Consider the following 69,063-nt stretch of genomic DNA (forward strand, 5'->3'; position numbering starts at 1 on the left):
GCGGCTGGAGAGGAAGAGAAGGGACTGTGGGTTAAGGCTTGTTAGTGTGAAAATCGTGGAAGAGTCATCTGGTTTGGGCCTCGCAGCCAGGAGTTGTTTCTCCTTATGCCATGTGATCACTCTCAAGATGGGAGTGCGGTCACATGGTAAGACTGAAAACATCAGACAACACCTTAGCAAAACCACAAGGGTTTGAGATGAGTAGCAATTCTCCCCTTTGGGAATAGTCAGTCCCTTTATTTTGTTTTGCTCTTTTCTTTGTCATACAGCAGCAGGTGGCTTGCCTGACAGGGGACAGACATTTTGGAAAAAACCATTGAACAAGCATGCTTGGGTCTAGAGGAGGAGGAGGAGGCCTACCCTAACTCTAGAGTCAGATTTTAGTTCAAGTGGGACAGAAAAAAAAAACAAAACAAACATGACCACCACCAACAAAAAACAAAACAGTATGATGACATCATACTTAAAAGACTCCTGAATGTCTGTAAAGCTGAATTTAGTAAGCTGAGAACAAAGACGGTTCAGAGATAGGAGACTTTTGAGTCTTGACTGTAGACAGCGGACGCTGCAGGAGGGAGTTGAGAGAAGCACCAGCCAGTGAGGAGTGTGTGCAGGGTGTGTGTAGGTTGTGGGCCTGTTGCTTTCTCCCGCCTCTGCTCCGTCTGACTCCCAGCTTCCACTTTGCAATAAACTTACAGACCCATCAATTGTAACTTAAGAGGCAAAAACAAACCAGGCTTGGAGCTGAGAAATAGGGAATGTGGAATCTCTCTCCATTTCCCCCATCACACCATATTTGTAAAGGTCCCAGACAATATTAGCATCTTAAGGTGCCATTAGGTGACCCTTTGTATTCGTTATCTAAGGAGTTCAGTACCGAATTTGATTGCAAAGGTGAATAAATTTAAGGCCCTTCAGGTCGGGTGCCAGGTGGAGAGGCTGGAGGTTTTCTAAGAGGCATCTCAAGGGGGAATGAGAGGGTATGGGAGACACAACCCCATGGATGAGGGAAAAGAAAAATATCACTGCAGATGTCACTGCAGCCTGTAGTCGTGGGCATCCCCGGGACTCAGGGAGGACCAAAAGAGGACCAAGCCATTCAGTGGGTCGTCATCACACTCAACTGTGGTCAGAGCTTAGCCTGGCTAAGCCAGAGGAGAGACTCGGGGCCTGGAACCAGGGCTTTAGCAGAGGTGAGAAGGCAAGAATGAAAACCAAACTCTAGGAGGAGGGGGGTCTCATCCACAGGAAAGGGTCAGGAAACAGGTTCCCAAAAGTCATGAGGGCCTAGAGGAGCGGTGGGATTACTGGCAGCTCCAAGGGGAAGGTGGAAGAAGAGGGCAGGAAGGGGCACAATAGCCCAGTTTGGTCTAAGGAAACTGCAGGATTGTAGCTCCAACGGTGGGGGATAATGTCAGGTGAAGAGGGCCAGGTTTAGCCTTTAAGACCATGGCTGAGGATATCTCTGACTCCTTGAGAGGTGCCAGACACTCAGCGGTGACTTCCTCAGACTCAGGGAAATGCTTACACTGACCAAAGGGAAACTTACCTAATTACTGCTGATGGATGAGGTGGTGACCCAGAAGAGATGAGTCTGTTGTAGGTGTAATGGGGAGGAGGGATAGGGTCCCAGTGCAGCTCAGATCGCGAGGGGAAATCCAGGCACTAGGAGAGCCGGTCTGAGTCTTTGCACCAAATGTAAGTGTTACAGCTCAGACAGAAAGGTATCCTGGCAGCTGGGAGTCAAGGGAGACCCCAACATCACACCACACAACAAACCTCGCACAAGAGGTTTAGTGGGAGGGAAAACACGAGGAGGGTGGCTGCCTCTGCTCAGGAGAGAAACAGCAGCAAAATGAACAGGATACAGGGCTTAGCTAGAATTTCTTGGGAAGTAGTTGGAACTTTTCAGGGTGGAACTTTCCAGGGTGGAGATTGGTGGAATTTCACATCCAGAGATTGGGCTTTTTGCTCTGTAGGATGGGGGCAGGGTCCAGCAGTTAGGACAGTTAGAGTGTTCTGTGGGTGGAACCTGGCAGTTAGAGGACCTTGAGGGAGGGGCCTGGTCACTGATGTGGCTCGAGGGGCTTATGATGACCACAACGACGCTTATGAAGGAAAACATTTAACTGGGTCTAGCTTACAGTTTCAGAGGTTTAGTTCACTATCATCATGGCAAGTAGCATGGAAGCATGCAGGTAGACATGCTGAAGAAGGAGCTGAGAGTTCTGCATCTTCATCTGCACGCAGTAGGAAGTGACCTGTTACACAATGGGCACAGCTTGAGCATATATGAGACCTCAAAGCCCCCACAGTGACACACTTCCTCCAACAAGGCCACACCTACTCCAACAAGGCTGCATCTAATTCCTTATAGTGTTACTTTCTATGAGCCTATGGGGACCATTTTCTTTAAATCACCCATGGGTAAAAACCTTCTGTGGTGGTATGAATAGGTATGGCCCCAATACACTGGTGTGTTTGAATGCTTGGTCATAGGGAGTGGCACTATTAGGAATTAGATGTGGTCTTGTTGGACTAGGTGTGTGACTTTGTCGGAATGGGTGGGGCCTTGTTGGAGGAAGTGTGTCACTGGAGACTAGATTTGAGGCTTCAAAAACCCATATCAGGTCCAGGATAGCTCTCTCTCTCTCTCTCTCAGCTGCTGCTCCAATGTCTGCCTGCAAGCTGCCACGCTCACTGCCATGATAAAATGGACGAGACCTCTGTAACCACAAACAAGTTCTCCATTAAATGCTTCCTTTCATAACAGGTGTCTTGGTCATGGTGTCTTCTCATAGCAGCAGAACGGTGACTAAGACAGACGGAACCTCCTTCTACCCAGCCACTGTCCAGGGCCATCGCTTGTGGTTGTGTGTGCCTTGATAACTCTTGGGGGACCTCTACATCAGCCTGTTTGTGGGCAACACACATACAGGTCCCTCCAGTCTGCTGTGCCACAGCACGCCATTCTCCATTCCTTGCGTTTATGCCCAAAGTCTCATATTTTTGGATAACAGTGATGAGGGATAGCAAGCTTGCTCATTTCCAGGCTTTCTGGAAGACAGACTCATACGTCCCTGCCCCCAGCATCCACTTAGCCTTGCTGAGCTTTGGTCAATGCCATGTGAGCATTAGCAGTGTGCCCCAGGTCTGCTTTGCCAGGAGAACGGAATGGTTCAGAGTGTCATGGCTCCCTTACCTTGGATCTCAGAATGAAGCATGTACCAGGAGCGATCCCCACCCTTCTGACACACAGGAGCAGGAGGTAAAACTTGGTTGCTGTGATCAACTGAGGTTTGAGGCTTAAGTTTACAGAGGGATAAACCCAGCTGCCCGCTGAGGTTGGCACTTCTCTGCTTGAATATTGTTTAATTCCATGTGTCATTGATATTTGTGAGAAGGACAAGAATATACCACTCTGACTTTGCTGGTTTGGCATAAGAACCAACAAAAGCAGAAGCTAAAATGATCACGCAAAAGAGGTCCTCCTTACCCTGGCAGAAAGCACAACCCTATCCCCAAAGATAGGAAGTCAGCACTCCTGGTAGAATTCTGAAGATATCCTGTTCAAACAATTCACAGGTTTGCCTGCACATGAAATTTATGTCCTTCCTCCCAGCTCACTAATTTGTTGTTGTTGTTGTTGTTTTCGAGACAGGGTTTCTCTGTAGCTTTGCAGCCTGTCCTGGAACTAGCTCTTGTAGGCCAGGCTGGCCTCGAACTCACAGAAATCTGCCTGCCTCTGCCTCCCGAGTGCTGGGATTAAAGGTGTGCGCCACCACCGCCTGGCTCCAGCTATTATCCTTTGTCCTGTGACGCACACAGGAATGACCTCATGTTTCCAGGGCTTTATCTCCTTAGCTTAGGTACCTCTATCCTATAAAACCTGCAATGCTTTCCTCCTGTTGATCTGTCATACGACATTGTGATTCTCAGGCCCATCTAGGGCCCCATGAGGATGGAGGTGGGGCTCTGCCACCCTGTGTAGGTGTGAGGGAGTGAGCAACCTTAGGGACAGCACCTGTTGGGTCTTCTTGCTCAGCCCGCAGCCCGCAGCCCTTTCTGTAGACGTCTTCCCATCCTCCTGGGAGCCTCCACTCCTGTACCTCTCAACACTGAAGAGCAGGCAGATGAGCCTCACCTCTGGCTTTCTTCTGGGGGTGCCCCTAGAACCAGTGGCCATTCTCTACAGGCCAACTCCCCCCTCTGGGCTCTTGTGGTTTTTTTTCTTCTATTTTCTTTCCTTTTTGTGTGTATGTTTGTGCACTTGTCGCTGGTGGAGGCCAGTGGTAGATTTGAGTGTCTTCCTCAGTCATCCTTCACCTCATTTCTTGAGACAAGGTTTACTACTGAACACAGAGCTAGACTGGCTGACCAGTGAGCCCTGGGGATACTCACGTTTGCTTCCCCAGCACTAGGACTACACTTTACAGAATCATCTCCCCAGCTCTACTCTTAGGTTTGTTTTGCCTGTGTATGTTTGTGCACCATGTGCGTGCTTGGTGCCTGAGAGGACCTATGAGGGCATCAAATGCCCTGGAACTGGAGTTACAAAGGGTTGTGGGGAGAACCTAACCCTGGGACCTCTGGAAGAGCACTAGCGCTCTTAACCCCTGAGCTCTCTCTCCAGCCCCTCACCTCTACTGCTTTTGACACTGCGACTTTTCAAAGCAGGAACCCAGGCTCTGGAAAGGCTGGGTTCTTGTAATTAAGTGCCGCTGCTCTGCAGTTCGGGTCGCAACTTCAACTCCAATGCCACTGCCCTGAGACACTTCCAGGCACCTGATCTAAGCGGACACCCTCATTAGCACATTTTGCGCAGGCGCACCGCTTGCGGAAGTCCGTCGAGCTTTTCCTGCTATTCCATTGGCCAACGGGTTTATGCATATGCAAACAAAGTAACCCCATTCTTTTCCCCACTTAGGAGGCTGGATCTTCACCGAAGGGTGGGGTGGAGGGTTTGGGTACGCGCTGGGATATCCGGGGCGGAGTCTTGGGCGGGGCAAGGGCGTGGCCTAGCAGTCCTGACTCAGGAGATAGTGCAGCCCTCCCGGACTGGCCGAGGAGGTTGAGTATTACCGATTGAGGCTTCCCTGAGCCCGGAGCAGAAGGGGACCGAGGAAACCATGAGTGCGGTGGACCTTAGTCGCGTGGGCGCGTGTGTCTTGAAGCATGCAGTGACCGGGGAGGTGAGGCCTGCCCGGCGCAGGGCGGAGAACGTATCCCAGCACCCGCCCCGGTGCCCTGCCAGCTCACATGGGCTAGAGTGGAGGTTCAGAGGGGTCCCGTGGGTTCGCATGCTGGGCGTGGGTACTGCTGGTGGCTCACATTGCAGTAGGACCAGTGGGGCTGAGAATCATGGAGTAGCACACTGCGGGACGTGTGGGGCGGTAGGACCTACGGCTATGATGAGCCCACGCCCCCTGACAGCTTTATTCTGCAGGCTGTGGAGCTGCGGAGCCTTTGGCAGGATAAAGCTTGTGTGGTGGCCGGTCTGCGACGCTTTGGCTGCATAGTGTGCCGTTGGATCGCTCAGGACCTCAGCAACCTCCGGAGCTTTCTGGACCAACACGATGTGCGCCTAGTGGGCGTGGGGCCTGAGGCCCTGGGCCTGAAGGAATTCCTGGATGGTGGCTATTTCTCAGGAGGTGCGACTCTTCCCGGACTCGAAACCTTGGCTGGCCTCCCTGCCAAGCCCTGTCCACCCCTTTCCAGGCCAAGCAGGAACATACTCATGTGTCAGCACTTCAGCTCTCCCATGCGCAATCTCCAGCCTGTGCACTGGCTGCCTAGGCCCGGTGGCAAAGTCCCAGGGACTTGCCCTTCCCGTTTAAGCAGTGCTGACATTCAATCCCACCTTGCTCCTCTTGGCTTGGTTGGGTTGAACTGGACACCGTAAGTGGAGGGGACAGACGGCAGAATGGAGGAGGCCTAGGGCACATACCTGTGGTTTTCCCTTTTAGAACTCTATCTCGATGAGAGCAAGCAGTTCTACAAGGAGCTGGGCTTCAAGCGGTAAGTGTGACTGTGTGGGACTAGCCAGGGACAGGAGGATAGAGTGGCCACTGCTCTGTTATGCATCTTCTTGCTACCACCCTCTGCTGTTCAGTTTGTGCCGTGGAAACGGACTCTGGTGGCATGGCCAGTTTCAGCTAAGCCCTTCTCTGGGGTCTTCTCATGGGTGTTGGCCCAAGTCAGGCCTACCCACTGCAGTTTCATAAACAGGAGGGCCAGTGCCTTAGCAATGGCCCAGTTCAGTCCTCTGCTACCACAGGCTGCCTGTTGTGATCGGCAGTGCCAGCTAAGCCAGATCCCGGGGCACACCCAGCTTGGAGTTCAGTCCCCACATTCCAGCCCCTCTCCGGGGCCTCAGGCCAGCGGTATCCAACCTGGGGCTCCCTATGCTTCTATAGACGCTCCGGGTTCAGGTGGAGGCCCTGGTAAGAGAAGTGGGTGGGGCAGGACACTGGGGACAGGTGTGTGTGCTTGTGCTCGTCCAGCATCTGAACTAGGGACCCTGTGTCTTTGTAGGTACAACAGCCTGAGCATCCTGCCGGCCGCCCTGGGGAAACCTGTGCGTGATGTAGCCTCCAAGGTCTGTGGCGGCCAAGAGCATGGTGGGAGTTCCGGAGACTTCGCTTTGGGGCTGACCTGGGTCCTGTTCCTGTCTTTCTAGGCTAAGGCTGTTGGCATCCAGGGGAACCTGTCTGGTGACCTCTTGCAGAGTGGAGGGCTGCTGGTGGTCAGCAAGGGTGGGTCAGGGCAGGGCATCCTGCCCTCTTGGTGATTCAGGTCTTCATGGCGCCCACCCCTGGGTCTTGGGTGCTTGGGTGGGAGGTTGGGCTGCTTGGCTTGGTTCGTGGATTCCCCTCTTCTTCCTGTCACATGGGGGTAAGATACACCTTGACCGCCTGCCTGTGGCTGCAGGTGGTGACAAAGTGCTGCTACACTTTGTCCAGAAGTCCCCAGGCGACTATGTTCCCCAGGAGGACGTCCTTCAGGCCTTGGGTATCTCTGCAGAGGTTTCCTCCAGCAAACCACCCCAGGTGAGTAGAGGCCTTGCGGGACACTGCTTGTTATCCAGCCCCTAGCGACGTGTGTATGTATGTATGTATATATGCGTGTGTGTGTGTGTGTGTGTGTGTGTGTGTGTGTGTGTGTATGTATGTATGTATATATATCCATCCCTTTGGGAGACACACACACACACACACACACACACATCTATCCCTTTGGGACAGTGGTTGGCATGGCCAGGAACTGAGCTACAGCCTCTTGGGATTTACCTAATTTTGTGTGTGTTGGCAGCCTTGGGATGTAGATGTGTCTCTATGACTACTTGTAGAGGGGAATAAGCTGAAAGGGATGGAGGAGCAGTGAGGACAGAGGTCAGGCATGGCAGGGTCCCGCTGTGGGCAGGAGCTATGGGCAGGAGCTATGGGCAGGAGCTGTGGGTTAAGGAGGGCTGGGCTCTGTGCCTCCGTCGGGCATGGGTTAGACTGCTTCCTGTGTCCAGCACGCCTCCTTCTTGGCCTCTGAGGAGTGTGACCGGACTGACAGGGTCCCCGTTTCCCCTACAGTGTGACGAAGAGGTGTGTGGGAGGTGACACCTGGCCTCTGAGGACTTGGAGGCGTCTGCAACCTTGGATATAGCTGGAGTAGAAGGAATCGCTGTGGAGCCATTGGGACATGATACTGCACATTGTCTCCTCCTTGAACGGCAATGAGCCATTAAAGTGCAGGTCCCGGGCAGTGAGTGTCCCCACTGCTTCCGCACTCTGCATCCTCTAGTTCCTACTGTTGTCCCTGCGGGCAGGAGGGCCTTGAAGTGTAATCTTCCAGAGGACAGACTTCGGGTTTTGGTTGTGGGACCCTGGGGACAACAGTGTTATTTCTTTACAAGGTCACCCTGACACTGTGGCTCACTCCATTGGAGGCTGCAGAGAGGAGAGTTTGTTGGACTCAGCTCCCAAATGGAGCACAGCTGTGGGGAATGGGAGGCAGGCGTCTGCTTGTGTTGGTGGTGGAGGTTGGAGGCTAATGGGACTCAGGGAAGAGGTGGCAGGCGAAGACTGAGGGACCATTTCCGGAGCTGGAAACCCTCTCCGGATCTGACTGGCTGGTGCTGACCCGGAAGAAGCCTGGGTCTGGCTAAGCATGTCTGTTTCCCCGGGGTCCTAAGTCTGAGCTGAACTCCAGACACCCCACCATTTCAGGTCTTCCCTTCTCAAGGGTTCTTCCTTCTAGGTAGGCTCTGATGACCAGCTTAGCACTTTCTAAGACCAAGCCAGGGTGACTGCCGTGTCCACCTCGATTGGTAATGCCTGCTTTGCGATCTAGACTATCTCTGGCCTCCAGATTCCACCTGTTGTTGCTCCCCATGTCTTGAGGTCCCTCTGCCAGGTGCTGATGTGAGTCACCAGGATATATAGGTCCGGTCCGGTCCTGGAAGCCCAACTCACCGAACTGTAGACCCAAAGGGTGGCCTCTAGAGGCATCCTGGTCGGCTGGTCAGGAGCCCTTTCTCCCTATCAGATGTAATTCTTGCGCTGGCCACAGCTTACCCAGCCGCTTCCACCTGACCACCCACCTGACCCTTACATGAGCAACGCAAAGTCTTTGAAGCATTTACTTAGCTCAAGTCTGAAGCTTGAGGACATTTAGCCACGCACTATGGAGAGGGCGGAAGACAGCGGACAGCTCCTGCAGGACTGATGACCCTCACTGGCCTGAAGGGGCGCAGGACCAGCCACCACTCATCCCGGGTGTGGGCGGGCGGCTGCACTCTAGGCCGGTGCGGTGCGGAGGGCCGGCTGGAGGCTCCAGTGGCCTTCAGGCAGGGACTTGCACATCCAGCTGCACCTTGCACGAAGCCTCTGGGTGGTGGGTGGGCGTGGGCTGGAGCGTAGCTCAGCCTTGGCTACCAGATGCGACACCGCTTCCTGGGGTGCATGGGGCTGCCTCGTGGGCAGTGGAATGCCTCAGAGAAGGCGGCCAGGTTCTGTAGTGAGCCCAGTACCCTGTGGACCAGCAAGTCCAAGGAGGTTTGACATGAGGGAATGGGCCAGGGCAGGGGCAGGCATGCGTGCTTGCTTGGGGACTGTACACTTGCCTGTACTTAAGAGGACTGTGGACATCTGTCTTGATGGATTGGATGGCAAACTCAGGCCTGTAGGACCCGCACCACACCTAGAGGGGCATGAATGACTTGGTTATGGGCCTGAGGGCTGGAGCAGTGCTCTCTGCTTAGAGAGACCAACAGATTCCTTCCTTCCTTCCTTCCTTCCTTCCTTCCTTCCTTCCTTCCTTCCTTCCTTCCTTCCGTATCTGCTGCCTCCTCCCCAGTTGGCTCCCAATCCATAGCTTCAGTCTTTCTCTTGGAAGCCTGCCAAGCCTACTGGTTCTGGTTTTGGAGTGTGGCAAGCTCATGGTGCCCTTGGATATACCCTAGAGTGGGCCCTCCAAAGCTGTGGGTGTCAGGAGCGGGACTAGAAGTTACCTGGGCATAGTTGACAAAGAAAAGCTGGGCATAGGTCAGGTTCAACCCCGGCAGTTGCTGATCCTTCCCGCCTTCAGACAGCCACTGTAGATAAGCCTGCAAGTACCAAATCGGTCCAGCCAGGCTCTCGGAGAGCCCCATGTGGAATAATCTGGTTCCAGGACCTTCCCTAGATGGGAACCCTGCCTCCCTAGCTTAGGGCTGCTGTGTACAGGCCAGATAATTCTTCTGCAGCCCTCAAAAGACTGATCCAACAGAGCTCTGTGGGACCCTTGGCCATATAGCTGCCACCTGAAATCCACCCATCTGGGCTCCTGGTACCCAGTGCTCTATTCCCAAGGCTTAGAGATGTGGGCTGCTCGAGCCCGTGGTCATGTTGTCTCTGCCCTAAATACTCTTTAGGAGACCAAAAAGGGTTCCCACACTTGCTCATGTGGGAAACAGGTGAGATATTAGGTTTACAACCATTGGGGGTTTGTATTTCTGCTTCTTCCCCAGTCCAATTGGAGTGTTTTTTAGGACAAGCCCTAGTTTGGGCATTGCTCTGCCACGCTGTGACTGCCTTAGTCTCTCTGAGGGCGAGGCTCCGCCAGGGCTCGCGAGGCTCCGCCAGGGCTCACCTTGTACGCCTGTCGCACCCCACCGTTATCAGCGATGTTCTCCCCGAGGGTGCTGAACCCGTTCACCTGCACAAAAGAGACAGAATGAGGGGGCAGCCTGGCCTTGGCCCCCCCTCCTGTCCCGCAGGGCTGGCTGGGGTGTGTGCAGGTATAGGGCAGTCCTACGTGACATGCTTACGTTCTGGTTGCCAGCCAGTTCCCAGGAAAAGTTGCCGTACTGATAGACCATGCACTCCGACTGTTTGCGGAAGTGCTGGGCTGAGAAGTTACTCCACCAATCCAGCATGTTGCCATTCTTGTCGAAGTTCCGACCTGGGCGGCAGCAGAGGACACACACACTGTCCTCCAAGGCCCCGCTCTCACTGCCCTCCTGCACCCCTCTCCAAAGGCCAGGCCAGCGCTAGATTTCAGGGGTTCCGAGCACACAGCACCATGTTGAGGGCTGCTCAGGAGAGCTTCCATGCCTTCCATCCCATCGTTGCCCCTGATTAGGACCGGGAGTCTCAAATTCAGGGGTTTAAACCCAGGTAACGGGGACACATGGCTACCCTCATATGATACCCCTGGCTGAGCCATATGGGAAAACCAGCTCAGACATCACAGGTCATGTCAGGCCCTAACAGTCAAACAGGGAAGCCGCTCCAGGGAGGGAGACCAGGCAAAGCCCCTGTCCAACTAATTACTGAGAGATTGAATGGATGATCCCTGGCCGCTCAGTAGAGATGTGTGTGTGTGTGCGCATGTGTGTGACTTACAGGTGTATCTGTGACTAGGGCACTCCCCTATGCCCCTTTACCATTGTTGTCAAAGCCATGTGTAATCTCATGTGTGTGCAAGTGTGCGCGTGTGTGCGCGAGCGTGTGTGCATGTGTGACTTACAGGTGTATCTGTGATTGGGGCACTCCCCTCTGTCCCTTTACCATTGTCGTCAAAGCCGTGTGTAATCTCATGCCCGATCACCATCCCGATGCCCCCAAAGTTCAAGGCCTGTGGTTGGTCCTTGCTGAAGAAGGGTGGCTGAAGAATACCGGCAGGAAACACTGTCCCAGAAGGGTGACAAAGAGAAGCTGTGAGTGACAGTGCCAGGCTCAGGCGGGCACCTCTACGGGGCCTGCCATCTAATGCTGCGGCCTAGGAAGTGGAGGTTAGGACTCCCTGCCCAGTGTACAGACAGGGACACTGAGCTCAGAGACTAAAATGGGAATGCTAGATTGGCAATTCATGCCCAATTTCCTCCCGCCCACCGCTGCTTTCTTAAGAAAGTTCTCTGATGGTTCCTCTGTGTTCCTTCCAACCTGTGACCCTAGGACAACATGAAAGAGACTGGAACCCACTCTCCTTTCTGAGGTTAGACTGGGAGTTTCCTAAGCAAGGGCAGGGGTTGTCCTCTGGCACTAGAGAGGCGAGATGGGCTTACCAATCTGGTTTCTGTTTGGGGAGTAGAAGGCGTTGACCACTGCAGCCCCGATGATCCAGCTGTGGTGAATATACTGGTCACTTGGAGTCCACATCTGCCAGGACCCTCCCTATGGTCCCCTCTGCCCTGGCTGACCAGATCCTGCCCTGAAGAGCCCCCAAAGCTGAGGAGGGGGAAGGCTTAGGTCTAGTGTCCTCTTGAGCTGGCATCAGGCCAGACTCCTGTAGCCACCGCTAACCAGTAGGTAAGTTCTGCATGCCAGGCTAGCCTCTTAGTCATTCCACTCACAGGTTGTGGTCCACTTTTTCCCGAAGCTTCTTGAGGCTCCGCTGGGCACTGGCCTTGAGGTTCTGAAGCCCATTCTCGAAATACAGGTCCTCTGAGAATATCAGCTATGAGGAGAACAGAGCTTGACATGACTGGCACTCAGGCTGGGTCCCCAAGAGTGTTAGAAGGAGGGCTGAAGGTTGGGGAAGGTTCTCTAGACCCTCAGCTGGCATGCGGCCCTCAGGCTCCTGGAGCAGCTAAATGCCAAGTTTAGTTTCCCTGGGCCTCAGTTTGTCTGTCTGTCAGCAGAATGAGATTGGAGTCCCTCTAGGGTGTAGTGTGTCTAAGTGAGCAGCTGGAAGAACAGAGGATGCCTGACATGGAGAACCCCCTCTCCAGGGCTTCAGGGCAGGGGAGTGCCCAAGGGTACGCACATTGGAGTATTCCTCATCCAGGTGCCTATTGTTTTCTTCCAAGATATAGTCAGGGTAGCCGATCTGTTCCCGGATGTTCATGGCCTGCACAGAGGAGGGGCAGCTAGGGTCATCCACCGTGGGAGGTCCCTAGTCCTACATGCTAGCTTTGTTCCCTGCTGTGTCAGTAAGGGGATAACAGGCATCTTCCCTCTATCCGCTTGCAGAACCAGACACGTCGGTGGGGCTCTGTGTGGGTGCTCGGGAGTCCAGTGACGGTGGCTTGTCACCAGACCTAGAAGAGCCTGGGTAGATCCTAGCCCTAGACCACGGAGCCTCCTGTTTCCTGGGGATTTCCCGGGCACTTCCCTCCCTCCGAGGCTGTTTCTCCAGTGTGGGGTCCTGACCACGGGAACTTTCCCTCAGGTCTTCACACAGGTTGTAGCTCACCCACCTTTTCCTGGGCCTTCCTCTTAGATTCCTCATCCATCCAGTTCAGCTCATCCAGGGTATCCACAAACACGGATCTTACCTTGTCAATCAATTCTTTGACCTGGGGGAATGCATATCCTCATGTCCTGGGCTGGCTTAGGGGGCATGACCAGAACTCCAGGCTTGGTCTCGCCTTTAGAATGAGACCACTGCTGCTCTGTCCCTGACTTCCTAGAGGGGTGTGGCATTGATACGGGGTAACTATTCTGTCTCAGAATTGGAGCCTCACAGGTGGGTTGGAGGCTTGCTTGCCCAGGGCTCTGAACCCACACCTACAATCTGTGCCTTTCCCAGGGACCTTACAGAGTCCAGGACTGGAGTTCATGGTCACGAGCACCTGGGGGCAGGGTTTCTCTTGGCCTTCCTCTGCTCTGGTGGGCACTGGGATGAACGCAATGTCCCTCTGCCACACGTGGGAGTCACTGGGTAGGGTGGTGGTGATGGGGGCCGGTGAGCTTGAGAGCTGCCACGGACAGCGCCCGTTTGAAGTCAAGGCTACACACCATGTCCTTGCTGTCCTTGGAGAAGGCCTCCTTGATGTAGAGGGAGCCCACGGCGCTCTCCATGTTGCTGTTGACGTAGCTGACACACTCCCGCCAGCGCACCTCCTCCACGGTGGTGCCATACAGCGCCTGGCATGTTTATTCATTCAGTCACTCGCGCATCCTATCCCATGCGCCAACGTTTAACTTTCCCAGGTCCTATGTGGGTCCCTGAGCTTGTGAGGTGAAGCAGGCAGATCCTCCCACCACAGACTCCAGGGTACCCAGAGGGGAGACACAGGATGACTCAGACCGGATGCTGGCCATGGACATGAGAAGACCACTACTCTGGAAAAGCTAGGGTCCCACACAGACCCTTTCCTCACCCCCTGGACCTGGTGGTTTGCCTGGACGCTACACAAAGCTTCTTCTCATCTCTTCGTGTCTTGAGAGTTAAACTGACCTCTAATGAGCAGCTCCCTACCCTGCCTGGTCCCTCCCTCTGGTCACACTTGGTTTTCCACAGCCCCGTCTTCTGCTTTGTTGGCTTCTGTTGGTGGTTCCAAGAGGGCAGGGGCCTTTTCTCAGACCCCAGTGGTGACAGTGCATGCACGGCTCACGGCTTAAGCTCAGCATCATGAGGTGCGCGAAGGACACACTCACCTTGCGGTAGCTCACTCTCGCTTCTTTGAATCTCTGGCTCAGGCTGCTGATGCGATCCAGCACCAGGCGCCAGATCAAATAGTTCTGCATGGTCCTAGAAGAAGCAGAGGTGTAACGGGACAGGTGAGCGGCTTTCAGCCAAGGGAGGAGACACAGGTTAGCCAGCAGGTGCTACACCAAGCAGAGTTCAAGATTCTCTTAAGAACTGGCTTGTTTATCCCTCATGCTTGATAGGATTCCTGTCACCAGGGTGAGGCACCATGGGCACCAGAATCGAACCTCTGTGTCCCTCACACCTGAGAAGTTCTTGGTGGTATCCTCTCCCAAAAGCAGGAACTGTGTGTGTGTGTGTGTGTGTGTGTGTGTGTGTGTTGTGGGGCAGGGACAAGGTTCCCCTTCCCGGCCTCACCGTGCTGAGTAGATGTCAATGATAGACTCAAGGTTCTGCAGGTAGGGGATGCCATAGACCACCACCTCCTCATCTGGTAACAGGTCAATTTGGACAGAGGACAGCACACTTTGTATGAAGAGGGTCCAGTTAAACCCCTGTAGAGAGAGAGTGGCAGGAAGAGAGAGGTGAGGGGAAAGAAGGGAGGGTGGACCTCTGTGCATCTAAGAAACTCAGCTTCCACTGAAGAACATTGGAGAAACAGGTGAGAAAGGGCTGTTAAGAATCAAGACAAAGAGTGACATCTCCCCAGAGCCTGTGGGCTATGAGATTGCTAAGAATGTATGCAGAATATTTGAAAATGAAGTGTAGTTGGGGAAATTACTGGGCAAACACAATTTAGCAAAAACGATCAAAGTAGAAAATACGATAGTCTTATATATTACATAAGTTGGGTAGTCATCTATTTTGTGTACAACTTTTTTTGCTATTTATGAGAAAATTAACATAAGCCTCATGCATGCAAGGGCTGTGCGCTACCATTAAACTCTCCTAGCCCATTGCCATGTTTGCTGTCAGTGAATCGGCCACACTGCTGAGATTAGTGGTGTACTTTAACTCTCTCTCTCTCTCTCTCTCTCTCTCTCTCTCTCTCTCTCTCGTGTGTGTGTGTGTGTGTGTGTGTGTTCCAACTGCCTGAATCTGCCTCCTGCGTGCTGGGATTTAAAGGCGTGCACCACCAGGCCGGGCTTGAATTTACTGCTTAATTAAAGATTTATTTTAACTTTTCTGATGTGTGGTGGTGGTGTGGGTGGGTATGGGTACCCACTGAAGCCAGAAGAGAGGCACCGAATTTCTGGAGCTTCTGCCTGCTGTGGGTGCTAGGGAATGAACTCTGGTCCTCTGAAAGTGCAGGTTCTTAGTTGCTGAGCCGTCTCTTCAGCCCTGACCTTCAAATCTACGGGACCGGCGACATGTGGAACACAAGCTGGAACCAGGGCTCTCTCGGGGTTTGCCTGTCTTATCCTTGTGCAGAGCTATGAATCCCAGTGTTTATTTATATGTTCTAGTCGAGAGGAAGAGGCCGCAGGCCCAGTCACCTACTTCTGACCTGGGCCCTGTGCTGTTTGTCCCCTGGCTGGCATGGCCTTTTGTAGCAGCTGCACCCTGAGGAGGCCTGTCACAGGGCAACAATGGATGTCCCCTAGAATGTTTTCACTGTGCTCATTTAAAGGCATCATCTGCCTGGATGCCAGCCCTATGGTCCCTTTAATGTCGGAGTAGCTTTGTTGGGGGGGGGGGATGAGTATCCAGGTGGATTGGGGCTGAGCCCTGCTAATTCCTGGTTAGTGCCTGGGTCTCACCTTCAGACCAAACCTGTCCTGCAGCTCCACCAGGTCCATCCTGTGGTACAGGGCGGTGACATCATGCCTTTCCTCCTGGGGGACTGTGGCCTGCGTGGGGACCAGGGGTCACACCGCGTGGCACTCAGCACCTAGCCCGAGCCTCCCAGCGTGGCCCTGCCTCACATTGGCCAGATGTGCCTCCAGCGCCAGCACCTGCGCCATTTCCTTCTCCACCAGAGAGTTGTCATTGGGCAGGTTCATATCTTTCCTCAGCATGGTGGCCACTGATACCATGAACTGCAGGTAGGCTTCCCGCACCTGGGCCAAAGGACGATGGATGGAGCTGGGCGGCTTTGGCCACCTTGGCCACCATGGAGCACTCTGTGGGGTGGGGGTGGTATGTGACATGGAGTGGCCCCTAGAAACTTGCCCCTCTAGCTTCCCCAACAGGTTCTGGCACAGACATCCCGGAATAGAGTGTGGAGACTGTCTGTACCACACCCCGCTGTGACTGCCGTCTCCATCCCACACTCTAGGGACAAGTCTGCATGACGGCCTACTCCCCGAACTTGGTATGGAGTCACAAGGCTCTGGCCATGCCAGCTCAGGACCAAGTTCTAGTCCCGACTCCATTGCTTTGAAAGACCCGTGTCCAGGCCTCTGAGGGTGGGGACAGTTTTTCAGGGCTGCCTGGTGCCAAGCTGGCCTCACAGGTGCTCCGTGACTCTTTAGCCATAGGTGCCAGGGTGAGGTAAGACTGCCCCAGCCGTGATTTAGCCATGGGGTGGGTTATGTTTGTCCCATTCAGTTGGACATCCTTTCTTGTGTTTATTCTTGAAGGGGCTTTCCTCACTCTAGCTGAGGCTTCAGATTGCCCTATCCACTGAGACCTTGCTCTGCCAGCTGCTAGGTGGGACTGGGGGCCACACCTGTGAACTTTTGGGATGATCCGGGTCCTGATTTCCTGTCTCCTGCTACCATCTTTCTTTCTCGATCCACCCATGTGCCCACTAATACTTCCAGCCCTGCTGTGAGGGTCGTTCCTACCCTGTTCCTGGCCAGATGCCTTTGCTGTCCCTGTCCATCCCAACTCTTCCTGCTACCCTGGCCTTCCTGGGCTACAGCTGACTTCTCTCCGCAGAGCAGGCTCAGGACACTGGGCCTGGCTCTGCATGGATGGGTCAAGCCAAATGGACTGCTTGACCAGATGAGCTCACTCACCTCAGGGCCGGCAGTGTGAACACTGGGTGTCCATGTTTGTGTCCCCAGTGCTCAGTGCCTGTCCACAGCCTCACAAGTGCTTCCAGAGGCTGGTTGTGGGGAGCAAGGCTAGTGGACAAGCAGGAGAGCCGATCTGGGGGAGGGGGGACAGTATATGTGCAGGGAACTGCATCTGACATGGGCCCCGAGGCTCCCTGCTTACCTTGTGACTATTGCCTTCGTTGAAATAGTACTCCCGGGATGGCATGCCCAAGGTGGGCTGATCTATCTGGAAATACAGAGTGTGTGACTCCTCACAGGTGGTGGGGAATCCCTGCAGCCTGGGTGAGGAGGGCAGCAATCCCCTGCCCCCAGACTGTGCCTGGTAACAAAGCTGGCTCCCTGTGGAAGTCAGATGCTTCCAAACCCAAGCCTTTCCTCGATAGAGAGGGGCTGTTTGGGGTTCAAGTCCCCACAGGAGGGACTTGCACCACATCCTTCCCAAAATGGCATCTGTGTGCTTCTCAGACCCTCCATCCAGGGGCCAAAAAAAACAGGGTAAGCACAGGGCTAGCTTCTCAGAACACAGCAGGGGCCATGAGGCCCCCTGTGAGCCCTGCTTAGCACATCTTACACTGCAGACCAAGCAGTGGACAGAGGACACAAACATCGGGCTCCCAGATCCCCCCAGCCACCACCCTGCCTGTCTCCTGCTCTCCCGCAAAGTCCAGAGTCAGACTCAGGGAACCCGGTCCCCTCCCTACCCACGGAGGGTGTTGCATACATAGATGACATGGCGACTGGAGTTCTGGTCATCATTCCAGATGAAGAGGTCAATGAGGACGCGCCTGTTGAACTGTGAGTTCAGCACAGCCAGCTGCCGTTCCAGCTCCCACTTGGGGCCTGAGGAGTCAGTACCCACGCTGGAGACCAGCTAGCCGCTCTCCAGACAGGGAACTGTACCTCCTGAGCACAGCATTCAGGGGGCGATAGGGAGCCCCGCCAGGCTCGGGTAGTGAACTCATCGTGAGACTTTGGGGACTGAGGAACTATTCTCCAAAGGGGCTTAGGGACGTCTTCAAAGGTCCACAGGGAAAGAGTGGCTGTGGATGGGAGATGCTCTTTTCCAGGCATCATCCCTGCCCCTGAGTCAGAAGTGAGCCACGGTCTGAGGGCTGAACAGGGATATGAAGACTGGCGTCTTGGATAATAGGAGGGATGACCCAGGACAGCGCTTCAGGGGACCAGCCATCGTGAGCACCCATCACAGGTCCCACTGACTCCCCATTGTGGAGCCTAAGCTCTGGGAGGAATGAGCCTAAGAGCAGGCAATGTGTGGGCAGCTGTGGGGTTGAGCAGCCTCTCCCCGAAGCCAGCAAACTCGCCTATACTTACCCACCATCTCACTCCACTTGTCCATGGCCACAGGCCAGCCTCCTACCACATCTAAGATGTCCAGCAGAGGCTGAGAGTCTCTCTTCTCTATCACACCTGAGGAGGGAAGGAGTAGATGCTTATGCAGACTCCAGTGGCTCAGGTGCCACAGCACCCGCCTGGAACATGCCTGCTCCAGGGGCTCAGCTTTAGCTCGGGGCTTGCTGATGAAGCACACGGAGGATGGGATTTGGCAGCAGGTGACAAGCCTAGGGAAGGAGTGGTGGCCAGAAGGGAGGCCCAGAGATAGAATGTGCTTGGGCAAGAGTCGGGTCACACAGGGGCCATGTGACTTGCTTCTGTCACACGATGGCAGTCTAAGAGGCTTCCCTCTAAGGAAGTGCTTCTCCTACAGGGTACTTGGGAGAACTTAGGGAAGGACTGAGTGCAGAGGGCGTAACCCAGAGGTCACTATAGATACAAGGGCGGGCCTTCGGATGACAGGGCAGGACTCCAGAGCTGGTAACGAGAAGGGGCTGATGTCCACTGTCCCGGCATGTGGCAGTGCTGAGGGGCCACAGGGAAAGGAGGATGGTTCAGTGGTAAGGGAGGCACCAGATGAGTCTGATGAAGGACGCTAGCCTTGAGATGCTGAGGGAGTGTGAAAAGAGGAAGCCTCCCATGGGTTTGGACAGTGGCCTATCTGGCTTTCTCTGCTTGGGCCAAAGGGAGCAGGATTCTGTGCAGCTGCTGGGCTGCTACTGTGGTTGGTGGGCTGGAAGCTGAGGAAGGGGCTCAGAGTTCTGTTCACATACTGCTGCCATCCTGTCTTGGGCACCCAACCTTTCAGGCAAGAAATTAAGTAAATGTGAGAATCTAAAGGAAGTTATCTGTGACTTGTGGGTGTTGGTCACATGGTTTGTGGAGATAAGATAGCCCTGGCCATGCCCAAGTACAGGTTCCAACGGAGATAATCTCATAAAATCACAGTCCCACTGAGTTGCATTGTTGGTACACAGGAATCAACCTCAAACCTTTAGGAGATGTTCAGGGAAGACAGGTGGCCCCAACTTGCAGCTCAGCCGGCCAGAGTGGTACCTTTGGGTAATGTAACTACAGGCTAGGGTTATACAGCCCCAAACCCAGGGTAGCTGGTAATGAGCTAGGCCAGGTGAGGCACAGCACACAGCTCCTTCTCATGTACCCTGTATGATGTTCACCCCCACCCTGAGATACTTCCGGGTGTAGTGTACTGTTAGAGCTAACTGGGCCCTAACAGGTGGCTCGACTCACTTTCGTTCATGCAGGAGCGGTACAGTGTCTTGGCCTTCTCCACAGCTGGCCGGTCCTTGAGAGAGGAGTCCTCCAGCACCCCTGTGGGTAGAGGAGAAAGCTTCACAGAGGTTGAGGTGACTGCTGGGGCCCCAGGACAACTAATGTCTACTGTAGCCCTTAGCCCCGTCTAGCCCCGGGCTAGCATCATCAAGCTGCCCTGAGACTCAGCCCAGTCACAGGCCACTCCAACTCTGACTCTGGTACCTAGATGTCAGGCAGGGACCCACCCAAGGCTCAGTGACACCTCTATGCCCCCAGGTGGTGGCTACTCTTCACCTTTAAGGATGACCTCCAGCTCATCCCGGAGAATGTCAAAGACGCTGTATCGGGAGTTGGTCTCGGGAATCACATGATGCCGCAGCCAGCCTCCGCAGGCATACTGGTAGAAGTTGTCACAGGGCTCCTGTGAGTTGTCCATGTTCTGGAGGATTCTGGCAGCTATTTATCCAGAGGGGGTGGAGAGAGGAGGGGGCAGAGGAGACCCTGAGTTGTGGACATCTTGATATTATCTCAGAGCCTGAGAGACAGTATCCTCCCTTTGGGGACAGTTTGTCTGAGATTTAATATCAACTGTTAACTTGGTGGCAGCTGCTAACTTGTTCTTAGGCAAGTCATTCACTCTCCCTGAGTCAAGAGGGAGGCTAGTAACATTGGAAGAATCACCCAAGTGTCTTCAAGGGCTTCAGCAGCCACTTATAAGCTACAGGATCTTGAATACCCCTGTCTTCTCCTTCCTGAGGACCTGATATTGGAAGATGGTCCCTGCTCATAGAAAGGCCCAGCTGGCGGCCCTGCCTCCTGGCCTCCAGGCCATAGCCCTTCTGCCCCATGCGGTCCTAGTGACCTCTCAGCCCTCAGGTCCTCTGTCTTATGGGGGAGAAAAAGGTCCCCCACCCTGTCTATTGCCTTGAGGGTTTTCTTTATCAGAAGGGGCAACTGTGTCCATCCTAGGATCCAGAGCTATGGGCTCACTGGCTCTGCTCGCTCTGCCTGGGTACTGCCTGGTCTGGGGCTTTTATAGCGGGAGATTTCAAAGGAAGCATCACTGTGGGGCTCCAGGACTCACTCAGACAAAACAACCTGTTCCACTCTCACCCCACAAAACTTCGTTTTCCCTCCTGCAGAGGGCAGTCTGTGGCACTCAATTTTAAGACAAAGTCTTGGTAGAAAATTTGAAATAAAAGAAAATATCCTTTGATTTGACTTTGTTTTCTATAAACATAGATGAGGGGTCTTGGGTCTCTGCAACCCAACCTGCGTGGGAGGCCTGCAGGTGGGAGCCGACCCCAGCTTACAGGGCTGCTCAGGCCCCCAGAACAGCACTGTGGCCGTGCTAGGGGAGGGGCTCACCTGCAATCACGCAGCCTGGGGTGACGCAGACGTCATTCTGCTGTGGTGGCTCTCTGATGGCTGGAGGAGCAGAGGGAGGAACGTGAGGTGTGGAACATCGGTTGAGCTGGTACAGAGGCTTGGCTGCACAGTTTGCAGGCCTTGGTGAGAGGACCAAGGCCTGGGAGGGCTTGGTGAAGCACAAGCTGGGGTGGATGTGGCAGGGTAGATGGGGTGGGCCTCCATTCTCCCCCACCCTCCATGGACACCTCCGAGAGCTCTGAAGCACACCACTGCTTCCCAGTTGGATCCCAAGTGTGACTTTTCCTTACAGCAGTGACCTGGGATCCCCTTTAAAATCTCTGCCTCCGCTGATCCCTATTGGGACCCAGCACCCTCAGAACTGAGGCTGCTCATGACTACCCTGCTGTCCCACCAGCTCTAATGGGACTTCATTATCCCACCCTCTCCTTACCCTGGAGTCCGTATACCCAAGGTGACACCAGGCTGGCCTCCTGGGTGGTACCCAGCTGTGCCCAAACATTCTACATACAAAAGGCACTGGAGACTGGTGTCCCTGTCAATATCCTCTCTTCCCTGTCCCCTCCTGTGCTCTCTGCCCCTCTACATTACTCTACCCGCAGCAGGCCCAGATGCCAAGCCCACCTCCTCAGGGCTGCCTGACAGGGAAGGCAAAGGCTACCTCGTTTTACAATCGTCTTCTCTTCCTGGGAGAAGCGTAGTCGGCTAGTTAAGAGGGGCAGCTGCTTCCCTGGGGAGAAACACAGTGCTCAGCCTCCTCCATTAGCCCCCCCGGTGGAGACTTGGGGATCTGGCTATGTCAGCGCTGGTGTCTGTGTACAGTGCTGTGGGCTCTGGTGCCCACCACACAGTGAGGGCTGGCTACCAGGGCACTGAGACAGGGGGACTATGGAACTTAGGCATCCTCTCCTCGATCCTCTTCCTTCTCCTCAAAGGTTCTGCTAGGCTTGAATGGGAAAGGAAAGGTCCCTTATCTTGCTATTCCTATCTTCTAGTCTGTCTGGAACTACCCAGGCTCTGCCTGTCTTCCTGGACTGCACTTGGAGAAGGCTGCTCTTGCGCTCTTACCGCAGGAATACATAGGCTAAGTTGGGGAGATCAGGCCCTTGTAGGGAGCCCCGTCATGGCAACCTTCACCGCCCCCCAAACTACTTTCACTGCCTGCTGAAGGTTTAAGGCTACTCTCCTTGTCCGTGTCTCTCCAATACATGTGGGGAGGGAAGCTGCTTAGCATGGAAGCCTTCAGGACCTGGAGTGAGGTGTGGGAGAAAGCAAGTCAGGCCTGTCCATCTTCAGGCCTGGTTTGTGGTGTTGAGGCTCCCCATAGTCAGATACACAGATGGTGGGGGAGGAGGGTTTAGGGGTGTATCTGCTTGGTTCCTGGCACAGAATGTGCTGGAAGTGCCAACATTGGGTTCTCCTTAGGACTAGGCAGTATAGAAGGCCATTTGTTCTACACACGAGGATGCTACAAGCCAGACCCGACTTGGCTATGATGCCAGTGTGGGTTCTATCCCTGAAGAGTCCTACCCTTTCATCCCCAATCTGAAGGAGCCGTTGAGGGAAAACTTTCAAGGGGCAACCTGAGATCCGGGGACAAGAAAGTTGACTCCTCAAGTCTGCAAAGGAAGGGGTAAGATCCTTGAGCTTTGGCTGCCCTGTGGAGGTGTGCTCATTTCAAGAGCAGAGTCTGAAGGTGAGACCATGGAGTCACACCACACCGCCAGTGAGAGGACGCGTGACCAGGAGGAGCGCAAATCTGCTGGCTCAGCACACCTTTGAAGCCACCACAGGTGAGTTCAGGACGTCTCAAGGAAGATAAGGACACAGGCACAAAAGAACAGGATTCTAGCCGGGCGGTGGTGGCTGCACACACTCTAATCCTAGCACTCGGGAGGCCGAGGCAGGCAGGTCTTTGAGTCTGAGGTCAGCCTAGTCAACACAGTTCTAGGACAGCCAGGGCAGTTACACAGAGAAACCCTGTCTTGAGAAACAAAACAAAAACAAAAAGAACAGAATTCTAGACATGAGTCCTTTCCTTCCTACAGAAGAGTGACCAGGCCAGAGTCCAGGAAGGGAGGTAGTACTGCAAGGCCGATCCCAAGTATGCTTCCACTCACAGAATGTTGGGTACACCTGCGTGGGCTGCTGTGAGGAATCAGGGTCTTGGGGGAGTTCCTGATGCAGAGGGTGTGTGTTCCCACCTATTCTTGCTCACATAGCCTTCAAGGAGTTTGAGGTTATGTCCACTGACAGAGAAGGAGAGCAGAGAAGAACCTTACACTTCTATCCCCCAGGGAAGCAGCTAACTATTGTTGACAATGAAGAAGGAACCTTGGGAATCAGGGTGTAGCTCAGTTGGTAGAGTGCTTGCCTAGCAATGCACAGAGCCCTGGGTTCCATCCCAAGCACCACATGAACCACACATGGCATTTAGGAGGTAGAGGCAGGAGATTTAGGAATTTAATGTTATATAGTGAGTTTGAGGCCAGCCCCCTGAGCTACATGAAACTCAAATCATTGCTAGGTGTGGTGACACGCACCTCTAATCCTAGCAGTTGGGAGGCAGGGGCAGGTGCAGGTGCATATGAGTTCCTGGCCAGCCTTGGCTACATAGAGAGACTCTGTCTCAAAACAAACCAAACAAACACATACAAACAAGCAAACAACAGCAACCACCCCTTCACAAAAAAAAAAAAAAAAAAAAAAAAACCAAAGAAGTCTGGAGAGATGTCTCAGAGGTTAAGAGCACTGGCTGCTCTTCCAGAGGTCCTGAGTCCAATTCCCAGCGACCAAATGGTGTCTCACAACCAGCTGTAAAGAGATCTGGTGCTCTTTTTTGGTGTGTAGTCATACATGCAGGCAGAACACTGTATACATAATAAATAAATATTTAAAAAACAAACAAAACAGTAAAAACAAAAGGAAACCCCAAACCCTAACTAAGACAAATAAAGAAAGCAAGAGGGAACCCCACATGATGAAAAGGAGTGGACTCTGGGGTGACCCCACTGTTAGCAGCAGCAGTCTGTGCAATGGCTGTTGTCACTGAGCTAAAGAGTCTTTCAGGAGAGGTGGGAAGCTTCCGGATACGCCCTGCGCTTCACCGGGCAAGTGGAAGCCACAGGGAAGAGCAGGATGGAAATGTTGGGAGAGAAGTGAGGTCACCGAGAGTGTTGGGGATACTCAGGACCACTCAGGAGACGGACGGAGGATCAGGAGTTCAAGGCTAGTCTCTCTACAGAACCAGTGTAAGGGTACATGAGACCCTGTCTCAAAAAAAAAAACGTAAGGAAACCACATCACAGATGTGACAGTCATTGAACCCCACACAAAGGAAGTATTAGTTTCAGAACATGCCAGTCAGCAAGACTTTTCAAACCAAACCAAACCACGAAGGCAAGGGAAGTAAATCAATAAACAGAGGGAACAGTTACCCAAGCTTAGAGCCAGCCAAGTATGGTAGTCTCAAGAGTTCAGGAAACAGAGACGGAAAGATTGCAAGCTCGGGGCTGGCCTGGGCTACATACTGAGACCTGACCTCAAAAGAGATGGAAACAACACGAGAATCTCTGGGCTAAAGCCACAGGTAACAAATGTCTTGAGTGGATGGGATTCCAGGAAGATCAAATTCCCTGGACATCCCCTGGTGTTTGCTTAGGCAACGTCTATGGTTTGCCAAGGCCAATAAGCAGTCCTGAGAGTTGGGTGATGGCTTGCGGACAAGCGTTTGCCAAGATGCCCAGCACCCAAGAAAAGACCAGTAGGTGATGTGGAAGTCCCCTCTGTATGCTGTGAATATGTTTTATTACCATTGGTTAATAAAGAAGCTGCTTTGGCCTATGGCAGCGCAGAATAGAGCAAGGTGGCAATTCCAAGCAGAGATGGAGGAGAAAAGAAGGTGGAGTGGAGGAGACACCATGTAGCTGCCAAAGGGGACAGACGCCTGGGAACCTTACCAGCAAACCACAAGCCTCGTGGCAAAATACAAAATAATAGAAATGGGTTAATTTAAGGTGTAAAAGTTAGTTAACAAGAAGTCTGAGATAATAGGCTAAACAGTGTTTTAATTAATATAATTTCTGTGTGATTATTTTGGGTCTGGGCGGCCGGGAAATGAACAAGCAGCCTCTGTCTACAAGTAGGTGGCCCACCTAAACTCCCGGTGCTTTCTAGGTGGAGACATGGGGTCTCTGAGGCAAGTGGCCAGCGAGATTAACTGAACCTCTTCCTCTAAGGTTTAGAACGATTGAAGAAAACACCCAATGTCCACCTCTAGCCTACACACACACACACACACACACACACACACACACCTGCACACACGTGTACCTACACATATGCAAACATATATATGTGCACACATGCATGCCACACAAATACACAAAAAATAGTCTTCACAATCCCTCTGAAGGTTTATTTTCCTAAAATTTTGTTTAAAGAAATTTAAAATTCCTTGACTTGACTAAGACCTTATTCTAATAAAGTTTTTGTGTATATGGGTGTCTGTAGTACACTATGAGCATGCCCACGGAGACCAGAAGAGAGTGTTGGATCTCCTGGGTCTGAAGTCACAGCCGGCTGTGAGATGCTATTTGGATGCTGTGATTATGAGCCTGGGTCCCCCAGAAGAGCAGCTTGTGCTCTTAACCACTGAACCATCTTTCCCATCCCAAAGACCTTAATTTAAATAACCTGTGTTTCCCTTCTCCTCAGTTTCTCTCTTAGGGAAACAACTACAGAGGGTCTGGGAAGACCAACCAGTCGGTCAAGTGATTGCCGACACGTGAGGGACCGAGTTTAGAGCCTCAGCACTTGCAGAAGGAGCTGGGCTTGGTGGGTGCAGCTGTAATTCCAGGATTGCCAGGGCCTTCTACCTAGCCAGCCTAGTTAATCAGTGACCTCCAGGTCCAGTGAGAGACCCTGTCTCAAGAGACTGGAGAGATGGCTCAGTGGTTAAAGCATGGACTACTCTTGCAGAGGACCTGTTCTGGGGTCTCTGGCTCCCTCTTCTCAGCCTAGAGGGAAACTGCACTTGTGAGCACATGCCCCTACGCAAACATACATGCGTGTAAAGAGCTAAAAATAAACACATAATAAATCCTTAAACAATAAAGTGGAGCATGCTAGAAGTCACCTCACACTGATCTCTGGCCCCACACCTGAACACACACACACACACAAACACACACACACGAGAGAGAGAGAGAGAGAGAGAGAGAGAGAGAGAGAGAGAGAGAGAGAGAGAGAGAGAGAGAGAGAAGAGAGAGAGAGGAGAGAGAGAGAGGGAGAGAGAGAGAGGAGAGAGAGAGAGAATGCTACAACAATGGAGAAAACTCATGTTCCCTGAGGTTGAGTAACCTGCTGAGGTGGGTGGCGAGGCAGATGTGGGGATGAGTGTGGTGTGGCCAAGGAAACTTGCCCTGAGAGTCAACATGAAGCTGTCCCAAAAGGAAGCGTCTCAAGACACCGGATGGAAACAAACACACGTTCTCAGAGGGAAACCCTCTCCACTTACATCACACAGAAGGCCAAGGACAAAGCCCACATGGATGTGAATTTATGGGTTTTTTTTTTTGTTTGTTTTTTCGAGACAGGGTTTCCCTGTAGTTTCTAGAGCCTGTCCTGGAACTAGCTCTTGTAGACCAGGCTGGCCTCGAACTCAGAGATCCGCCTGCCTCTGCCTCCCGAGTAATGGGACTAAAGGCGTGCGCCACCACCGCTCTGCTTGAATTTGTGTTTGTGAAAAGAAGTTGTCCATACGTTAGGAAGAGCCAAGGGCAGAGCCCCGAGGAGTTCAGATATGGGGCAGAGGTGCCACGTGGCCTGCTTTGGTGGTCAAAACGAGGTGGGTGTGGCGTGCTCCAGTTCTAAGCGAGTGCCCCAAGAGCCTGTGTGCTTTCACGTGGAGGGGAACATGACTAGCTAGGTCTCTGTACCTGGGTGAGGTCACCCCGACACAGACACGCGCAACCTGAGTCTGACTTGGGTCAACTTGACCTCAGCCAGGGAAAGAGGTTGGGAACTTGTTGTTTGGGGGGCCTGGGTGTTGGTATAGGTTTTATAGGTATCTAAGTGACACAGAGCATTATATACTTTGGAAATACTTCAAAGAGATGAAATAATTGAAAACAGACAAGGAGCAGTTAAAAATCAAAAAGAATCAGCTGTAAACGCTAGAAACAAAACCACGTAAAACCACATGGGACACAAAACCACGTAAAAACCACGTGGGACACAAAACCACGTAAAACCACGTGGGACAGTGAGACGGTTCAGTGGGGCAAAGTGCTTGTGCAAACCCGACGACCTACGGTGGAAATAGGCAATGCCTGCCTGCAAGCTGTTCTCGTGCTGTGCGGCATGCATGTAACTGCATTCACATATGCCTCTCTCTCTCATACACACATACACGTGCATACACATGCATACACACTAATAATAAATACAACAATAAACATCTTAAAAAGGAAAACTTGCAGTCTCTGAAGTTTACAATCACAAACCCAGAATGGATGGCTTCAAGGCTGCGGAAGAGAGACTTGGCGAGCTAGAACAATGCTCTGTGGAACTAGCAAGGAGCGCCGGGCAAAGTCAGGCACAGACAAAAATCATCAGAAAGGACAGACTGAGAAAAGCGAGTCTATAAGTAACCAGAATTTTATTTCATTAATTCATGTGCTTATTGTTTGCATGTTCTTATGTGGGGATGCATCTATGCACGCATAATAATAATAATCTATGCACGTGTAGAAGCCAGAGGTCAGTCATCTCTCCAGCCCCTCCTTAGCCTTATATTAAGTTAAATATGTACCTGGGATTTATGAGAGAAGCTCTATTTTTGACACCAAAATCCACAACAGAGTGCCATTTCCTTCCTAGAAACCACAACAAAAGCCAGATAACCTATTTAAAAAAAGAACCACTCTTTTTGGATCCAACCCAAGACTCAGCCACAAGATGAGGAAAATGACATTTCAGAGAACTTGGGACAGTTTTGGGGAGAGGCGGGACACACAGGTCCGGGAGAGATGTTCAAACAATGAGCAGGAAGCCAGTTACTTCTAAACCCGCTGACCGCCCCGTGTGGGCGTGCTCCTGATCGGAGGACTTCTGAGAGCATGCACGCTTTCCCACGATTTCCCAATCACCTGCAGGGCTGATGAAGGAAAATCTCAGAAGACTTTAGAGAGCCTGCCCCAGAGAGGAGCCTCTCTGAGACAGGAGCTTCCAATGGTGGCCTGGTGAGGCAAGAAAGACAAAGGCCCAGCCATGGAACTGCTGCGTGCCTGGACCAGGAAAGATAAACTTTCACCCTCATGGGCCAGGGGAGCAGCTTGGCTCTGCAAGAGGTGGGGAGGATGGCAGGAGAGCCTGAGGGCCCCAGAGTGGCCAGCCTGCCACGGAGTGCCCTTGTCTGCTTCTGTGTCTGCTTCTGCTAGAAATACCAGGGGAGGGGCCTTTATCAACCACCCCAGGGGAGGGGTCTTATCAATCATATTAGTGGTGGGTTTTATTAATCATACTGGAAATGGAGCTTTCAAGTAATGGAACCAGGTTATCAGGGCCTGAGACCTCTGAAACCACACCCGAAATAACATTTTATCCTTTAAAGCCATTTATCTCGAGCACTTTGTCACAGCCCGGGAGAGCTGACACGAAGCTGTCAGAGGACTCGTCTCTGACTTCAGCCTGAGGACTGAGGCTGTAGCTTACTTGTGTAAAATGAACAGCTGTTTACTTCTGAAATTTTATTCTGCAGAAAAGATGAGCGAGGCCGGGAAAATGGTTTTAAAAGCCAGGGCTGTACCTCGAATGGGCTGAGATCTAGGATGATCATTTTGACTATATTCTTACTGCTGTGGCAGAATACACTGGCAAAGAGCAGCTCTGGAGATAAAGGGATCATCACGGGCGGGGCAGCGGGAGTGAGTGAGACTGGCCTGCCAGGCAGGAAGCAGCTGGATCACATTTCATCAGCACACAGGAAAAGCAGGGGAAAAGTGGAGCCAGGTGCCATAACCTTTCCAACAGTGCCACCAGGTGGACACCAAGTGTTCAAACACATGATCCCATGCCGGGCATTTCAAATCTGTAACACTGCAGGATTAACCTGGTGTTCAGGTTGCCTCCGCAACTAGCTTTAACGATCTTAAATCAATACAGGTGTTGATGAGTACTCCTGTAATCCAGCGCTTGTGAGTTAAGGACAGAAAGATCAGAAGTTCAGGGTTGTCCTCGACTATATAGTAAGTTGGAGGCCTGCCTGGGCTACATGAGATCCTGTCTCTCTCTCTCCCTCCCTGCCGTACACCAAGCATACAAAGGCACAGAGGTTTTTTGAAATGGTAAAGACAGGTCTTGCATAACAATCACTAGACAGAAAAAGGGGCCGTCAGTAGAGTTATGAATAATGAAATCCAGACAATAGCAAGAAAAGAAAATGTAAGTCATTAGTTTTCCTAGTTCATAAAGACTAGGGGCTGGAGAGATGGCTCTGGCCGGGGGACTGAGTCCGGTTCCCAGCACCCACATGACTGCTCACAGCCACTTGCAACTCCAGTTCCCAGAGCCGACCCCTTCTTCTGCCCCCAAGAGAACTTGCGCTCACATACGCACGAACTCACATATTCCATGTATACATAGTTGAAAACAAATGATAAGGATTTTAAAATACACCATAAAATATATAAATGACGCACGTGGATTTAAGCAAAAGCTATGGAGACATCTCTATCGGGAGGTGGGGCTTAGTGTCTCACAAGCGAATTCTCCTTTGTACAGGACGTACAGACAAGACTGACGGCGTCAGAGGCAAGACTGACATCTTGTTATTGCATATGGTAATGAGCAATGCAACGGGCATTTTCCTAAGCATTCCTGTTGTATCAAGTCTTCAAGCCCTCTTGTGAGCATACACTCCTATAATTTCTGCTTTGCATGTCAGGAAACTGAGGCCCAGAGATGTCACGGAAGCTGTCTGAAGTCACACAGCTAAGACAGGAGCTGGAATTCCTGGCTGTATAGCTGGGAACTGATGTGCACACTGCCTCCGGCCCTTCATGTCCTTCACTGACTAACAGGTAGAAGAGTCCAAAGATGAGCTGCAGACTCTAAGGACACAGTCCAGGCTGGCAGCATGTTCCTGGCAGGTTCTGTCTCACCTCCTCAGCTTTGTTGCTTGGCCGGGAAAGGAGTCTGGGCGTGCACAAATGGGCAAGGCCGCACGCTAATAAAAGCTAATTTACAAAACTAGGGGCCATGGTTAGCCAACCTGAGCAATGAATATAGTTGCTGGTGGAGAGAATTCTGGGTGAGCATGAACGAGGTCACGACACTGAGCCACTGCTGAAAATATTTGACTTTCAGGGTCAACCAGATGGCTCCAGAATAAAGACACTTGCTGAAAAAGCCCAGAGACCTTAGTTTGATCCCTGGAGCCCATCCAAATATGGAATCAAAGAATCAATTGACCTCCACACGCATGTGCACACAAAATAAAATGGATTTTCAGGGAAAAAAAGATGTATTTATAATTTTAACTTCACAACTAATTAAAAGAAAAAACATGAGTAACTATCAAAAAGAAAAAAAAATTCAAGCAAATTGAGGGAAAAACAGCTCAATTTGAACAAAGGCAAGAAAAGATGAAAATGCATCAGAAATACAAACATACATTGTGGACAAAAGACACAGTCTAGTGCTTACAGGGAATGCATATAAGGAAAATCCTCCCTGTAAAAGGCAAACTCGAAACTCAGCCATCACGGCTGCAGGAGAAACAGCTGAGCTGCGCACGGGACGCTTCCCGAGCAGAGAGTGGAAGTACTCACTTTCGATCCTCCAGTCCCGTGCAGTGGAAAGGAAACTGACCCTACAAACTGTCCTCTGCCTTCACATACAAGTCACAACCTGCCCCTACCGTACAAATAAAATGTGATGGGCAGATTGTAAAAAACAACTGTTTGGTTTTTACTATTTTATTTTTATGTGTATGTGTGTTTTTGCTTACACGTATGCCTGTGCACCATGTATGTGCCTGATGCCCATGGAAGCCAGAAGAGGGTGTCAGACCTCCTGGAACTAGAGTTACTTACAGAGAGTTATTAGCTGCCGTGTGGATTCTGGGAATTGAACGGCTGTCCTCTGGAAGAACAGCCAGTGCTCTTAACCACGGAGCCACCTCTGCAGCCCCATGCAAAAGGATTTTGTTTTTTAAAAAAGAAGAGAATCTAGGATTAAAAGCATTGTTAAGATACGATCACTAGCCGGGCGGAGGTGGCGCACGCCTTTAATCCCAGCACTCGGGAAGCAGAGGCAGGCGGATCTCTGAGTTCGAGGCCAGCCTGGTCTACAAGAGCTAGATCCAGGATAGGCTCTAGAAACTACAGGGAAACCCTGTCTCGAGAAACAAAAAAAAAAAAAAAAAGATACGATCACTGTGTAATGACTTGTAGTGGGCTGATTCTGTATGTTAACTAAATATAAAACAGCAGGGACAACAATCACACACACAAATATATAACTGCATAAATTTATGAAACTAAGTTTGTACTTTATGACTTTTTTGATGAAGTGGTTGAGGAAAACATCGTAGAGTTCTCTTTTTTGAGATTTTATTTTATGCGTATGTGTGTTTTGTGTGTGTCTGTGCATCATATGTGCTCCTGGTGCCTGTGGAGGCCAGAAGAGGGTGTCAGATCCTCTAGAACTGGAGTTAAGACAGTTGTGAGCTGCCACATGAGTACTTGGAATTAAACCTGGGTCTTTTGGAAGAGTAGCCAACACTCTTAACTGCTGAGCCATCTCCAACCCCTTATGGCTAAACTTATGTTCATGGGCTTATCTTAAATTGGTGAGAGAAATTAATCCTTGATATCACTTCAGGAATCTGACAAGTCTCTAGTGCAAGAATTTCACACACACACACACACACACACACACATTTAATAGCTATCTGGAAGATCAAGAGAATGAAGGAAGCAACTATCACAGGGGTTTTCTTTGAACTCACAGGCACCTATGGACACTGTCACTCAGCAGGCAGGGGCGGGCATAGCACTTGAGTGCTTCTGCTGATTTGACAATTTTCCTGAAGGACAACTGGCCAAGCCTTACTTGGCCTAAGGCTGGTGTGATGGTCAGCATCACCATTTACCAACTTGATAGGATTCAGAACCACCTGGGAGCAGGGTGCATGTGGGAGGGGAACGATCTGACTGACTGAGGTGTAGAAGAGCTGCCCACTGTGGGTGGGACGTTCCCTAGGTAGGTATCCCCGGACTGTCTAGAATGATGTTGAACACAGCGGTCATTGCTCTCGTCTGATGGCTTCGAGTCCTGCTGTCTTGACATCACCAAACACTTTCTCTCTTACGTTGCTCTTTTCAGGGTATACTTTATCGCAACAGCAGAAACATTCCCAAGAAGGCTAACCCCAGGCAGGCATGAGAAATCCCACCAGACCACCTCCAACTGAGTTTCTGACAATTGTGCAACTGACCCAGAAATCAGTAAAAGTTAAGATGGTAACGTTCATGTGGATATAGACATTAAAGAATAAATAGTAGCTCACAGATTGGAAATAATAATAATAATAAAAATCCTCCAGACAGAAAAACGAAAATGTTTGAAAATGGATAATACAAAACTTCCCATCTGCCCAGTCCTGACTGAAGTCCTGGACTGAAGCCCAGGTTAGCTGTGGGGTCATTCCAGCGGCCCAGGAACCCTGGAGGAGGAGGAAGCAGAAACTGTGGGCCCTGGCAGAGGCAAGGAGACCCTGGCTGTCCCAGAAGTCATACTGCTTGAAGGGCAAAGGGAGAGCCAGACAGGGAGAAGAGAAACAGGACAACAGACAGGGCAAGAGAGAGGATCCCCACCCCTTGACCTCACTGCTGGCTGTGGGGTCATCAGACCTGTTCTGTGGAGGGCTCAAAATCAGGTGTTTTGAGATCAGTGCTCCTCCAACAAAGGGCCCTGGGGCTCTGAGCTCCACCGGGCGCAGGGGCCCTGTCACTCCTGCCCTTGAAGTTGGCTGTACCTTGCAGGAAAACCCAACAGGCAGAGACCACAGTAGCCACTGGGTGGGAGCCACACTCTACATGGGCCCTTGAAGGCAGCCCTGGGTGTGGCGGAACCCACTGTGTTTCCTAGCTGCCCCTCATCAGGAGTCCCCTGAGGGGACATTCAGGGTCTGGTGCCCTGGAGTTAGAGCCAGACTAAGGTGAGCACATCACTTACAGACATGGTGGAGTGGAGTAGGTGGACCTTCCTTTCTCCTGTGTGTTTATCCCCCTGCTCCTGGCTCAAAGGGATGAAGGGCTTGGAAGTTACAGAGCTGCTGGGTGTCTAGGTGCCCCTCCAAAGGGGTCACCCTGGTCCTACATGTGGTCCTTTAGGAAGAGGTCAATGTGCTAAAGCAGTTCCTGGGACACCCGAGGTCTATCCAAAGGGCAGCCCTAGCCACCCCTCCACCTTCATGGGTCCTCAGGCTAGCCCCTTCCTTCAAACTTGCAATAAGCAAGAGCCTGTTTCAGAAGCCACCAGGTCATCCTGACTGGCACCAGGTGAGACAGCTGGAGGGACCCCTTAGCTCAGGGGCTTGGGCTCCTGCTGCTGGGCCACCTGGGAACTGCAGCAGCCACTCTGCCTGGCTGTGCTGCGGACTAGAAGGGGGCTGGCCCGGTGGGGCGGGGGACCTGTCTGCCTTCTGCAGCGTCCTAGAGTCCTGCTGAGGCAGAGGGGGCGGAGGCAGAGCCTGCAGCAGCTGCCGCGCCAGCAAGCCAGGACAGAGCTTTCTGGATGGGGTCGCTGGGTCCGTGCAGGTCAGTGTCCCTTCCGTGGCATCTCTGGAGTCAGCACCATGGCCCTGGGAGCGGGCAGGGGCCCCTGGCAGAGCCCTCTGCCCCACTCTGCAAGGCTGGCGTCTCTCAGGCAAAGCCCTGGGCGGGGGTGGGTAGGGGGAAGGTAAGGGGACAGGGTGTCCTTACTCACCTCCGCTGTAGAGGACACCCAGGGCCACTAGGGTTCCCAGCAGCAGCAGCAGTAGCAGCAGCAGCCCCCCCTCCAGGAAACCTGAGCGCCTCTTCTTCCCAGACCGGTCTGCTCTCTCCACCATCCCCACTGGGCTCTCCGACTTCCCCATCAGCCGGTTCTGGGTGGAAAGCACACAGCTGAGCACCCCAGGCCAGGGCCAGGAGAGTCAGCTGGAGCCTGAACGCCTTGACCACAATGAAGCTGGTGCTTTGGGGATGCCGTGTCCTGGTCTCTACTCTCAAAGCTGCAAACTGTGCCCTGCGTGCCCTGGTCTTGCCAGGGGTTCTTATGCTAGGGGTAGGGGTCTCTGAGTGCCCAGGGAACCCCTGTGTAGAAATGAGACCTGGCCAATTGGTCACGATGGCCATTGCTTTTCAAAGTCAGTTTCTCTCTTGTTCTCTCATCAGACACAGCAGGGGCTAACTAGTTCTGGAGCTGTTCTCTTCACTGCCTGGGGTCTGCATGCAGGACCCAGGACGCTCCACCAAGATATCTACTGGCCTCTGCAGTGGAGCCTTCTTGGGTTGCCTGTGCCCAGGGCTTCCTGAATTTCTGGGCCTGGAAGCTGGACCAGGGATGTTGTTGGGAAGGTGGCTCAGGCCCTGAGCTCCTTGCCTGTCCTTCCACAGTTCTTGTTGGAATCCAGGAGTTTTGGTAATTGGTGGGGTTAGGAAGGGCAAGAATGCGTGTGGGAACCAAGGAGAGAAAGAGGAGATCGGCATCTGGAAGTTCCTCCCTATCATCCCAGGGGTTGTGAGCAGATCTGGCCATCCCTTCAGCTCCTCACTATGGGGAAGATGTTCTTCTGAGCCACCCTAAGGTGGACAGAAGTGGAGGACACACAATACGGCGGCAGGTTGCTGCTGTGACCAGAACAGGTGGCTGGGAAGTGAGGTGCAGCTTAGTGACCAGGTTCCTGGAGTGGTGAGTGCCCCTGCCATCCTGCCTCAGTTCTGGTCCCATTCACTGGGGATCTCAGTCGCCTCTGGCATGCCTGTTTTTGATACAGTGGAGAGTAGGCTGGACCCTGGACCTCACTCCCTGCTTCTTGGTGGTCAGTTAACTGTCAGTGAACCCAGCACTTCTGATACTTCCTCTGTATGCTCAGACCACGACTGCCTGGCCATTTGCCCACCCACAAAGCCTCTGCCTTCCTCCAGACAGTCCCATTCCCAAGTTGTTGGAGACTTCTGCTCCTAGGCCTTTAGCTCTGCGGGAGTCTGACCTTGGCTCCTTCCTACTGCCCCCAGGCTGCCATCTGCTTGAGCTGCAGCCATACCTACTGAGGGTGTCTCCCCCTTTCCATCCTCTTAGTGGGGGAAGTCAGAAGATGTCACCTCTAACCTCCCTTGGAGCAGCAGTTCCTACTGTCATTTCAAGACACTGTGGGCCTGCCACCTCACACCACCCCCTCCGTCTATTTCCTCAAGCCACTTTGTCAGGGTGCCTATCTCCCAGGTCCCTAACTAAGGAGAAAATAGAGAAGGCCGCATCTTCAGGGGTCTTCCCCAACCTGGCTTTCAAGTTCAACTGAGCAACCTCAGCTTGTTCCTGTTCTGCGCTGTTACAACCCCAAATGTTCTTATTCAAGTCATACTTATGAGACTGCCAGATCCCCCAGGACTCCTGTGGCTTCTGTAGGGTATCCATAGCAACAGTTGAAAAGGTGACTAGTTCCTGGGTCTGGCCTTTGCAGAGTTTTAGTACCTGTTCTGACTACGAATGCATTTGCTAGTTCTCTTCTGCATTCTGTGGGCTCATACCACTCTGTCCTGAAACCCACTTCCAGCTAACAAGGCACACACAATAAAAATGCAGTCAGGTGACCTGGGACAGGCCGAGCATGTCTGTGCTGGGCAAGAGGGAAAGGAGTCAGTGTGGCCAGGCCCTGAAGTGGGTTTTCATCTCCCTGGAGATCTTCTAGGAGACTCTCTGGGTTGTCATGATGACAACAGGGGCTTTTTCAGGTAGGAAGGGGATCAAAGGGGCTACCCAACTAGGTGTAGGTGGTAAAATACCAAAATGCTCGGTGCCATCGAGTGAAATGCCTGGGTTATTGGAGGGTCCCACGACAAGGCTTACATGTCTAGCGTGATGGTGCATTTGGGAGGCTGAGACAGGAGGATTGCTGTGAACTCAAGGGCAGCCTGGGTTACACAGAGTGAGACTGTTTTAAACAAAACAAAATTAAGAAACCGCCAAAACCAAAACAAGAAAACAAAACAAGATACCACCCAGTGAGGCAGCAGGGCAGGGTCCTCTCCGCGGACCTTACCTTGTGATCTCAGGAGCCGCAGCCACCACTGGGCAGGTCCTTAAGGGCTGTGTTAGGGTGTCTCAGAGCTGGGGTGAGCTGGCCAAGGTGGGCTCTCGGTGGAGTAGAGCAGCGGTCAGGCCAATCTGGCTGTGAGGTCACACGGAGCTGGCTTCTGGCTCACCTTTGTGATGGCATGAGCTCCCTGGAGATGTGACATCCTCACGCATTCCATGAGCTTTAGTGTGGGGGAGGGGCAGACATGCTTTCTAGCATAAGTGGGTGTTCTGATCCCCCAAGCCTTATCTACCTCTCATTTCTATCTCTTGACTCTAGTCCAAAGGGACCTAGGGACTTCTGGGTAGGAAACATGATGCTTCTTTGAACTGAGGTGTTGGTTAGATTTCTGCTGCAGGCTGATATGTGTGGCCCCTCCTCTGGGCTTCTTCCCTGCAGTCTCTGGGTGGGGTGAGGGGTGGTTCTGGAGGACCCATCGTGATGAACAGGCATGGAAGTAGAAAGGATCCTCACTCCAGATGATAGTGAGAGGCTGGACTCTTTCCCAGGGATTGTCTGTGAAGTTTACACACCAAACCCAGAGCCAGGGAGGCAGTCTGGCTGGGATCTGGAAGAGGGGCTTTGCGCTCAGGAACTGTCTTCCAGATCTTCAAATATGAGCCAGGAATATGCTCAAAGAAAGTGATAGGGCCCTAAGCAAGGGCTGACTTCAGATGCGGATGCTCAGGCCACAGCAGTGGATGCTGATGCTCAGGTGGATGCTGATGCTCAGGCCACAGTGGTGGATGCTGATGCTCAGGCCACAGTGGTGGATGCTGATATTCAGGCCACCTTTTCCTTTTTATTTAGTTCAGGACTCCAGCTCATGGGTACCACCCCCATCCAGGGTGGTTCTTTCCTCTTTAGTTGAACTTTTTGGACATAGTGTTGGAAATACATTCAAGAGGTATTATCTCCTGGATGATTCCAAATCCAGGCAAGTTGATCCTGATTAACATAGATGGATCTTGTCATAAAAACGAATGTATGCCCAATTCCAGGCAGGTGTGGTCAAGCTTCACCTGCAAGGGGCTGGGGAGGGTGAATAGGGAGCTAGCCTCCTGAGCAGAGAGGAGCAGCTGGCTGGTCTGATGGATGCCTCAGAAGGCTGCAGTACGTGATTCACAAGTTATCTTTACCCCGGTGACACTCACAACTTCCTAACCAAACCACCTGTCGCTCTCCATATAAACCGGTGTTACGAGAATCTCTGCAGTGGCTTCCCCTCCGTCATGGATGTTTCCCACTGCCTACACAAGTAGGAAGTCTGGCTGTTCCATTAGCCTTAGGGATCCTCTTGTCTCTGACTTCCCCGAAATGGAGATTACATGTGTGTGGCACTCTGGCCTGGTGTTTATTCATTCCTCATGTCTGGGGATTGAACCCAAGTAAAATAAGCATTTGACTGAGTTGTCTCCTCAGCCCCTTACTGAATTCTTATGAGAAAATTAGGGCATTGGACAGGAGCTGGACACTGAAACTTGGGATGGGCTGAGGTATGAACTCAGGAGCCCCAGACTTTCAAGTGACCCTCCACCAGGGGCATATGGGGCACTAGCCTTTCTTGTCTGAAAACCCCATGGTCAGTCAGTGCTAAAAGACCTGCCTTCAGACCCTTAGCAGGCCAGGTTTTAGGAACTCCCAAGTGAATGAAGACTAAGTTAGGCCCTTGAGGCTGTGGCTCACACACCGTGACATCTTCAGGAGTCCTGAGGCTGTGGCTCACACACCGTGACACATACAGGAGTCCTGAGGCTGTGGCTCACACATCGTGACACCTTCAGGAGTCCTGAGGCTGTGGCTCACACGCCGTGGCACCTCCAGGAGTCCTGGGAAAGTGGGTGGGGGCAGTGTCAAGGGTGATAGCCAACTGGATTGGCTATCACAACTACTCGGCTGGAAGTGACTCATGGTTTGCCTGGTTCAGTGAAAGCTGAACTCCATGTCCACAAGAAACCAGAGACACTGGAACCACACAAGGGCTGGACACCTGCCTGGGGCACACGGCTTGGGTTCTTTCCATTCCAGCCAAGCATGGAAGGAGCTGGGAGATTGTGGGTAGGAGTTTGGGGGCTGAAGGAGGTAGAGGGGTCTGCGGAGTGTAAGTTCCAGGACGGTGGGGGCCGGTAGCCCTGGAGATGGCATGTTGGCATAAACCCCAGCTAGGGTGCACGCACAGCTGCCATAAACTTCCAAAAGATCTGCAGACTGCAGCGGTGCCTGATCTAGCCTGGGACTGTTTCATGAGACAAGGTGTGGGGTTAGGGGCTTGGCCAGCTAAGGCTCACCTCCATCTTCAGGGACTAGAGGTATCTGGTCAGGGCAGAGGTGGTGGTGAGGAGGAGATACTGTATCTCAGTTCACTCAACTGCTATGACAAAAATATTACAGGCTTGGAACCTTACTGAGTGAGATTTATTTATCATGGTTGAGCCCAAGGCTGGGCACTGGTTTGTAGTTGACACCTTCCCACTCTCTGTCCTCACACGTGGGTGGGCTGAAGTGTCTTACAAAGTCACTCACCCCATTCTTAAGGCTCCACCATCACAGTCTAATTCCCATCTGCAAGAACCCCATACGGTGGCACCATCCCCTTGGTAGTAGGATCTGAACACATGAGTTCTGGGAACACATTCAGACCACAGCAAGGTGCCAGATAAGCAGTGTGTGATAAGCAGTGTGTGATGTTGTGTGTGTGTGCGCGCACACACGTGAACATATGCTAAGTCCTTGTGAGTTGAATCATGAGGTGCTGGGCGATGCCCCCTTGTGGCTGGAGAAGGAGAGGGTGGGGAGGAGCTTTGCCAGATTTCAGTATCTTCAGCTTACAATGGCAAGGACTGGGATGAATGTGACGAGATACCTCTGGTTGAGGGAGGGCAGGAACAAAAGGCACAAGGTGGGGAAGGCACGCCCAGGTGACAACTGCCTGCCACATCCACTTTCCTGCTGACATCTTCAACCACCAGGATTCTGTGGCCTTGACTTTTGTCTTGCTGGGTATTGGCAAGTGTCTGTAGTGCCAAGGAATGCACAGGTGGAGAGATGGACAGACGGACAGACGTGTGGTAGGTGAAGGTGCAACATGGGTACAGGCGCACCAGGCTATCCTGGATTGTGGTGCGGAAGGCAGGCAGGAACCAGGCTGTGGCTCATGAAGCCTTTCTAGGCTCCCTGCTCCTCCTGGTCCTCCGTGGAATGCACTGACCCATGGAGACAGAGTTTGGCAGGTCTGGCTCTCACTCCACGGAGGGATGGCAAGGAAGGGGGCTGCTAACCCCATCCAGTCACTTCATTGCTGCCTGGGGATGGGCAGGATTAGGGATCTTGTGTATCTGAGCCTAGGGTTTGGTGGCTCAGAGGTGAGGCAGTGAGTCTCTATGGGACTAAAGACTACAGAAGGAAAGGACAGAGAGGGCAGTCCAGGGCAAAGGGATGTGTTCAGAATTCAGACACACTACCCTCACCCTCCCAGGAGAACCCAGGAAGGGATTTGTGCCACTTCATACCAAGCAGCCCTGCCCATTGTCATGAATGAATGAGGCACCCCAGCCTGGTCTCTGTGACAGCTTTGTGATGGTGGTAGTGATGGTGACGGGCTAGAGCCCCATGACAGGGAGCAAGACAGGATGGGAAGTCTGCCTAGGTTGGGAAACTGCTGTCCCAGCTCAGAAGGATCAAGTCGTATGCTGACAACTTGGACAGGCCCAGGCCAAGTGGAAGCCAGGGTCTCTCAACATCACAAGGCTTCAGGGACCTGTGGAGGGAAGGGACTGACTGGGCTGTGCTTGTTGGCGTGGGCACGGAGTTCCCTGGTGAATGGCCTTGCAAAGCCAGTTCCACACATGCATCCAGGAATCTGGACCTTGGGGAAGGCTGAGGCAGGAGTCAGTCCAGACCAATCTAAGCAGCTTCCTTTCCAGGGAGGGCTCCCTGGGACAGCACATCTCCCCCAGGACCCTGAGATGCCAGCCCTGATCTTGCTTGTGGCCGCTCCAAGGCCAGGTGTGAGCAGAGTACTGAGACTGTCCACTTCAGTGGGGCTGTGAGTCACCCAGGACAGCTGCTCTGCATAAGCAGGAAGTGTCTCCTCCAATTGGATAGCAAAGGACAGGGACGTGTGGCCAGTGGAGAGAGCAGCTCTTGGATCTACTGGTCAGTGCAGTCTGCAGCCAGAGGATACCTCCTTGTGGGTCCTCGCCTTCAGCCTCTTCAGCCCACGGTGGCTGGGGTCCACCAGGAGGCCATTCTGGGCTGCTGTCCAGGCCTCCTCAAAATGCTGCTCCTCTAGACAGCGCTGCCCATGGGTCAGGAACACACTGGCTGTGGGGGCCCGGCCAGGTTCTTCTGCCAGGCTGCTTTGAGCTTGGGCTGGTGACAGGGCCAAGGCCTGGGTGAAGGCCCCTGCAGCTCCATCCGTATCCCCCAGACTCAGCAGCAGGCGACCCCGGGTGCAGAAATCTTCTGTCTGCCTTGGCAGGTCACTGTCCCCCGCACCGTCCTGCAGCACACGATCCAGGTCCCTGAGTGCCCGGTCATACTCCTGGAGCTGGGTCAAGCAGGCCATTCGGAGACGCAAGTAATAAGGCCTGCCACCACCAGCCAGGACGGCCAAAGAACAGTATCCCAGTGCCCGCCTCGGCTGTCCTAAATCCAAGAGGCTGCTTGCTTCCTTGGCAGCGGCCTGCGCAGGGGACAGAGAAAAAGCAGAGTTAGCCTCTGCTGGTGTCCGGTCCCTTCCCTGTGCAGAAGACCCACCCACTTCTGGGGGCCTGGATGTGGGTAGGGATGTCTAGAGGTCCCTAGATAGTCAACTCCATTTGACTGAGGGCTGGCCTAGTATGTGTGCCTCCCCTTGGTCCCAGGGCTCTGCAGAGTCACTGCTAAGGGGTGCAAACATAGCGTGCCAGTTGGTTAGGCTGGATGTTTCTACTAGGAGGGCTGATGGGTCCCGGGGTCCATAGGAACAGGGAACCGGCTTTCCCTCATGGGGTACAGTGCCTTCTCTCTGTACTAGATTGAAGGCTCCCAGGCAGGGCTCTAGGCTTTGAGGTTCACACAAGGGCATCTGCTCTTCTTGTTCCCTGCTGTGTGACCTGCAAGAGCCTCTTGCCCTCCCTGCCGAGCTGCCTGCTCTTCGTGACTGCCTGGTGCAGCTAGAAGGGACTCAGAAACCACCAATGCAAAAGATCACCCTGGCTCGGCAGGAGCTCCGCTCCGCCCAGCTCAGGAACCGGTACTGACTGTTTAGTCACTGGCGCAGAATATTCAGCAGGACTGCTCTTGGTGGGCGGGACCAGAGCGAGGCAGGAAGCTACGAAAGGCTACTTCCGGGTTGGTCCCTGTTGCTGGGCAACCAAATGCTGCCTTGCTAAACCCAGACCCTGGGATCCAAGACCCGTAGGTCTTGGGGTCTCCCTAGTGTTTTCTCGATTCTCCCCTTCAAGCTTCGGAACCTTCCCAGGCCCTGCTCGAGCTCCAGGAACACCGTAGCAGCGCCCTCAGCGCCACTCCCCCCCTTCAACTCAGAATTTCTCAGTCCTCCCATAGCTTGGGGATCGCGATTCCCCTTCTGACCTTTTTAGAGCTTCAGGATCCCACTCCCAGCCCCCTCCAATTCTGGGACTCCTATCTGGCACCCAGGACCCCAGAGACATCTCTGACCCCGATCCTGTGTAAGCTTCTCTGGGTTCCCTGACACTCCACCTGCCCCTTTCTCTTAGCTCACAGTCCAGATCCCAGACCCCCTGTCCGGAGGCTTTTAGTTCCTTAGAATCTAAACTATAGAATACTGTTCTACAGATATGCCCTTTTCCACGTCACTCTGCTGGCAGAATTCAGAGCAATGGAGAGATGCAGGCTCTTGAGGCAATGTCCCTCGGACTCCAAGGCCTGGACTTGTATACCCTCCCCTCTTGCTCTTTCCAGACTGAGTTGGGTCCTGGGGTGGGCCTTGTACCGGGGTAAGGAGCCCAAGTCATCTGTGGCTTGCATGCACAAGCAAAGAAACAGGGTTAGTGTTTTCAGAAATCTTCCATGACCAGATCTGGGGTTTCTTAACCCACCCCACCCAAACCCAAGGGAACCAGCCAACAGCAAGGAGGGAAGAGCTACCTGGGGGTAGGCATGGACTTCTGAAGCTTGTGGTTCTGGGACTAGGTCAGCACGGGGCTCAGGGGGTCCGTCTCACCCGGCTTCCCACCTTCTCACCTGGGTCAGACTCTGCTGCTCTGGGGTATCAAGGAAACGCAGCAGGAAGCTGAGGTCCTGAGTGTCTGTCTCTGCCAGGCACTGCAAGTCATGGGCAGCAGCTGACACAGCTCCCCTTTTAAGCTGGAGCAGGCCTCGCCGGGCCTGGGCAGCCTCTGATGATGGGCTGAGCTGTAGAGCTTCTTGCAAGTGGGTGCCAGCCTCCTGATACTTGCCTGTGGGGATCAGGGGAAGACGGTCAGCGTGTGTGTGTGTGTGTGTGTGTGTGTGTGTGTGTGTGTGTGTGTGTGTGTGTGTGTGTGTGTGTGTGTCTGGGGAAGTGGTATGCCCAGGAAGGGGGACATCTAGCCCCAGGGAGCTACTTTGGTGTCCCCTACTCTGTCTCGGTTGGGGTCCAGTTGAAGGGAGCAGACTCAGCCCCTGTTGGAGCAGAGCTGCGGGGCAGCCTCCTGTAGGCTTTGAGGACAAGTGCAGATGACAGAGAGCTTCCTTTCAAACAAGGGGTGACAGGGAAACACACATGGAACATGTGGATGCACAGGCCCTTTGGGTCTTTTCTCTGCCAGCAGAGGGATCTGACTTGGGAGAGTAAAGGTGGACACGCCTTTCATCCCAGCACTAGGCAGGCAGAGGAAAGTGGATTTCTAAGTTTGAGGCCAGCTTGGTCTAAAGAGTGAGTTCCAGGACAGTCAGGGCTACATAGAGAAACCCTATCTTGGAAAACAAAACAAACAAACAAAAAGCCACAGGCCCTACAGGGGTTGGAGGTCACGGGATTTGGAAACATAGGCACCATAGTCCAGGGACTCTTTCTCCACTCCACAGAGAATTAACAGAGGATCAGGAGTGTGGGACAGAGGCCCGTGCCCCCCTCCCCGCTCTTACACACATACCCAGCCCTGTGAGGATGTCCGTGAGAAGCAGGTGCCAACTGGGCTGCGCAGGGTCGATTCTAATCAATGCCTCCCCCATGGCAAGGAGGCTCTGGGTGTCCCCCTCCCCAAGGAGGCCTCCAGCGTCCAGCCACTGGTTCAGGAGGACCTGGCAGCGGGTATGGAGGCCCTGGGTGAGGGGCAACTGAACTTCTGGCTTCAGGGAGTGGATCTCAGAGACCACAGTGCCTGGATCGAGCTTCAGGGCAGAGAACATGTCCTCCGCAGCTTCCTGCGAAGGGAGGGGAGGCCTGTGAGTGTGGGCGTGGGAGGGCTTTCCTCCCATTCTTCAGTTCTCATATCCTATCTGTGGAGTCTCAGAGGGTCTGTGCCACCCGGCTTCTCACCTTACCTATCCTGACTATCTTGGCCTACCTACCTGTTAGCATTCAGGCATCTGTACTGGCCTGCCCTTGGGGTCCTCAGCTGTAGCCATTAAGAGCACCTCCTGTGGACATTCACTATGTTCCCTTTTAAAAGTGGGCTTTGCCCACCTCCCCTCCCTCTCTCTCCTCCCTCTCTCTCCTCATTTCCCATCTCCCTCCCTCCTTCCCTTCCCCCTCCCTCCCCCCTTGTCTCTTTCTCTGGCCCTTTCTGCCTCTTCCCTCTCCTCTTCAAATAAACCTCCTATGTGAGCCTTGTTGCATGGTGTGATTTCTCTTTGTGGAGTTGTAAAATAAATCACAACACTAACACCTACACAGGTTTATTTAAGATCCACTAGCTGCCCCAAAGGCTTGCATATCTATCCCTGCAGACTGAGGCGGGAGAGCGTGAAAGGTGAATTTGTGGGAATGTGACTCTCATTCTCTGCAACTGCTTGTGGGCAGAAGAGTTCTGACGTGCACCCTGACGGACGGAATGTCATAGGCCACCTTTTTGGGGGTGACTTCTGCCAGGCTCCTAGCTGCAGCGGGGTCTTATGGGCCCCATCACTGGAAGGCCTGACCTTGCTCACCTTCCTTCAGCAGAGGAGGAAGGTAGCACCCCCATCTCCCTCACTCCTGCTTGCCTAGGCCCAGGTGGGGAGGATGGGCTGGCACCTGAAGCTGGTCCAGGGCCAGGTGCACGAGGGCTCGGCCACACAAAGCTTGTACATTCCTTGGCTCCTCCCGAAGCATGGAGTTGAAGTCAAACATGGCGGTCTTCTTCTGACCCAGGATCCCGTAACAGCGGGCTCGGGTGAGGAGGGACTCATTGGCCTGACTCCCTGAAGGAAATACATGTGGTCAGGACAGGGCTTTGGCTAGGGCTCTTGTACAGGGTCCCATACAGTGTCCAATCTGGGTGGGCAAAGGGATACAAGGTCCACCCTGGGGTGCTAAAACTCCATCGGGCACTAAGACAGAGTTAGGCCACCAGGATTACTGGCCACAGGGCAGAAGCCCAAGCAGGAGGGGTGGTTTCTGAGAGAACTAGTGGATCGTTGGGGTGTTTGAGGAAGGTCTAGACCACTGTTTTGGCTGAAGCGGGTAGGCTGGGCTTGAGTAGTAGGGTAAGTTCCTTAGCAGGGCAGAGAAAGGAAGGATGTGGTAGGCAGACTGAGGCTCAGGGTGGGCGGCTATTCCCAGTGAACTCTGGGAGGTGGAGCCCTCCCCCAGACAGACTGCCTCTGCCATACTCCAGTACATCTGCCTAGAGTCCCACACAGGGAACCACACGCTCCCTCTGCAGGCCATTCTGGGCCCTGACCTTCCCCTGCCACTGGTGACCTGCTGGACTGGGTACACCAACCGCTCCCCTCCCTCCTCCTACGCTCCCCTCCCTCTTCCTATGGGCTCCCTTTCACCTACTCTGAGGAGCCAGCGGTGGGGAGGTGACAGCACACGTCACCAAGAAGCCATCACGGAATGCAGGACTACAGGACTCCCACCCCTGACCCTGCCCGGCTCCAGGGACTTGTATGTGCACCGTGGCACTCGAGTACTGCGCTCCAGCATGCTTGGGGAGCATGCTGCAACCGGATGAGAAGACTTGGCCGCATGTGGAGGCAGGTATGAGTACAGAAAACCTGCCACTACTGTGAAGGGCTTAGGGGAGCTGAGGTCTGGCCTACACCTCAGAGGGGAGCAGGCAGGTAGCACCCTGCTCTCCCTCACTCCTGCTTGCCCCACAGAGCAGAATCCCAGCTGGCCCAGGCCCAGGCCCATCTCAGGCTTTGGTACGCTCACCAGATAGCCAGGGTTCAGCACTTAGGTCATCTTGGCAAATGGTCCCATCTCGTCTACACTGTGGAGTGTCAAGGGCACAGGATTGTGTGGAGCAAGCTTGTCCTCAGATCCCACGTCCCCCATGCGTCTGGCACAGGATTAGACCCCTGGCGCTGGTGGGGGTTCCTACCTGCAGCAAAGATGGCCAGAGAGAGGTAGGCGATGGCTTCCCTGGTGTGGGCTTCGCTCTCTGGCCCCCCTGGCCGTGTCCGCAGTATGTTTAATGCCCGTGTGTGACAGTGACTTTGCAGCAGCTTCAAGTCCTCCTGGTGGAAGACGTCCAGGGTGTGCTGGAGACAGGCCGTGTTTCCAGACTGGGCCACCTTCTTCACCAGCTGTGGGGCAAGAGAGGCGTCACTGCTGTGATCTCCGTTGTTCCTTGTTTCTTACTCCCCACGTCCTTCCCAGCACTGGCTGCTCTGAGTAGGTCCCGGCTCTGCATTCACAAGCCTGGGGTGGGGAAAAGCTGTCTATTTTGAGCACTGGAAAGTTTTCCATGAATTGAAGTCCCCGGCCATTTAAGCCCTTGAAGGTATGTTTGTCCTCCATTTCCTATGCCTCCTCCTGAGAGGACAGGGAAGTCAGGAGCCGAGAAGCATAGAATGCAGCAGCAGAAATTGACAGGTCCGGGGTGGGCTCTCCTTTTCCCGAGTCTTGGTGTCATCCTCTGTCACGTGGGTGGAGACCCCACCCCAACATGCTGACCCGAGGAAGACTTGAATAAGTTTGAGCAGGAGACCTTAGAACAGCAAGTGACGGGGACTCTAGGGAAGCTGCTCATAAGGTGTGGACCAAAAGCCAAGGGTCTGGCCTGACTCTAGTCAGGGGTTCTCCTCAGTCACAGACAAGCTCATCTCTCCATGATTCCATCCTAGGAGACACAACTGTTCCCCATGGGCCTGGTGCAGACTCCTGACCCTGGCAGAGAAGGACTGGTTAGTTTCAGGTTTCTGCCCATCCTTCTGCCCAGGGAATCAGGGTTCCAGCCAAACCAGAGGAGAATGAAGAAGCTGGCTGGTCCCTCAGCCCAGACTTCATGGCCGGAAATCTCCCCAGAAACATGAACTGTGAACCTTGGTGCAAACAGAAAGCTCACAACGCCTGGGCCAGGTCTTAAACTCCACCATTCCGAGAGCAGGGGTTCTCAGAGGCTGGGAAGCAGGGGTCAAGAGTCTTGTAAAGCTGCACCTCTATTCCAGGCAGAGTTAGGCTTGAGTAGGAGCTCAGACTATGATCCATTGGTTGTTGGCCACTTTTCATTACACCACAGTCAAAGCAAACAGGAGCACCTACTGTCTGCAGGCACCTCTCAGGTCCTGACCACTCCCTCAGCCAATGAAGGTCAGAGAGGTGAGGGATGGCCGCAGGTGGTGGAGTGGGGCTTAATTTGCCCATTCCAAAGCCCAGGCTGTAAGAAGCAGATCTGGGGCCATGGGATGCACGGTGTTCTCGGCAGAGCAGTGCCCGCTCCTATCTGCACAAACCCACCGGGTCTTCTCACCTGGTTGGCGTCATAGCAGAAGCCCCTCCTCAGCTGAAGCAGGGCCAGTCGCACCAGCACAGGGGCCGCTTGGGGCATCCGGGACAAGGCAATCCGCAGGGATTTGTGAGCATCATCCAGGCGACCCAAGAGGTACAGGGCATCGGCCACCAAGAGGCAGGAAGTCTCATCCTCTGCATCCAGCTCTGTCAGCAACATGGCCAGCTGATAGACACCATAGGCATCCCTGTGGAGAAGGTGGTTCAGTGTGGGACAGGCCTTTTCCTGTACCCCCTACATCACTCACGAGGTCAGGCCTCAGGTGACTCTCGCCCCCAACCATGTCTGTGGTCTGGGTAGCTCCTTTCCTAACGGGCTGCAGAGGGAGGACCGTCACGTCTCTCCAGACTCCTAACCTGCCCCTTCACCCTCCCCACACTCTTTCCAGCACGCCACAGAGCAGGCCCTCTGCAGAAGAAGGGACCAAAATCACCTAAGGACCCTGAGCAGACCCTGCCTCAGTTTCCTTTCTTATTAATATAAGAATTGATGGTTTGGCTTCGCTGGGCTCACCACAAAGAAACAGAACAGCAATAGGAACCCACACCAGGGCAGAGGAAGCTCAAGGGTAGGCATGGGGTGTGGACTAATGGTGGTGGGTGAAGGCTGGGCAGCTGGAGGTACACCCCTCCGGCAGCAGCGTGTCACATGAGCTGGGAGGACGGGTGGGTGGTACCTAAAGTTAAAGACCCTTCCTTGGAGCGGCCTCCTGAGTCAGAGCTACACCTGTCCCCGCTTTGAGACAAGTTGTTATGGAGACAAGGTGTCACAAACGTGTTTAGCAACAAAAGGAAACATCACTCAAGTTTATGAGGAGGATGCAAGTTGCAGCTACAGCAAAAACTCCGTATCTTGCGGCATTTCACGTGCGCAATAAGAAAAGGCTAGAATGACACATTGCAGGGGTCTGATCTTCAGAGGGTCTCATCCCTTCCATTTAAAAAGGAAAGCAATGGGGGCTGGAGAGATGGCTCAATGGCTAAGAGCACTGGCTGTTTTCCTAGCAGACTAGGGTTCAACTGCCAGCACCCATATGGTGACCACAGCTAATTCCAGTACCAAAGTCTGAAGCCCTCTTCTGGCTTTTGCTAGTACTGCAGGCATGTGATCTACATACAGGCAAGCAAAACAAAACGGAAAAAAAAAAATCACAAAATAAGCCAGGTGGTGGTGGTGCATGCCTTTAATCCCAGCACTCGGGAGGCAGAGGCAGGCGGATCTCTGAGTTCGAGGCCAGCCTGGTCTACAAGAGCTAGTTCCAGGACAGGCTCTAGAAACTACAGGGAAACCCTGTCTCGAAAAACCAAAAATAAATAAATAAATAAATAAATAAATAAATAAAATCACAAAATAAAATGTAAATATTTCATTTTTAAAATTGTGTGTGTGTGTGTGTGTGTGTGTAAACGAGTGCAGTTGTCCTTGGAGGCCAGAGGCAAGGGGTCTCATGAAGGTGGAGTTATAGGCTGTTGTGAGTTACGGTATACATACTGCTGGGAACTGAACTAAGGTTCTTACTAACACTTGTTCTCAACTCTTAAGCCATCTCTCCAGCCCCCTGACCTTTTCGCTGCTTACTTTTTTGTTTGTTTGCTTGTGTGTGTGTGTGTGTGTGTGTGTGTGTGTGTGTGTGTGTGGTGTTTGAGACAAGGTCTCACTTTGTAGCCCAGGCTGACCTGGAACTCTACGGCTCAAGCTGTCCTCATGGCGCTCCTCCTGTATCAGTCTCCCAAGGGCTGGGATTGCTGGTGTGAGCCTCCACACCCAGCATATTCCTAGCATTAATGGGAGGAAGCCCATGAGACACCACTTTCTGAGACCCAGGATCCCGAGATCTCAGCCCTAGTTCTAGAGTCCCACCGTTAGCCACCCAGCCGATTCTAGCACGGTTTTCTATCAGACATCTATACCTAACTTCCCCCACCTCCAGCGCAGGGCAGGATCTCACCCCTCCTGCGACTGTGCAGCAGGGCCCGCACCCTGCGCAGCCTTCCTGGTGCAGCCGGGCGAGCGTAGCAACATCCTGCGGCCCTCCTCCCGCAGCACGGTCAGCAGCAGCCCTCGCTGGTTCCAGGGCACGTAGGCTTTGGCGACTAGCAGCGTCTCCTCCGGCCGCAGCCGGCAGGCGGTGACATAGTCCAGCGCGCCCAGGAAGGTGCTGCCCTCCAGCACCCGCAGCAGCCCTCGGCCGCACAGCGCACGCACGCAGCCTTCCGCGTGCGGCGCGCCGTGCTCCACCACCGCCTGGAAGTCCTCGCGCGCGCGCCGCGCATCACCCGCGTGCAGCGCGCAGAAGCCGCGCAGCGCCAGCAGCGGCGCAAGGTCTCCGGTGCGGTCCCCGATGCGCTCCCCAGGACGCCTGGGCCGCAGGAGACGCTCACACTGCGTGCGAGCGCCCGCCACGTCCCCGGCCAGCAGCAGACACTCGGCCAGGCGGATCCCTAGCGCGGGTCGCCTTCTGGCGGGAGCCACGCGGAGCAGGACCTGGAGCGCGTGGGTCACAGGAACCAAGAGCTCGCGGTCCGCGTCCTCTCGCAGCTCCCGGCGGCTTCGCACAGCCTCCAGGAAGCGGTCGAAGCCCACGTCCGCGGCTTCCTGAGCCTGAGCCTGCACGCGTTCGCGGTCCTCGGCGGACAGCAGTGCCTGGAAATGCTTCCGTGCCCCGGCGGGACTCTCACGGAAGGCCTCCTGTAGGTCCAGCAGCACGTCTCCCGCTCGGCCGTCCAGGAAGAAGGCCGCAGCTGCGCGGGTGACCAGCAGGGCCGCCAGGTGCTCACCTGGGGAGAGAAACCGGTATTGCTCTGCCTTCCTAAAGCTCTTTCTGTCAGCTCAGGGTATCTCCCCCAAGTCCGCAGGTAACCCAGGGCCCTGGAACCACAAGGATGACCCCAAATGGCTCCCGTGAGTGATGCCACAGCATCTACGCCAGCGCCACAGCTAGCAGCTTCTGGTGCCACCCAGCACTATTCCCCCTGATTCGGGCTAGGCATCACCTCTTAGTCCCAATCGAAATTTATTTACATCTCCTTCCGCTCTGACTTCCGGCGATGGGTTTTAGTTTCCTTTTCAGGGATGTAGCCCCATCCAACCCACTCTGTGAAACTGGGATTCTGAGTCTGAGTTTGTAGGGTCACCAGTCCTGGAATCTTTGCATCCTACCTTCTTGGGACCCAACGCTTTCCTGTAGGAAATCAGAGATAGCAGAAGGAGGGGCTCCGTAATCTGAAGCCTTTACCAGAAGAGTGGGTGGAGGTCACTGGCTGAATCTCCTGGCTTCCCATTGTTAGCTTGAGGGCTACAGTGATGGACACTCACTCCCCAAGGTGTAAGGATGGATCTGGAGAGCAAACTATCACAGCCCCGAACCCAGCAAAACTACAAACAACCAGTTTGCACAGACTGACCAAGAAACCCACTGCCAACAGGGTCCCCTGTCCAATCCTGGTGGCAGAAGTCAAAGGTGTAAACAGAAGAAAGATCAACCCTGGAAATAGCCACACTTCCTTCCAAGAATGCAAACACACACACACACACACACACACACACACACACACACACGTACACACGTTCAGTTTCTTCATCGTCCCATAGGCCGTCAACGCTCTATTCATTTTTTTCTTCTTTTTTTGGTATCAGATTATCTATTTTATTTTAAATTTTGATGACTCTTCTCCCATCTCTATGGTACTGATTTTTTCATTATTATTTCACTTTTGAATTAATTTCCGTTTTTTTGGGTGATGCTGAGTAGCAAATCCAGGTCTGTGTACATGTCAGGCAAGCATTTCACCACTGAGTTATGCTACCCCAGCTAGTATTTTTTAAGTTGTAGACCAGACATTTGAGCAATGCCCTGTAAAGACTCTCATTTAATTATGCTCCTCAGACGAGGGCTGGATTTTGTATTCGTAACCAGTTAAGTTACCTGGACTCAAACTCCGAATTCTGTAGCACAAATAATTAAAACCCGGAGACAGAAATTGGGGTTCAACCTGAAAACCAGAAAAGCCAAGCCACTAGAGAAGTCTTAACCTATACCAAGGCTGGGCAGCTACAAACTATGCAGACTAAGCGTCTCTCTCCTCCCATTTTATATTCCCTCTAGTGCTGGGATTAAGGGCATGTGACTCCCTAGGACTGGGATTAAAGGTGTAGGCCACCACCACCTGGATTAGTTTCTACATTAATATTGTGTAGCCCAGGGATGTACTGAACTCACAGAGATCCATCTGACTGTCACTCAAACCCTGGGATTAAAGGTGTGTGTCACCACTGCCTGACCTCTCATGGCTTTAGCTTTGCTTCTGTTCTTCAGGCAAGATTTATTTATCAAAATACAAATAACATATCACTATAAAATTCTGTCTCTTTGTCTTCAGAGCCAAATTCTCTTTTTAGTTCTTCCTGATGTGTCACAGGGACAATCTTGTCTCTCCTGCGTGCATCCAGTTCAGCAATCAGCCATGGGTTTATTTCTATTTATTTATTTATTGATTGATTGATTAATTGATTGATTGGTTTTTCGAGACGGTTTCTCTGTAGCTTTGGAGCCTGTCCTGGAACTAGCTCTTGTAGACCAGGCTGGTCTCGAACTCACAGAGATCCGCCTGCCTCTGCCTCCCAAGTGCTGGGATTAAAGGCGTGCGCCACCACCGCCCGGCTTTCAGCCATGGGTTTAACATTAAGATTCTGCACTGCATTCCTCCCGTGGCCCCCTTCTCGGGACTTTCTGTCTCTCTGACGTCCTCTCAAGCGGGGTAAAACCGGGGCTTTCAGTTGTACGCATGATTGCAGAGATGGTAGAGGAAAAGCCTCCAAGCCTCGGCCTCACCTCGGTTAGCCCCCACTTCCCACCTTCAGACAGTCACCACCCGACACCTTCTTTCGAATACTTGGCTTTTGATATTTCATCCAAAACAGGTAGCTGTCACCGGTGGGACAGGTGACCTGTGAGGACCATCCACCTTTCCCAGAGCCGGATCCGCCTTAGCTTTAGCAATGTCCATGGCCCGGGACTTCTAAGACGCCAGCTCACTGCTTTCATTTTCCGTTTTCTGGGGTTCGCTAACGAATTTCCTTTCCGATCAGCTGAGTAAAGAAAACGCTTTTCCCTTGCTGTACTTCCATCTTGTTTCCACGGGGCTGGATACTTTCCCCAGGTTTTGTTGCTGTGTTTTCTCTTTGGGGAAGTTTTTGCCAGTTACTTTATTTATTTATTAATCTCACTGATATGTAGGAATGCCACAAATTAAGTTTTTGAAGGGGACAGGGTTTTTATATGTAGCCCTGGCTGCCCTGGAACTCAGTCTGTAGGCCAGGCTGGCCTCAAGCTCAGAGATCTGCCTGTTTCTCTCCACTCCCACCCCAGTGCTGAGATTAAACGTGTGTGCCACCGGCCTGGCAAGATTTATTTATTTTTACTTTTGTGTGTGAGTGTTTTATATGCATGTATATCTGTGCACCATGTGCATTCCTGGTGACCATGGAGGTCAGAAGAGGGCATCAGATCTCCTGGGATGGGAGTTACAGATGGTTGTGGGCTGCCATGTGGGTCTTGGGAGCTGAATCCAGGTCCTCTGCAAGAACAGCCAGTGCTTTTAATGCTGAGCCCGTTCTCTAGTCTCATATGTTCTTTTAGTATATTACTGAATATGGCGAATCATATTATTCTGGAAACATAAACTTAGCAAGTTCAATATTGCCTGTTGCTTTTGTTTGTTTTGAGACAGGGTCTCACTATATAGCCTGACTGGCCCGGAACTCACTATGTGAACAGACTGGCCTTGAAGTTACATCCATCCTGCTGATCCTGCTTCTGTATCCAGAGTGCTGGGATTACAGGTGTGTCCTGTCACATCTAGCCACAAGTCCTATATGATGTTATGCACTTTTGCCGACCACACACATCAGAGCCAGGACACGGAGCCTCTGGTTCTCGCCAATTCCTTCCTGTTCCTGTTTATGTTTCGGCCGGCAGGGACCCTGGCATTCAGCAGACACTTTGTCCCTCCTTGCCACATCCCAGCAACTTTGTGTGACCACAGCTGACCACAGACTGAAGTCCACAGAAAAACGGCAAGCTGAAAGAAATCTTTACTCTTTATAAGTTGATTATCTTAGGTGTTATGTTACAGCCAGAGAAAGCTGCTAGCATAGGGTTGACGTCCGAGTTAACCCCTCCCCAGTCACATCTCCGAGTTAACCCCTCTCCAGTCACATCTTCAAGACTACCTCTTTAAATGTCTTGGTCCACAGCGTGTGATTCAGTGACACCCCAGATTCATTATTTCCCTCCAGCCCAAGGGCATGATCTCCTGTCTGCCGTCTCCCTCAGCCCCCACCTTCCTAGTGCCCTCGCTCCAGCCTTCCGCCTTCCCAGCGCCTGTCTCCTTCAGCTTCCCTCAGACTCCTTCTGACTTCCCAATCTCCCAACTTCCTCCCAGCCTTCCAGATCCCAGCAAGTCTGGCCTGCCTGACTCCTGAATCACAGTCCATACACAATACCAGAAGAAGCATGGTTGGGTCTCAGCTGAAAAGCCACCTCTTCTGGGAAGCCCTCTCTGCTAACAGCCAGATTTGTGCCTTGCATTTTATAAGGCAAGAACCTTGTTTGTTCCTTTCTGGGTTCTGTCTTTTCACCGTGGTGTCCCCAGCTCCAGCCCCAGCCCTTGCCCCACCCCCAACTCTGGTCCCACCACAGACTGGTTTTAGTTGTAGCTGGAGTGACTGTCGCCACGGCTCTCGGGGGATGTGACTAGTGATTCACTGTCCTACCTTGAGGTCTGCTCCCCGTTGGGTCAGGCTGAAGGTCCTGGCTGCACGCTGCCAGGCAGTCTTCAAATCTGCCTCTTTGAAGCAGAGCTTTAGCTGACATGGAATCCACCCAGCTGCCCCTGGGGTCCAGGGCCTTCAGGAGTGCCCGGCAGTTGGTCTCTTGTGGGCCGCTGCTCCCTGTGGCCTTCAGGAGTCCCGAGAGGTGGTCCTGGAGGGTGCCACGTAGCGTGGGGAGGTAGGGCTGCTGGTGGCTGCGGATGAAGGCCACCGTCCGGTCTGCACTGGTGGCATAGGTCTGAAGATAGGCAGCTATGCCCTCACTGACCTGGTCCACAGAGAGAACCCAGGCCAGGGCACGAGTCAGCTGTAGCTCCAGGGTCTGCTGGGAGTGTGCATCCAGCAGGGCATTGCAACGCTGTACCACCTCCGTGTGGCGCCCATGGGCCAGCAGGCCAGCTAAAAGGTACAGGACGGTGGCAGGGTGGTCTGGGTAAATGGCACCGAGGAAGGCAGAGGCCAGTGGCCCTGTCAGGGAGACCACGGTCATGCCATCCCAGTGGATATCAGGAATCTGACTGTCCCCACGACACCAGGCCTCCAGTGTGGCCACCACAGGTGCCCCTGGGGCCTTGGCCAGGACAGCCTGCACGTGCCGCACGGCCGAAGGGGCGTGACAGCTGAAGGCTGCCAGGTAGAAGCCTGTGGCTAAAGGCAGCTCCCCAAGGGCCAAGTGCTTGTCCCCTTGCTGGCAGAGGCAGGCCACGAGCTCCTGAGCTGACATCAGGGTCTCAGTCCCCACTGCTCCGTGTTCGGTCTTCATGAGTACGATACCTACAGAAGGGGAATTGTGTTAGTGTTCAGGCATCACGTTCACCTGCCCCATAGCCTCTCTTGAGTCTGACCTCAGAGCAACCTCCCAGCTTCTGCCGCTAAGAACCCAGAACCTGTACAGACCCTGCTGGATGGAACCTGGGACCTGGTCACCAAAGAGACATTTTTGGAACCCCTTGACAGGCAGGCTGTCTCCATTAGCTGGACTTGGGTTCTACTGGGGCCCGTCAGTTTGGGTTCCAAGTTACTACTCTTATCTCTTGAGCCTCATTTCCCCCCTTTGTCAAGTGGGATGGCACCCTGCCTACTCAGGTCAGTCTCAGGGGGCCTTGGTGACTACGTCTGGGGAGCAGCTGAGTGCTTAAGGGGTCAGGGCCTGGGCATAGTCTGGAACACCTGGCTCCCTCTGTCAGGAAGGCAAATAACTGCAGTGTCTCGGAGCTCCAACCCAGCAATGCACCCCCACCAACCTGCTCAAGCCTGGGTGATACAGGCTGAGAGCTAGGGCTGGAGCTGGGTGTGGAACGGCACAATAACCCACGGTGAGTTCTGAGGTAAGACTCCAGGACTAACTTGTCCTCTAACCCTGGCCTCTGACCCCAGGAACTACTCTTGGCCTTTCATTTCCTGGTCCCCAAGTACTTTCAGTGAAGAGTCCCAGTAAGCCTTCCCTGACAGACACAGGTACTCAGGCCTACCCTCAACGCTTGCACTCACAAGTTGAACCAGCCAGGTCTGGGGATGGAGAATCTCCGACGACTCAAATTCCTTATTAGGCTGGGACCAGGGTTAGTGGGTGCAGCCGCTGGTCAGCCCCAGGTACTCTGGGCCCCTTTGGAGACACAGAAGCAGGAGAGGCCAATCTCCAGTTTCCAGGGAGAGTATCAACATCCCAAAGCTGCCTGGCTGCTCAGCTTTGCTCTCTAGTGGCCAGACATGCTCAGACTCAGTACCCACCTCCCCAGCCCTTGCAGTGGTAAGGAGGAGGGAGGCTCAGGAGAGTACAGCCTCGGGTTCTGGGTGAAGCTGCGTGATGACTTGTGCTAATCCCCGCCCTACACATTCAGACTTTGCCTTTGCACCCCAGAACTCAGCCTTAGCAGTTGGGATAGTGTGATCTCCACACCACTCCCACTCCCAGGCCTCTCCCTTCAGGCTCCTGTCCACTTTGGTGTCCTGTGGGTCTTCTCACTTGCCCCCGAGTCCCTGACCCCACAACCTGCTCCTTGAACTGGGCAAGTGGGCTGAGATGCATTTCTGTGCCCACAACCTGTTCCTGGTATTGCCCTGGTGAACTCCTCCTTGTTGGGGAGTGGGGCACAGGGTTCAGTTTTGGAAATTGGGTGTAGATTCTGGGACCTGAGAATCAGTCCAGATTCAGTCAGTTGCCCTATGGGGCATGCTGGGTAACCAGTTTCACATGGCCGCAGAGGGGTTCTGCTTTGGGCAGCCCCTCCCAACTCACTGCATCAAGGTGTCCAGGTTTGGGGCAGTGCTGGCTCTTCTGGGGGCTTTGGGGACTGGGTGCAAGGTTGCTGGGGAGTGGGGTCCTCTGATGTCCTCCTTAGACATCCTTTTTGGAAGGTCCTACACCCCTCTGTGGAAGGAGCCTATGATACGGAAGGGCCTGGGCTGAGGGCTGAGGATGCAGGGTGGGCACAGCCAGCAAGGCCCATCTCCTTGTATGGCTAACCTCCTCCCCAGCTCCTTGACGTTCACAAAGGCATGGAACTCGGGCAATCAGCAGTGGTGAGGGCTTATTAAGAAATTTCCTATTATGTTACTTTGATTACTTTCATTTTAATTACCCTAATTAGGCGAGCTCTGTAATGGAGTAGGCTGTCCTGTGGGGCTGTTGGAAGGGCCTGGGGCACAGAGGGGGCACTGACTATGGCAATCACATTAGCCCTGATCTGTCCCCTGTGTCCTGCCTGGGTGTATGGAGCCCGAGAGCCTGCAGGCACTGGCCAGATGGGCCGTCTTCTGGTTGGGAGTGAGCTGTAACTGCAGCTCCCATTTGAGGGCAGCACGCCTGGATGCTGGGCCCTACCTGCCCATGCTATCTTCTCTATTGTGTTTCCATTTCTGATACCGTGGTAGACACACACTGGCTGCTGGACCTGGGTGGAGAGGCCAAGGCCTGTGGCCCCGAGTTTCAGAATCTGGACATGGGAATAGATCACATGGCTTCAGTCTCCCTGTGTCTGACTCAAATCTATCTGGTGGTGATCAGAATTCTGGCCCTGTGCACGACATGGGTCCTGCTGCCCTAGACACCCTGCCTTGTTGGGAATCCAGTTGGCCCTGCTCCATAGTGATAGCCCTTAGATGCCACATGAGAATAGTTGCATAAGAGGTATACTGATTATCTGGCTTCATATCTGTGGTTGTGGTTGGCCCCTGAGAAAGACGGAAGAGTCATGGCAGCCCCCAAGGGTTCCCCAAGGCATGCAATGTCTAAGCAGGGCCTTGGGATGCCTTTCATTGGAAAGAGCACTGGACTGGTGACCAGGGTCTTCTTAGATGAGCAGAGAACAGTGGAGAAGTTGAGGAAACTGAGGCTGACCTTCTGGGGTGCAGGTCTGGCAACTGTGAGTTACTGTTCAGGGACAATGCTCGCAGGGCCTATAGGGAGTGCTTTCCCAGCTCTCCAGAGGAAGATTGGGAGTGGTTGTTCCCATGGGAAGTCTTTGCAGATCCCCTTCCCAGACCCCTAGGTGCTCCCCAAGAGGACTGAATTAGAAAGATCTGGTCCATGTCTTTCTAGAATTCAGGCATCTCACCCACCTAGTGGGCAGTGGCGACTTGCCCCTCAGATACTGGTATGTCCCTGTTTGTTAGGTTCAGCCCCAAGGGCTGGGGAAATGTTCCCCCTTCTAGGTGGGGGTCTGAGAGCTACTAGCAGCGCTGGACTCAGTACAGTTCATGACACAACTCAGCGGTAAACTGGTCAGCCTTGTCTGCCCATCCCGGGCCTCCAAGGGGGTCTGAGCTTCTCTTTGCCACTGACCCGGCATCCCTGAGGGAGTTCCCGAGCATCTTATCCACCTGCCTCCCTCCCCTTCTGCTCCTCCACAGGTGCTCACCTCAAGGGTTCATCGTGTCTAAGCCAGTTTGAGCAGATCGGCATCCAGGATCCCCCAAACGGCAACCTTAGGCTCCCAGGAGTGCTCTTCACTCCCCACTGGCCCAAGAGCTGGCTACAGCATTGTCTATGAGCTTGGTTCTTACCCAAACCCACCAGGGCCACCTGCCTCCCAAGCATCCAAATTGCTCTGCCAGGCTGTGTAAGCATCCGAGCACCCTCTAGCCATTAGAGCTTGGGATACCCTCCCCAGCCAGGGTTCTATGTGACCTCTCTCGGTAGAGAGCCCTCCAGGTTTCAGATTATTTACCTGGGGCAATCTGGGAGTCACCTAATGGCGTTCCAGTTTGTCTTCTCTGGTGACAGTGAGCAGGAACTGCAGGCAAATACGAGGCTCCTCTCCTCTCCTCTCCTCTCCTCTCCTCTCCTCTCCTCTCCTCTCCTCTCCTCTCCTCTCCTCTCCTCTCCTCTCCTCTCCTCTCCTCTCCCTCTCCTCCCCTCCCCTCCCCTTTCCTCCCCTCTTCTCTCCTCATCAGCCTAGACCTCTGGTCCTTGGCAGGCCGTGCAGCTGGCAGACATGCCCAATCCACACCTGCCAGGTCTCCTCTTGTTCCCTGGGGCTCTTGTTCCACCCAAAGATCAATAATGTAGTAGGACAGTGTGCTCACTCCCCTTCTTCCTGCCATCTGCCCACCTGCTGCTTCTGGCTGCTTCAGGCTCTCCTATAGGTGTGGAACCATCCCTATGGCCAGGAGGTAGGCGAAACCAAGAGCTGGATGACCGAATATGGAAAAGGTTATGGGGTCTATGTTCCCGAGTTTGTGGGGACTGTTTATTTGGGTCTTCCAGGCTCCTGTGTTGTAGACAGCTCAGCTACAGACAGGGTTGTGTTCACAGAGAAAAAGCCATGGCCCGCCATGACTGGTTTGTTCAGTGGGGACCCCATCTTTCCTCTGAGAATTGGGTTCTGAGGCCAGGTGGTGGGCCTAGGCCCTAAAGGGGAGACTTGGCTCAGAAGTTGTGCCTGGAGCCTTGGGTTTCTGGCTACCTGGCCACAGGAGCTGGGCTAGAGAGAGGAGACCTTCTCAGATACGCCTTCCATGAAACTCCTTGGCTCCCCCCACATTGTCTCACCATCATCAAAGCATAACACATTTCATCATATCCCACCTCACTGCCTGCATGCCTGCAGCCCACGTGTACCACGTCTGAGCACCTCACTGCCTGCAGCCCACGTGTACCACGTCTGAGCACCTCACTGCCCGCATCCCATCTGTACCACGTCTGAGCACCTCACTGCCTGCATGCCTGCAGCCCACGTGTACCACGTCTGAGCACCTCACTGCCCGCATCCCATCTGTACCACGTCTGAGCACCTCACTGCCTGCATGCCTGCAGCCCACGTGTACCACGTCTGAGCACCTCACTGCCTGCATGCCTGCAGCCCACGTGTACCACGTCTGAGCACCTCACTGCCTGCATGCCTGCAGCCCACGTGTACCACATCTGAGCACCTCACTGCCCGCATCCCATCTGTACCACGTCTGAGCACCTCACTGCCTGCATGCCTGCAGCCTATGTGTACCATATCTGAAACACAGCACACAAAGCCCACTCCCATCCTAACCTAGGGATCTGCCTTGCCTCTTCTCACCTGTTTCAGCACCTGAATTACTCAGGCCACTCGCAGTGGTCCCTTGTAGGGCCAGATCCTACCCTGTTCCCCCCGTAAGCCTGGTCCTACTCAGGGTCTTTGGATCCCTGTTTCCTCTCATTATCCACCTGGTTCTCCTTACTTCCTTTAGGCCTGGGCTCAGTCATCCCCACCTAGACAGACCCAGTTACATGAAGGAACTTCTCTGGTCTGCTCTGTCACCATCGGCATCAGCCTTGTGCTCACTTTTTGTTGACTTCTATGCTGGGATTCCAACTGAGGATTCCAACCTCCCAACTGAGGTCAGGGTTGGGTTACCATCACCTAGAAGCTGCCTGGCAGGCAGCTAGGAAGGAAGAAAGCAAGGGGACAAGTGAGGGAGAGAAGACAGGAAGAAGGAAGGGAGGGAGGAGGGAGGAAGGAACAGGAAGGAAGGAAGAGATAGGAAGAAAGGAAGGAGGAAGGAAGGAAGAGACAGGCAGGAAGGAAGGAGGGAGGGAGGGAGGGAGGGACAGGACTGCAGAGGTTCTGTCTAAGAACTTCACATGACTCTGTGCAGGGACATCCTGGACTCCTAGGTCAGCCCTGAGATGCACACAGGTCTCCCTGAATTTAGTCCTATAACTGAACATGACCCCACTCTTGCTGGGCAGAGATGGCTCTGGAACCCATCCGTTTAACACCAAGAAGTTCTTTGGGCCCAAGTACTGCCCAACTTTTTCCTTTGCCTCCTCTTTCTCCTGAAACTCTGTCACCAACGGGGGCGAGTGAGTGGGGGTGGTACAGAGAGAGATTGATGGCCCTGCGCCGGGAGCCGCTTCGCAGTCTGTGTACACAGCCTAGATTGGCTTGAACTAACGAAGTTTATCAACCAGGCCACCAGGAGCCATTAATCACTCAGAAAAATAGAGTAAAATGACTTCTCAAAATGCCGAGGGTATAATGATCATCTTGCCCATTCTGCTAACTGCTGCCATTTGTGTCTGAGATACTTAAATATGCAAACAGTAATTAACGTGGTAATGAACGGGGGCTCAGAGCCCTCCCCTCCCCAAGCTCATTTGCATGTTAATTATCATCAGCAACCAGGGAAACAAGTTATAAACAGCCCAATTAGCAGCCGGATCATTTTTACAAGAAATCGCGTGCACTTTGACACAAGAGCAAGCGTGAGATTAATTACGTCAGGCGGAGCTGCCCCACTGCTGGGGTGTTCAGGGTGTCGTAACTTTGGTAGTCTGGGTGAAAGGGAGGGCGTTGACTGTGGGCTTAGCGTGCACTGGAGTCTCTGATCCTGAAAGAGAGGACAAAGGTGGAGGGCAATTCTCAGGGAGAGGATCCTGATCCCGTCGCTGTGACAAGGGAGCCCATACTGAAAGTTGGTGCTGTAGCTGGAGGGATGGAGGCTCCAGCCTGTTACAAGGACAAGTTGGGTTCATGAGGGTGGGAGATGGGAGTGCTCCCAAGAGGAGCTGTCCAGGGTCCAGGATTGCTCAATGACTCCATAGGGTTCTTGCTCACAGCAGCAGAGGTACTGGGCATCACAGGTTGGGGCCGTTTACCCTGACTAGCAGGCTTTTTGCTACAGACTGACTAGGTTGTCCACAGGCAGGCCCAGATGAGGCTTGCCCACAACTGGACCGGTCTAAAGTCCATCATCACAAAGTCTAAGGTCCTCCACCCCTGTGTGTGGGGGGACTAAGCCAAGCAGGCTGTGTTCTTCACCGGAAGCAGCTGTGTATGCCGTACGGTTCTGGGTGCCAGGCTTTGCTCGTACAGTAGTTCTTTGAGGGGTGAGACCCAATTCCGCAACCAGGAAGCTAAGGTTCAGAGAGGTGGAAAACCTGACTGCGGCCTGGGCCTTGGAGAATCCTGGTTTCTGCTAGGTGCCTTCTCTTTAGGAAATTGGTTTGCCTCCTTCCCCAGATCCACCCACCATTCTGGCCCACCGTGTCTTTTCTCAGGCCCTGTCTGCTTTGGTTCTTTCTGCCGCCCTCCTTGGTGGAGCTGGTACTTGATGAGCACCATCCTGCATTCTCCCCAGAGGAGCTGGAAGACGTTTTCTGGAAAGCTCCTCTTCTGACGTTTGTACTTTTGAGCCTTGGGGTCTCAGAAAAGCTTTTCCTTCATCTCCACAGAGCAGAAGCCACCAGACAGCACTGGAACAAGTTCCACGCCCTGTGGCTGAGCCTTTTGTCTTCCTAACCCTTCCCCTTCCCCTCCCACACCCTTGAAACCCCTTCCCACTCTTTCTTCCCCTAGTTCCACAGGAGACCCTGGGGTCTCACATAGGTGCCACCTGGTTAGCAGGAAGATGGTTTCGACCTCCTTGGATTTTGTGGCTACCCAAGGGCTGTGACCACACCTGCAAGGAAGCCACCATCCCTTAGCACAAGGCATCTGGGGACAGAGAACAAGCACTTTTTCCTTTTCTAGGCACCAAGAAAGTCCTGGTGTCTGCCGCTGCTCAGTGCCTCAAAGATCAGACTCTTTGAGGAACAAGGGAGGAAGAAGCTAAGCCTAGGCCACTTCCCGCTGTGTCACCCCACCTCCCTGTTACCTCCCCCGTCACCCCTCCAGAGGCTGCTTCTAGACAGGTGCTTGTTCCTCCTGGTGGGTGTTTTGTTTTTGTTTTTGTTTTTGTTTTTGTTTTTGTTTTTGTGAACTCAGGTGTCATATAGGAAGTCTGAGAACCTTGGGCCAGGTGCTGGTGACCATGGGAAGGTGACAACCTGGGTAGATGACTTCAGGTTATCAGTTCCCATCCGGCTGACTTGGATGGATGCAGGCAGAGGGGAGTGTTTGGCAGCTGGTCACAGCGGCAACCATCCACATCAGGAGTCTTGTAAAGAAGGACTGTGTCTGGGTTACTGTTGGCTGCCTGCTTTGGAAACATGCTGGAAAAACAGCCATTTGGGAGATCAGGGTGAGATCCCTGGGGCGTTCTTTTAGAACTATAGGGAGCTTTCTGCTTAAAACTAGGCCTAGAATCCAAAGAGGGGGCAGGGCCCAGAGGTGCAGTGGGGGTGATGGTCAGCCTTTTAATTTTCTAGGAAGCCTTTTAATTTTCCAGCAAAGGGAAGGGCCCCCAAAAACTGTATGAGTGGTGAGGAGGTTCCCCAAGATCCCTGGGCAGAAGCTGCCTACAGACCCCTTGCTGCAGCTACGTGCCTAGGATGTCAGAGGAAGTGAGACCCTTCCAGGCTGGCCTGTGTGCCCCAATGCTTGCCCGCCCCTCATTTTTTGTGGTTGCTGATCAGGGCTGACCCATCACAGCTGATGAGTCAAGGATGTTCAGTTCCTTCAAGAGCAGGCTCCCCGTTGAGGAGCAAGAGGGTAGTCCCAAATGGATGGAGGACTCTGGGGCACCTAGTAGTGAGCCAGAGGTGGTGGGCACAGAGGGTGGGATGTGAGTTGAAGATTCTGTGTTCTGGTCTTGGGTCTGCAAGACCACTGGGGCATGAGGCAAAAGACTGGGTCATGGGGGCTCTGGGCAATGAGCATGATAATCAGAGAACCCAGGAAGGCCCAAGAGAGTCCTACTGGGCTGGGGACAGGGGGCACACTGCAGTTGGGTTCCTGCGCCATGGTGCAGACAGCTGTGCATTGTGATCGGGTGGGTGAGGCTGCTTCAGAGCTCTGCTAAGGTCTTAGTGCGGTGAGGCTGGGCATAGCACAGGTACCGTCCACATGGGAGCTGATGAGCAGTGGGTGGATCCACAGGATAACTGTGAGCCCATTGCTCAGTTCTCTCACCTATGGTACATGACCAAGTTCTCAGGAATGGAGGCAGCGGAGACCCATGCTCATGACCTTTGTCTGTAGTTCTGCCATGCCTGGAAGCTGTCATCTGCTCTACAGGCTTCAGGTTTTGCTGAGACCCAGGCATGGTCACGCAGCCCCATATCTGTATGCAACTGTGATTGTCCCCCGGGGTGTACCGAGACTACAGGGGTATACATACAGGCTTTGGATGAGCTTCAGTTGGTGCAGGTCTCATGGGACACAGACCAGGGAAAGCATCCCTTGTCAAAGGTGAGGACACAAAGCCAGAGAAGGAAGGGAACCTTCAGGAGCAAAGCCACTTGCTCTGTGCCTTAAGGAGCCCACAGCTCTTGCCTGGGAAGTCACACGTGAGCAAGGGGATACAGATCTGGCAAGGATGGTTGGGAGTCTGGCTCTGCTGGGGTGGTCCTTGCTGCTTGCCTCTTAGGCCTTATCAGGATGTTTCTGAAAGTTGGATTCCTACATCAGTGAGTCCGACTGTGTATCTGGGACCCCAGATCTATATCAGTGAGTGATAATCTCCAGGGAGTCTGGTGTTGATGAACTAGGCTGTCATAGAGATGTGTATGGAGCCCAGGAAGGGTAGCAGATCAGCTGTGTTGTGGGGGCTCAGTTCACACCTCCTCCTTCCTCACACTGACTCAGCACTGGCTCTGCCACAACTGATCCTTCCCAAAACCTTGGCTTTTTCACACATCACCAAACAACACAAAGCTTTGCCTTTCTCATGGAGTCTCAGTGCTGTACCTCTACCTGTCAGGCAGTCTGCAGTCCGGTCTCCAGCATGGTTCTTGCTGTGCTCCCATTGGTGGTTAGCCGATCTTCCTTCACCCCTCCCTGAGACGGTAGGCCCCTCAAGGTGGGGACATGTGTCTGTATGGCAGAAATTGTCAGGCTCAGCTGAACTCCTGACCTCCATGGGGGCTGCTACTGCCTCTGCTTTCCCCCCACCCCCTGTTTAAGGACCCTGTCTTTGATCTCCCTGTGATGTCCCTACTCCCTGTCCAGCTTGGCAGCTTTCTTGTGGTAAGGACAACGGCCAGGATGGATGGGCGTCTGGGTGCACAGCTCATGATGAGCCACAGGTGTGGCAGGGTGTGAACGATACGCCTGGGGACCTGCCCCTGGTCCCTCAGCCAACCACTGCTTGTGTGTGCGGTGTGTGGCTATAAGTCCAGATGCGGGAGAGGTCACCAAGTCTGTGGCACTGGGGTTTTTAGCATGTGGCCAGTAGGACACAGCAGCTGGATTGTAGTGGTGGGCAGGTGGCTGGGGATCTTGAATGCAGCTTTTCCCCATAGCTGCTCACTCTGGCCTATGACTCTGGTCCCATATGGAGGTCTATCTCAGCCTCCTACCCAGGGTAGGTATCTGCAATCAGGGAGGGTAAATCTTTGAATGTCTGCTGCCTGTGGAGTGTCAGGAGGAGCCCCAAGACAGCCTCTTGCTGTGCTCACAGGACCTTAGTGACTGAAGGCATCAGTTTTATTTTTCTGTTGAATTCCCTCAGATGACTTGATAGCTGAGCCCTTCTGGGCTTTGCTGGGTCGTCTGGTCTTGGCTCAGTTCAGTTTGAAGCCAGGAAACAAAGCCAGCCGTCTCATTGAGGGTGATATTCTTCCCCAGGCTTGGACTCTGAGGCCAGCTTTTTTTATGATTTGAGTCTTGTGGTTATAAAAAGCCTCAGATCATGAGAAAGTTCACTTGGATCCACAGCCCACTCCCCTGGGGAGTAACTGTCCCTGTCCCCTTGGAGAATGGGAATGGAGCCCAGAACTGGCACACTGAGGCAGAGTTGTTGGATCCAGTTTGGCAGTTCAGATGTAATCTCTGTATTTGGCATTGCGAATACTCAGGCTGCTGAAGAAGCGCTGGCGCTGCACTGTGCGGGGATGAGCCTGTGACTGCTCACTTACTAATGTCGTAGTTAAGTGGTCGTTAAATCTTCAGTCGGGCAGCACAGGGCGGCTTGCCTAAGGGCATGAAGAGTGGTGGCATGTAAAGGGAACTGGACGATTCTCTGATTCTCTTTGCCAGTTGAAGTCGTTAGTACTTGGGAAACTTTGTTTATTGAGATCACAGAAATCCTCACGCAGGAAACTACATTGTATCTATAAATACATGAAGTGTTTAAAGGAGCTGTCTGAGCCCCACCCCTGGAAAAAAAGATTGCTACTTTGAAATTAGTAAAAGAACAGGGTGATGTTGCAGAGATGGCTCAGCCATTAAGAGCAAAGCAGTTAAGAGCCATTGAGAGTGAAGACTCATAGGTGGCTCACAACTCTCTGTAACTCCAACTCCAGGGGATCCAAGGCCCTCTTCTTGCCTCTATGGACACCTGGACACCTCATGTACCCTACCCCTGTACACGCAATTAAAAATAGTAAAAATAAATCTTTAAGGAACAAAAAAGGACAGAGAGAGAGAGAGAGAGAGAGAGAGAGAGAGAGAGAGAGAGAGAGAGAGAGAGAGAGAGAGAGAGAGAACAGGGAGAAGTTTCTGTGTTGCTCAGGGACTTAAGGAGGCGTGTTTCTCTCTCTTCACAGGGACCAAGACTATTGGGGCTATCAGTGGCAGCATTGATCACTGTGGGGCACCAAGGGTAAGGAGCCAGGCAGGACCTATGGCCCCAAGTATTGAATGAAATATTGGGAGAGGTGGTGGTGGGTACCTCTGTGTAAGCTGGCTGCTGTCCCTGGACTGAAGGCCGTGGTTAAGCCTCCCTGAGCGTGGCCTCTGACCTGAGGGCAGCATGGCAGTGTCTAACCCTGTGGGACACAGAGCCCCTGTGGGCCTGGCTGGGCCTCGAGGCCTCCAGTGTCTTCTAGAGATCTGGTGGGGTAGGAACAGGAGTCTGTGGGTTTGGGAGCTTCTGAGTACTAGGGGAGCCTGGCCCTGAGCAGAGTACAAAGACCTTTGTCAGTGAATGCTTGATCCTGGTGACTGAGTTCAGGGATTCAGAGCTGTGCACATACCGGGTGTGGAATGGGGTGGGGGTGTCAGGTTCCCTGGAGCAGATGGGACGTTCATCTTATGAAAGGGAACATTCTGAAGCTAGTTTCCCTGCTGTGGAGTAGCCCAGCCCAGGTCACATGCTTACCTGTCCTGCCTTTGACCTGCTGGAGTCAAGGGCAGTGTTCAGTCTCCACTTACTTATTCCACTCTCCCTGAGGTCCTCAACTGAGGGAGGCTTCAGACAGCACCTTATGGATGCTCTAGAAGGGACAAGCTATCACAACAAGGGCTTGATGTTTCTTTTCTCAGCTTTTCCATCTAGGCAAGGCAGAAAGATCAACCTTTCTATTGCTATGGCCCTTTCTATCTGGGGCTTAGCAGTGGCAATGGGCGGAGGGTGTGCTTACCCATGTAATACTTAGGGTGAAGTAGTATCCATGTACATGGTGGTCTCTTGCCCGCATATATCTGCTTTCAGATAAACTAAATCCTTATATACGCCTTGAGACTGGGAAGGGGACATCTAGTGTCCGTCCATCCGCGCTACTCAGAGCACGCTTGGAGGGATTTGCTTTCTTGGCTTGAGTCCTCTGTGGTCATTGCTCAGAGAGGCCAGCAGAGGGCAGCCACACTCCATAGCCTGGGAGTACTATGCACTGTAGGCCAGTCTCTCCTTCCCAGTGTCAGCATCCCACCCCACAAAACCTGCTGCTCAGGTCCAGGAGGTGCTCATGGGCTTGGTCTCACAGGAACACCACAGTCAGGGAGGAAGGGATGTTATGGGGCAGGGTCTGTGACCCGGTGACTCTGTGGCTGGGAATCCAAGCAAAGGACGTGACCCCCAAACCTCTAGGTTCTGGGGATGGAGCGTTCACCTCTGTTTATGGTGCTTGGACTCAGAAACAACAAACTAAAGCAAGTGTCAACCATGGAGGAAGAGCTAAGCAGGTGAGGTGTGGCATGAAGCAAAATTTTACTCTAGCAAAATGAATCATAACATGAAGAGAAAAGGAACACGCTCGTTTGTTCCCTGAGATGAAATGCGGGACCCAGCTGCTCGAGAGCAACGCTGCTTTATTACTGCAGACTCTGGAGATCAGGGTCCTAAAATGGAGGTGTGGGCAGGGCACATCCTCTCCGGAGGCTTCCGGTGGAGAAACCAGTTTCTGCCAGTTTGCTGAGGCCACCCACACCCTCTACCCCAGTCCCTGATTCCCCTTCCGTCTTCATGGTCCTCTCTTTGGCCTCATCATTCTCTTTTAAGGCTTATTTATCTATTTTTATTTTACATGTATGATGAGTGCTTTGCCTGTGTGTGTGTGTGGTGTGTCTTTACATCACATGTGTTTCTGGTGCTTGAAGAGGTCAGAAGAGGCTGTGAAGTTTCTTGGAACTGGAGCTACACGGGTAGTTATGAGCCCCATGTAGGAACTGGGAGCTACACGTGTAGTTATGAGCCCCCATGTGGGAACTGGGAGCTACACGTGTAGTTATGAGCCCCCATGTGGGAACTGGGAGCTACACGTGTAGTTATGAGCCCCCATGTGGGAACTGGGAGCTACACGTGTAGTTATGAGCCCCCGTGTGGGAACTGGGAGCTACACGTGTAGTTATGAGCCCCCGTGTGGGAACTGGGAGCTACACGTGTAGTTATGAGCCCCCGTGTGGGAACTGGGAGCTACACGTGTAGTTATGAGCCCCCGTGTGGGAACTGGGAGCTACACGTGTAGTTATGAGCCCCCGTGTGGGAACTGGAGCTACACGTGTAGTTATGAGCCCCCATGTGGGAACTGGGAGCTACACGTGTAGTTATGAGCTCCCATGTGGGAACTGGGAGCTACACGTGTAGTTATGAGCCCCCATGTGGGAACTGGGAGGTCCTCTGCAGGAGCAAGTGCTCTTACCCACTGAGCCATCTCTCCAGCTCCACTTTTGTTGTAGGCTGGCCTGGAACTCACAATCCTCTTGCCTCAGCCTCCTGAGTGACAGGACAGTAGGCCTGACCAACACACCCCACTTACCAATTCTGACCCACCTGTCTCCCTCTGGTAGGGTCTTCTGATGGCTTTGACTCCATTCAGATAATCCAGTACATTTTCCCATGCCAAGGCTCTGTGCTTAGGGCCACCGGCAATGTCTCTGTGAAGGTTAATTTTGTGTTTGGCCGGGGCACCAGACATTTGGAGAAAGTTCCTTCAAGTGTGTCTGTGAGGGACATGAGATAAACATTTGAGTCTGGGGAATGACTGCCTACAGTGTGGCTGATGACCTTGATAGACCTGAAGGAATTATCTACATCAAATAACATGGCATCCACAATGCCTTCAGATGTGAACTGAAATATGGAACCTTCCCAAGTCTGGAGCCAGCATGCTTTCAGATCGGAGCTACCCATGATGCTCTCCTGGTCTCTAGTGTGCAGAACTTGACACCTTGTGCATATGTGGCCTCGCAGTTGTTCCTCGTCTCGAAGCCTATGGGCTCCACCTCTCTGGGGAGAACCCCTTAGAGCAAGCAAACTGGTCACTGGGCATGCGGACATCTCCCTGCTGGCCACACACAGGAATGTCCGTCAGGACATTATTATAGCTCCATAAGAAAATTACAGAGCGGAACAGGGGAGCTATGGGGTTTACAGTCTGTCTGTAGTGTGGAGACTGGGTCAGGGTCCTTCCTCAACCCTTCTGGGCTTTGTCCCCTTTTTCCTGGTGGGAAATTTGAATGTAGGCATACTAGTTGGTTTTTGTTGACAGTTTGACCCAAACTAGTGTCACATGGGAAGAAAGAAACCTCAATTGAGGAACTGCCTAGTTTAGATTGCCTTATAGGCATGTCTGTGGAGAATTTTCTTGATTGCTAGTCGATGC

The 69,063-nt window shown here is 53.1% G+C and overlaps 3 protein-coding genes across 3 annotated transcripts; 1 reads left to right on the forward strand and 2 right to left on the reverse strand.

Moving 5' to 3' along the window:
• Positions 1–5,016: 5,016 nt before the first annotated feature.
• Prxl2b (peroxiredoxin like 2B) lies at positions 5,017–14,806 on the forward strand. Its single transcript, XM_038334882.1, has 7 exons — positions 5,017–5,192; positions 5,447–5,651; positions 5,967–6,018; positions 6,535–6,598; positions 6,680–6,755; positions 6,931–7,049; positions 7,584–14,806. Exons 1-7 carry the CDS (start codon positions 5,130–5,132, stop codon positions 7,608–7,610), a joined length of 606 nt encoding a protein of 201 aa, XP_038190810.1. The 5' UTR covers positions 5,017–5,129; the 3' UTR covers positions 7,611–14,806.
• On the reverse strand, positions 8,924–34,017 carry Mmel1 (membrane metalloendopeptidase like 1). The gene is made up of 24 exons (XM_038334881.1): positions 33,867–34,017; positions 25,096–25,101; positions 21,523–21,600; positions 20,850–20,909; positions 19,776–19,937; positions 19,458–19,538; positions 18,186–18,281; positions 17,575–17,693; positions 17,014–17,079; positions 15,774–15,908; positions 15,609–15,698; positions 14,266–14,402; positions 13,857–13,950; positions 13,215–13,343; positions 12,674–12,772; positions 12,241–12,324; positions 11,828–11,931; positions 11,540–11,598; positions 11,043–11,162; positions 10,301–10,434; positions 10,123–10,188; positions 9,503–9,598; positions 9,116–9,192; positions 8,924–9,023 (listed from the first exon to the last, which is right to left on the reverse strand). The coding sequence occupies exons 1-24, from the start codon at positions 34,015–34,017 to the stop codon at positions 8,924–8,926; spliced, it is 2,343 nt and encodes a 780-aa protein (XP_038190809.1).
• A 6,318-nt stretch (positions 34,018–40,335) lies between these two features.
• Positions 40,336–54,666, reverse strand: Ttc34 (tetratricopeptide repeat domain 34). The gene is made up of 8 exons (XM_038332314.1): positions 53,886–54,666; positions 49,060–49,888; positions 47,073–47,298; positions 45,702–45,906; positions 44,405–44,571; positions 43,323–43,593; positions 42,430–42,644; positions 40,336–40,903 (listed from the first exon to the last, which is right to left on the reverse strand). Exons 1-8 carry the CDS (start codon positions 54,664–54,666, stop codon positions 40,376–40,378), a joined length of 3,222 nt encoding a protein of 1,073 aa, XP_038188242.1. The 3' UTR covers positions 40,336–40,375.
• Between the last annotated feature and the right edge of the window lie 14,397 nt (positions 54,667–69,063).

The sequence above is a fragment of the Arvicola amphibius genome, chromosome 6 (genome assembly GCF_903992535.2).
Source record: "Arvicola amphibius chromosome 6, mArvAmp1.2, whole genome shotgun sequence".
Lineage (NCBI taxonomy): Eukaryota > Metazoa > Chordata > Mammalia > Rodentia > Cricetidae > Arvicola > Arvicola amphibius.

Excerpts from the sequence above, each read along its gene's own strand:
- Prxl2b (XM_038334882.1), top strand. The coding sequence starts at position 5,130 with ATGAGTGCGGTGGACCTTAGTCGCGTGGGCGCGTGTGTCTTGAAGCAT. Across the intron at positions 5,652-5,966 it reads TGGTGGCTATTTCTCAGGAG|AACTCTATCTCGATGAGAGC; the intron begins GTGCGACTCTTC and ends TTTCCCTTTTAG. Across the intron at positions 6,019-6,534 it reads AAGGAGCTGGGCTTCAAGCG|GTACAACAGCCTGAGCATCC; the intron begins GTAAGTGTGACT and ends GTGTCTTTGTAG.
- Mmel1 (XM_038334881.1), bottom strand. The coding sequence starts at position 34,017 with ATGGGGAAGTCGGAGAGCCCAGTGGGGATGGTGGAGAGAGCAGACCGG. Across the intron at positions 17,694-18,185 it reads CAAGTGGAGTGAGATGGTGG|GCCCCAAGTGGGAGCTGGAA; the intron begins GTAAGTATAGGC and ends CTGACTCCTCAG. Across the intron at positions 13,344-13,856 it reads CGAGAGTGAGCTACCGCAAG|GCGCTGTATGGCACCACCGT; the intron begins GTGAGTGTGTCC and ends TAAACATGCCAG.
- Ttc34 (XM_038332314.1), bottom strand. The coding sequence starts at position 54,666 with ATGTCAGCTCAGGAGCTCGTGGCCTGCCTCTGCCAGCAAGGGGACAAG. Across the intron at positions 49,889-53,885 it reads AACGGGGAGCAGACCTCAAG|GTGAGCACCTGGCGGCCCTG; the intron begins GTAGGACAGTGA and ends TTCTCTCCCCAG. Across the intron at positions 42,645-43,322 it reads GGACATCCTCACAGGGCTGG|GCAAGTATCAGGAGGCTGGC; the intron begins GTATGTGTGTAA and ends TGATCCCCACAG.